This window comes from Rutidosis leptorrhynchoides, chromosome 10 (genome assembly GCF_046630445.1).
Source record: "Rutidosis leptorrhynchoides isolate AG116_Rl617_1_P2 chromosome 10, CSIRO_AGI_Rlap_v1, whole genome shotgun sequence".
NCBI lineage: Eukaryota > Viridiplantae > Streptophyta > Magnoliopsida > Asterales > Asteraceae > Rutidosis > Rutidosis leptorrhynchoides.
Window position 1 is genome coordinate 256,663,501 of NC_092342.1, and position 72,089 is coordinate 256,735,589.

At 33.5% G+C, this 72,089-nt stretch overlaps 4 protein-coding genes and 2 long non-coding RNA genes across 11 annotated transcripts; 2 read left to right on the forward strand and 4 right to left on the reverse strand.

The window, feature by feature from the left end:
* The first annotated feature begins 12,514 nt into the window (after positions 1-12,514).
* On the forward strand, positions 12,515-19,911 carry LOC139870976 (uncharacterized). Its single transcript, XM_071858735.1, has 8 exons — positions 12,515-12,730; positions 16,153-16,278; positions 16,372-16,533; positions 16,627-16,716; positions 16,822-17,860; positions 17,954-18,386; positions 18,511-18,713; positions 18,803-19,911. The coding sequence occupies exons 1-8, from the start codon at positions 12,515-12,517 to the stop codon at positions 19,909-19,911; spliced, it is 3,378 nt and encodes a 1,125-aa protein (XP_071714836.1).
* Positions 19,912-20,125: 214 nt separating this feature from the next.
* On the reverse strand, positions 20,126-21,976 carry LOC139872066 (pentatricopeptide repeat-containing protein At4g38010-like). Its single transcript, XM_071859870.1, has 2 exons — positions 21,370-21,976; positions 20,126-21,220 (listed from the first exon to the last, which is right to left on the reverse strand). The coding sequence occupies exons 1-2, from the start codon at positions 21,898-21,900 to the stop codon at positions 20,138-20,140; spliced, it is 1,614 nt and encodes a 537-aa protein (XP_071715971.1). The 5' UTR covers positions 21,901-21,976; the 3' UTR covers positions 20,126-20,137.
* A 1,154-nt stretch (positions 21,977-23,130) lies between these two features.
* On the forward strand, positions 23,131-28,085 carry LOC139872072 (uncharacterized). 5 transcript variants are annotated; one of them, XR_011766856.1, is made up of 7 exons: positions 23,131-23,299; positions 23,394-23,433; positions 23,816-23,960; positions 25,347-25,425; positions 25,528-26,357; positions 27,443-27,570; positions 27,706-28,085. It is a non-coding gene; the product is annotated as an uncharacterized lncRNA (long non-coding RNA). The 5 variants fall into 5 exon arrangements; XR_011766858.1 differs by having other exon boundaries at positions 25,639-26,357; positions 27,706-28,084; XR_011766857.1 differs by having other exon boundaries at positions 25,347-26,357; positions 27,434-27,570.
* Positions 28,086-29,247: 1,162 nt separating this feature from the next.
* On the reverse strand, positions 29,248-32,181 carry LOC139872068 (uncharacterized). 2 transcript variants are annotated; one of them, XR_011766854.1, is made up of 5 exons: positions 31,824-32,181; positions 31,415-31,673; positions 29,950-31,145; positions 29,651-29,730; positions 29,248-29,503 (listed from the first exon to the last, which is right to left on the reverse strand). It is a non-coding gene; the product is annotated as an uncharacterized lncRNA (long non-coding RNA). The 2 variants fall into 2 exon arrangements; XR_011766853.1 differs by having other exon boundaries at positions 29,248-29,730.
* A 1,230-nt stretch (positions 32,182-33,411) lies between these two features.
* LOC139871528 (protein VASCULATURE COMPLEXITY AND CONNECTIVITY-like) lies at positions 33,412-34,825 on the reverse strand. Its single transcript, XM_071859228.1, has 3 exons — positions 34,724-34,825; positions 34,404-34,606; positions 33,412-33,589 (listed from the first exon to the last, which is right to left on the reverse strand). Exons 1-3 carry the CDS (start codon positions 34,823-34,825, stop codon positions 33,412-33,414), a joined length of 483 nt encoding a protein of 160 aa, XP_071715329.1.
* A 2,424-nt stretch (positions 34,826-37,249) lies between these two features.
* Positions 37,250-39,887, reverse strand: LOC139870977 (laccase-4-like). Its single transcript, XM_071858736.1, has 6 exons — positions 39,777-39,887; positions 39,538-39,689; positions 39,188-39,432; positions 38,960-39,088; positions 37,658-38,599; positions 37,250-37,380 (listed from the first exon to the last, which is right to left on the reverse strand). Exons 1-6 carry the CDS (start codon positions 39,885-39,887, stop codon positions 37,250-37,252), a joined length of 1,710 nt encoding a protein of 569 aa, XP_071714837.1.
* Positions 39,888-72,089: the final 32,202 nt, after the last annotated feature.

Here is a 72,089-nt window from a genome sequence, read left to right on the forward strand (position 1 = left end):
TTGTATCGATATCTGTCTTCCTCTTTTATCATTTGAAGTTCTTCTGTTGTTGGTTCGTAATCATTAGCCATGAGTGTAGCTAACATTTCAGCTTCATCAATTGATTCAGTTCCTTCTCCTAAAGAACATTCTCCTGTTCCTTGTAATTCTAGAAATTCTTGTAACAATTCTGCATGTGAATCTATAGTTTGAATATAATAACATGTATCATCTGCAGATTGTGGTTGTTGCATGGCTCTATCAACAGAAAAGGTAACACTCTCATCCTCTTTACTTAGGGACAGTTTCTTAATGAACACATCTATTATTGCTTTAGCCGTGTTTAAGAATGGTCTTCCTAATATGAGAGGAACTCGAGAATCTTCTTCCATGTCCAGAATAACAAAATCTATTGGAAATACTAAAGTACCAACTTTAACTAGCATGTTTTCCATTATCCCTCTAGGATATTTTACTGATCGATCGGCTAGTTGTATGCTTATTCGTGTTGGTTTCAATTCTCCAAGGTCTAGTTTAGCGTATAATGAATACGGCATTAAATTTATACTAGCACCTAAGTCTGCCAATGCTTCTATTGAATTAAGACTACCCAGAAAATATGGAATTGTGAAACTTCCTGGTTCTGATAATTTTTCTGGTAGTTTATTCAATAGCACTGCAGAACAATTAGCATTCATTGTAACAGCCGAGAGTTCTTCCATTTTTTTTTTTCTATTTGTGATTAGATCTTTCAAGAATTTAGCATATCTTGGCATTCCTGAAATCACATCAATGAAAGGAAGATTGACATTTATTTGTTTAAACATATCCAAGAATTTGGATTGCTCGGCTTCAAGTCTTTCTTTTCTCATTTTACTCGGGTAAGGAAGCGGTGGTTGGTATGGTTTAACATAAGGTTTTGACTTAACTGTTTTATCTTCATTAACCTTTTCAACTACCGGTTCTGTTTCCTTCTCTTGATCAGGCTGTGGTGCCTGTGTAGTAGGAATAGAGTCATTAGAAATTACAGGTATTTCAGTTGGTTTAAGTGTAATACTACTTCTCGTGGTAATGGCTTTAGCTATTTCATTTCGGGGGTTAGCATTTGTATCGCTGAGTAGACTCCCCGGTTTTCTTTCACCTATCAACCTTGCTAGGTTGCTTACTTCTTGTTCCAGATTTTGGATTGAATCTTGTTGATTTCTAAATGCTTGAGCATTTTGTTCATTGGTTTGTTTCTGAGATGTGAAAAACTGCGTTTGAGATTCAACTAGCTTCGACATCATATCTTCTAAATTTGGCTTTTTAACATCGGTTTGTGGTGGTTTATTTTGAAAAATGAGTCTTTGCTGGTTGTAAGTATTATTGGATACTTGTTGATTGCTAGGACCTTGTTGGTTGTTGTATGGAACATTTCGGTTATAATTCTGATTTGATTGTAGTTTGGTCTTGGCTGTTGATATTTATTTTGATAATTATTTCCAGGCCTTTGGTTTATATATGAAACATTCTCTCTTTGTTCCATTGTTTGTTCAATATTGAGACAATCTTTTGTCAAATGTGGTCCTCCACACTGTTCACAACTAATTCGTATTGCGTGAATATCTTTAGTCATCTTTTCCATTCGTCTTTCGAAAGTATCTAACTTTGCGGAAATGGAATCAAAGTCATGGCTAGAATCGGCTCTAGCCGCTTTAGATGATCTAACGATGTCATTTTCTTGATGCCACTCATGTGAGTGGGAGGCTGTGTTATCAATAATTTTGTAAGCTTCAGTTGCAGTTTTCTTCATCATGGAACCACCAGCTGCTATGTCGATGTCTTTTCGTGTAGTAATGTCGCATCCTTGATAGAATATTTGTACTATTTGATAAGTGTCTAAACCATGTTGAGGACATCCTCTCAACAACTTTCCAAATCTTGTCCACGCCTCATATAGAGTTTCACTTGGCTTCTGCGCGAACGTAACAATTTCTCCTTGAAGTCTCACGGCTTTAGATGCCGAAAAGAATCTTTTAAGAAATTTCTCAACTAAAACATCTCATGTATCAATCGCCCCTTCAGGTAACGATTCTAACCAATCTTTGGCTTCTCCCTTTAAAGTCTAGGGAAATAACATGAGATAAATCTGTTCATCCTCAACTTCTCTGATTTTGAATAGAGTACAGATCCTATTAAAGGTACGAAGATGTTCGTTTGGATCTTCCTTCGGCGCACCACTAAATTGGCATTGATTAGTTACCATGTGTAGGATTTGTCCTTTGATTTTATAATCTGGTGCATTAATATCTGGTTGAATAATTGCATGACCTTGGCCAGTGCGTGTAGCTCTCATTCGATCTTCCATGCTTAGAGGTTCCAGATTTTCCATGATTGAATTTGTTGAATTTGAATCACTAGAGGATTCTGATTTAATGGTTTCTTCCTCGACAATCTCTGGTTGTATGATTTGTGGTTCAGGAGGAATGATTACTGATTCAGGATCTCTGAATTGTCCTTGAATATCCTCCGGGTTCTCAATTGTGAGGTCGGGTTCAAAAAATGGATTATCGAAAATTTGAATTGGAGTACTTGGTCGACTGGATGACGATTCTAAAGAGAAATCAACGGCGACGATATTGGCTAGATGTCTTGATCGAGTTACAGGAGGTGAACGTATGAAAGATGGTGAACGTTTTGCTCGGTGCATTCACTGAATATCCTATTAGTTATAAAAATAAAAAATTATATAAGTTATCAAATTAATAGACTTTTCTGATTTTGCCCACGTTTCGAATAGCCAATAGATGCAGCAGGTAGCCAGGACCCTTTAAATCGGAAGCCCACAACTCGCCACTAACAAATCCAACTATTATTACTAACCAGAAAATTTTGGATGTCTATCAATTTAACCGCTTAAAATAATTTTTCGTCGAAATTTTTGAAGATAAAATCTATGTCCTAAAAACTAGAGCGTCGAGAAATAAGAGGAAGAAAAAGAGTGCGTCGAAAAATGTCGAAAAATAAAAGGTCTAAAAATAATAAAAAAAAGTAAAGCGTCGAAACTTAAAAGTCTAAAAACTAAATATTAAAAGTTACGTCTAAAGGAATTAAAGCTTAAAGGAATTCTATATCCAAAACGGCAATAACTTAATAGGTACTAAAATCTATTAAATATTAAAGTGATAAGCGACGTCGTAAAATTCTAAAGCATCTAAATCTTAATATAAAGAAAAAGCACTTAAGGGATTTTATGGCAAAGCCTAAGAATCTAGAAATATAAAATTACTACGGCAAGATACTAAGTTTAAAACTAATTACGAATGATAAAAATACAAATTACGAATTAAACGATAAAAATTTACAATTTATAAAAAGATACAAAAAATGATAAAGTTACTTATTTTTATAAAAATATTATTTTTATATTATTATTTTATAAAAGTATTAATTATAATTATAAAAACTTAATTAAAACTAATTTAAATAAACTTAAACTAAATATTTTTTAATTAAAACCCTAAATAATAACTTAATTAATAATAATTATTATTAAACGTAAACCCTAATCGTACAGTCAAAGGTACCAGACCTATCAGACAGGCTCATGCGGTCGCATGAGTTTAAAGTGGTGCAGCCATGCGATCGCATGGATGCAGATTCAGATTACTATGCAGGTTCAAAAATTGCAGGTTCAACCAAATTAATATAAGTAATATTTATAAACTAATATTTTTAAGAACTAAAAAAAATTACTTTTATACTTTATATAAAAGAATATATTTTCTTTTTATTTAAACACTTAAATAGATATATATATATATATATATATATATATATATATATATATATATATATATATATATATATATATATATATATATATACTTTTTTATGTTTTTATATTTTTGTATTGTTAACAAAATATTTTTACAAAATAAGAAATATTATATTTTTACAAAAATATCTTAAAAACTATTTTTTTATAGCGTTTCGCTTCGGTGTTGTTGATCCCCGGCAGCGGCGCCAAAAATACTTGATGTGTGCGAGGTGTAGTATGTATACTATTAATTTTACTACGAAATACTATTAAATACAATACAATTTTATACAAGTTATTTATTTATTTATAGAATGGGATATACCTAAACCTTGCTACAACACTTATAGGCAGTGTACCTAATCGTAGAGTAGTGTAGTTTTTAGTAAGTCCGGTTCGTTCCACAGGGAGCTAGCTGAGTCTAATACTATATTTATTTTAAACTATATTTGTATAAAAATATATATATAAGTAATATTATTATTGTTATAAAAGGAGTTTTACCGTTTAATGACCAGTTTGTCAATTTTATGTCTTAAACCACAATTAAAACCTAATGTAAAATATTAAATATAAATATAACTTAATTTAAAGCGTAAAGTAAATGATGATAAATAAAAGTACAATAAAATAAAAGTACGATAATTAAAATGACGATAAATAAAATGACGGTAAATAAAAGTACGATGAGATATAAATTAAATGAATTATGCTTATTTAAACTTCCGTAATCATGATGTTTGACGTGTTAATTTTAATTTATTACCATAGATTAATTGTCCTTTGTCCTGGATTATTCGACATGTCCATCTGGTTTTTATCCATAATAGTCCATCGGTCATAAATATAAAGTGCGAGTGTCCTCGTCAAATTACCCTTATACCCGAAGTCAAATATTCCAACTAATTGGGGACTTAAACTGTAATAAGGTTTTAATACATTGTTAATGATTACACCAGGTTATCGACTGTGTGCAATCCAAGGTTTTAATACTTTATTAACAAATACACCAAGTGTCCTTGTATGTAATCCACCCCTGTTTTAATGAGTCCATTAACTATTAATCCATTCCCATCTCGGGTTAAATGAACGATTGTTAGTATTTATAAATATCCCGCCCATCGTGTTCGATCGAGTGTATGTGATTATTTATAATTACTACAAATTGTAAATCTCTATATTAAATTAACGAACTATCATTTAGTTAAACAAATATAAAGCCCATTAATAGCCCATAGTTCAATTTCCACAAGTGTTGGTCTTTTGTCCAAACCCCAATTATGGTCCAAAGCCTAATAACCCCGTCTTAATATTTAGTCTAACATCACGATTACTTCAGCTTAAATAAGCATAATAATAACTTAGCTACGAGACATTAATTTAAAAAGGTTGAACATAACTTACAATGAGTATTAATCGCGTAGTGTTACACGGACAGAATTTCGACTTACAAACTTAAAACATTCGCCACTATAACCTTATTATTATTAACTTAATATTAAAATTATAATTAAAATATAAATATAAATATATTGAGAGAGAGTAAGAGATTAGTTGATGAAGGTGTAATTTACTCGTCCAAATTCGTGGTATTTATAGGACCTGGCCATGATTTCTGGCTCATGCGATCGCATGAAGTTTATTCTTCATGGCCATGCGATCGCATGGACCTCTGAGACAGCTCACAATGATTTGTTTTCTAGTTTGCCGACGATTTTTAATAATATAATATATATAATTTTATATAATTATATATATATTATATTATATTTTTGTGCATAGTTAACTTGTACTTTCAGTTCCGTTGAGTCGCGCGTTGATAGTTGGTTCATGTCCTGGTTCCGGATTTTCGAACGTCCTTTCGTACGATTTAATATCTTGTACTTTGCGTTTTACGGCTTGTACTCCTGTAATTCTTAGACGTTTCTCACCAATAATTCGAACCACTTGGATTGTACTTTTTACTCTTTAGCTTTTTGGTCGTTTGCGTCTTCAAATCGTCGAATCTGTCTTTTGTCTTCACCTTTTAATATTTAAACGAATATCACTTGTAAATAGAAAAACTGTAACTAAAAGCTTGTCTTTCTTGAAGGATAATGCTATGAAATATGTATTCGTTTTAGCATTATCAGCGAGATACTCTGGAAATGAGTGTGGAAATGGTGTTTCGAATGGGTTCGCCGGTAAATAATTCAGGTTCTTCACCAAGAGGGCTATGTGGTGGATGGAAAGGATCGCCTTCTTCCCGTCTCCATCGGTTAAGTCATCTACGAACCCATCCCCAATTCATCCAGAATTGAAGATGACTAGTTTGGTTGATCCATTTCATTTACACTGCCTTCGGAGCTTAGGTGAATATCCATGTCGGAATAGCTATCGGAATCTGAGAGACTCGAACTGGTTGAGGGATTCATCTCATATGATCAGATGAAGGATTTTTGATAAGAAATAGATTATAAAATGTAGATTAGTACCCTGCAATACATAATTTATATATGCATATATAATACTAAAATCCCATAAGTTACGGAGGAATCTACGAAAGCTGTCAGGCAAAGGTAACGGTAACACATACGCTAAGATATGAATTTATCTATACACTGTCTATGCAATAGAGGCAGTAAGATGTGTCTAGACTTTAAGAATGATAAGCAAATAATTTTCGACACTAAATGATAAGCAAAATTTTTGACATGCAGACACGGTCAAAGTCCAGACTCATTAATGCATCCTAACAACTACTAGTTAGACACACTAATACAAGACCTGGTTTGCTAAGACCACCGCTCTGATACTACATGAAGCGACCCGTCCTAATCCATGTGGACAGATACATTACATTTGGTTACATCGCGAGGTATTTGACCTCTATATTATACATTTTACAAACATTGCATTCGTTTTTAAAAGACAATCTTTCTTTACATCGAAAGTTGATGGCATGCATACCATTTCATAATATATCCAGCTATAATTGACTTAATAATAATCCTGATGAACTCAACGACTCGAATGCAACGTCTTTTGAAATATGTCATGAATGACTCCAAGTAATATCCTTAAAATGAGCTAATGCACAGCGAAAAATTTCTTTCATACCTGAGAATAAAAATGCTTTAAAGTGTCAACCAAAAGGTTGGTGAGTTCATTAGTTTATCATAACAATCATTTCAATATCTTAATAGACCACAAGATTTCATATTTTTAATTGTACACGTAACCCGAGTACAAAATAGTACGCATAACTTGCGAATTAAAAATCATTCATATGGTGAACGCTTGATAATCGACTTAACTTTAATGCATAGAATATCCCCAAACAGAACCTCTCGTCTGTATAATAATAATAATCTCAAAGTACTAAAGCATCCGTACCTCAGATGGGACTTGTCGAGGTCCATAGATCTATCTTTATGATTCGCGTCAATTAGGGGTCATACCCATTTCCTAATTATTAGGTTACCAAGCTAAAAATGGGTGATATTCAATATTCATAATCCAGCCATAGAATGTAGTTTTTAATCACTTGTGTCTATTTCGTAAAACATTAATAAAATCAGCGCATGTATTCTCAGTCCCAAAAATATATATAAAAAGGGAGTAATGAAACTCACAATACTGTATTTTGTAGTAAAAATACGTATGACGAAACTGAACAATGCAGGGTTGACCTCGGATTCACGAACCTATAACAATTGTATATTTATTAAAACATATAATGGAATCACATAATTTCCTTTAATAGTATGTATTATTTATATTTTTAGTTATATAGAGTTTATACTAGATTCCATTAAAAACAAATACTTATATTATATCTTAAATTATATATTATATATATTTATGTTGTATATATATATATATATTTAAAATGATTAATATCTGTATATTTAGTTATATTAGTATTTCTATATATATGATTAGTATTATATTTAAAAATCATTAGTTTGTTATATATAAGTATTTATATAGATAATGTTAATATGTTTAATATATAGGTATATAAACTATTAATATATTTATAGTATATGTAACAAAAATATATTTTAGGTACAAAATATTTATCTAAAAGAATGATAGTTTTGATAATAATGATTTACTAATAATAATAACTTTCTTGATAATGATAATACTAATAATAATGATATTGTTAAAAATGGTACATATGTTAATGATAATAATAATAATAATAATAATAATAATAATAATAATAATAATAATAATAATAATAATAATAATAATAATACTAATAATTACAAAAATGATATTAATACTAATATGAGTGAAAATAATAATAACTTGTATTATTTTTATGATAACAATATTAATAATCCTAATCATAATAATAATAATAATAATAATAATAATAATAATAATAATAATAATAATAATAATAACAATAATAATAATAATAATGATACTAAAATGATAAATTGGTAACCATAATAATAATATTATTCATAATTGTGATTACAATCATATACTAATAATAAAAGATAACTAATACTTATTTTAGTAGTAATAATAATAATAATAACAGTTATAATACTTGTAATACTAATAATAATTATAATATCAATAATAATAATAATAATAAAAATGAAAACTACCTTTTAAAAGGGTTTCTAAAAAGAAATGCATCCGACCGGACTCGAACTCGTGACCTCTCGAATACCCATCAACACTCTAAACCGTTGGGTTGTAGCCCGTTTTCTGTTTTAATACCAAAACCGTTCATATTTAACCCTGATTTATTTTCTATTCTATTCTTCTTCATCCTCTTCATCCTTTAATTCGATCAGGTATCCAGATCATCAAATCAATAATTTAATTAGGTGTTTTTTGGATTAACAAACGAAACCAAGACAATTTGTATCATAACTGAATTGAATTTAATAACAGAAAAGAGGATTTTTGAATTGAACAGACTCTACAGAGCACGTAACCAATTGAAATTTTTAAAGCATTTTAGTTCACGTTTCCTAAATAAAATTCGTTCTAAATCAGTCCTAGGAACTTTCTCAATCATCAATTGCTTTATAAACTCAAAAACGAGTTCGAATTTATTGAAGAACAGATCGTTTAACTTTTTAGAATATATCTTTGACTCGAAAATTTCTACTTGATAGATAAATTTGATACCTGAGCTTTTCCAGATAGATTAAGTGAAGGATTTCAAAAAAGTTTGTATTATTACATTTTGGAATTTCATTTGAAATCGTGAGTTGGCTAAAAAGTTGGATATACAGAGCCGTTTGACTAATTTCTTCAAAATTGCAGTGAATTTTCTAGGTTTAAACTCGAATTGCATTACAAGAGAGTTATGTAGAGGGAAAGTGATGTTATTACATCCAAAATGAGTCGATTAATATTTGTTTTGTAGCTTGATTCTCTCGACAGAAATATATTCGTTCAGAGAAGAAAATAAAAATTTAATTTATAAAAATCAATAGATTGGTACGATCGATTATGACTTGTATCAAGTTGTGAGGCAGAGACAAATTGTAGTACAAATTGATTGCTATGTGAAATTCATTTTCAGTTATTTATCTGATATATATTGGGTATTAATAAATAAATAAGTAGATTAATAATAATAATATTAATAATAATAATAATTATAATAATAATAATTAATAATAATTTTAACAATTATGATAACAATAATAAAAAAAAATTATGACCATTTGTATTATCTTTATAATAATGTTTATAATGATTTTTAATAATAATGGTAATTATAATTATAAAAATAATAATATTAATAAGAATAATAGTATTAATCATAATAACTAATAATATTTAAATTACAACTAAATAATAAATTTAATCATTCTTATAGTAGTATTTATATTTCAAGTATTTATTTTGATAATCATAACCTTAAATTTATTAAAATTTTAATATTTAATATTACTAATATTAATATTAATATAAAGTAGTAATGATATTAATAATATTAGTAATTAAATGTATCAAATTTTTAATAATACTGATATTAGTGTTAATAATAAGTAATAGCAACTATCTTTTAACTTATAAATATATTAATATTACATATTATTAATCATGCAATATTTAATAACTATATATATTACATATATTGTCTATATCTTTTAGATATATATTCCATTATACATGTCATAAAAATTCTTTATAGAACTACTATATATATTTATATATAGCTTTATTTTTTAATAACAACTTTCTTATCTTGTAAATTATTTTACATAATTAATTCAAATGACTAAATCAAATTTATATATACACTTATTTTTATATTTACATATATATATTTAGTTACATGTTTATTTACACGCAATTGTTCGTGAATCATCGGGAATAGTCAAGGTCAAATGAATCCATCTAAATAGTTCAAAATTTTTAAGACTCAACATTACAGACTTTGCTTATCGTGTCGAGATCATATGAAATTAAGTTTAAATTTGGTCGGAAATTTCTGGGTCGTCACAGTTTATTGGTGGAAGGACGATAATAACGAGGTTTAATATCATAGACAGAAAGCGAGTATGAAACGATAATCATCCCTAATTAACATTATTAAATTATGGCAAACAATCAAGCAATTACTCACACATCATGGAAACAAGCATTTCTAATATTAATAAATCACAAACATCGAACAAGAATATTATAATAAATTAATAAAAGGAAGGATAGATGTTACCGAATAATTTCGGCAGAATAACACTTGTATTTCTTCATAATATCCATAGCGTTACAATGCTTGATAGCTTCTACTACTAAATACATACTAATCTCCTATTGATCACTAGAGAGCGACAATAGAGATAATTATTTTTCCTAATCTCTGTACTTTTCTCTCTCTAGAATCTATAGAGAGAAAGTAGAGAGAACTAATCTCCTATAGATCACTAGAGAGCGACTATAGAGAGATATTTGAGAGAGAAGTGAAGAATTGATATGTTGAAATGGTGGGATGAAGCCCCCATTTATAGGAAATATTTGGCGGCCAAATTGTAATTAAATTGCTGAAAAACCCCTGGCAGGTCGTTTGGCAAGCCGTTTGCCAAGGCCGTTTTTTATGCCCGTTTTCCAAGGCAAGCCGTTTTTGGTGCCCGTTTACTGGCAGGCCGTTTTCCCCTATGGCAAGCCGTTTACTGGATCGTAACTTGTCTTTCACCGTTTTCACTCTAGAATCTTCGTTTTAGCTCCGTTTCCGACGATTCTTACGCCCACGCGTTCGAATTAAATATCCTACAACATGAAATTAAAATATTAAACTTTTCAAAAAATTATAAAATAAGTTATTTAAACGCGAGTTAATCGTCTTAGCCGGTTTTGCTCGTTTTTCCTCGTTTTTCATCCGTTTTTAGTGATTCTTGAAACATAGCCTTTGTAATGACATAATCTACCAAATGAAGCAAACAAATGCTTATTTAGATGATAAAGTCAATTACTTTATCATAAATGGGGCTAATATCGAGGGATAAAAACGTGACTTTTTAGCCGATATCATATGTGGGCACCGGGAGTTGCTTGCCCTTGCACATATTGAATATGCGCTCTTCGTTAGGTGTCATGGTGGGCTTATCGTTCAAGTCCCTATGACACCAGAATGCCACGTGCGCACATTTGTGCAAGAATTGAGGATAAAAGAGTTGTCAATGTAGAAGAATGTCTTCCACTTTTCGCGCATGCCCGCATTCGTGCACTGAGCAAACTTCACGCGCTCTCGAAATGTGAACCAGCCGTTCTCATGTGGCTGGTAAGAATATAGGTTCCTAAACAGATTCACAGTAGGGGAAAAGTTTCGCGCCCTACACCACATCTCAAAGAGAGATAGTTTACATGCGCTGTATGGGTGGAGCTGCCCAGCGCCAATACGAAAATGGTGAAGAACATATAAGAAGAAGGGGGTAGGTGGATAACGAAGGTTGCCATATTGCATCACCTTCAAGTATATAGCTACTTTATTAGTGGGAGGATCATTGGCACGTTGCCCATTACTATGATAAATAGGGTTTAAAGCGCGAAGAGGAGGATAATCCTCCATGATCTCCTCTAAATCTTGGCGAGTGATCACAGAAGAGATCTCCTCGACGTTCTTACTTTCAGTAACAGAGGAAGAAGAAGACATGACTTTTTTATATGAAAGAGAAAGATGGGAAAGAAAGCTCTAACCTGATGATCGTTAAAGAAGAAAGCGAAGAAAGTTGAAAAAGCGTCGAATCGATTGCACAAGGAAGGAAGAAGAAGAATGTGTATAAGCGGTAAAAGATTTCATGAAGAAGTTAATAGGGGTATTTATAGGAAAAAATTTGAATGGAAAACGTGAAAAGAAGGAAAACGCATCACAGCCATACACGTGTCGCAAATCTAACGGAGAAAAAACTGACAGGCTACAGTAATCGTGTTGAAAGTCTCCCATGCGTGACAGACTGACAAGCCGTAAAAACCACCCTAGCATTAAATGCACTTCTTTAGCGCACTATATGTCATAATTAGAGTTCTACATCACGCGCAATGAATTGCGCGCAATATAGAACTGAGGGGACTTAATGATGCGCATAGCTGCACATCGATTGCGCAATATTAAAATGGCGCGCATCGCTTTTTATACTCGCGCAAGATCGTGTCTGTGCGCTTGCTTACGCGCTATTTGATTATGCCTTAATAAAATGCCCGCAACGTTGGTCCCACAGTTTAAACATGGTGCCATCTAAATGGCATGAACAAGGCTAGAAATGTACTATGACGACAATTAAGCAGAAAGGACACCTGTGGCAGGACGGTACAATCCTGGTATGGCATAACGGCCAGAAAAGGACAGTAGGGTATAAAGGGGACATCACTAAAATAATGACAACACTTTTACAGCTTTTTGAAATAAAAGGACAAAGACAATGCGACGTGGCATCAACATATCCTTTGGCCCCCTACGTGGCACTAAGGGACAAAAGCTCACGAGTATAAATAGAAGTAACTTGAGCAAGAAAAACAACACAACTTTGGAATTACATTCCATTTCACCAAAAAATCACTCTCGACCATACCAATCACTCCAGCAACCTGCGCGACCAGAATAGCTCTTCTAAACTCATTGCGGTTTCAGGTAACGTTTATACAACATAAGTCCTAACGCCGCCTTCTAGCCATCAATTCCGGCTAACCCGAATGATGGTGGGTTACGTTTAACCACCCTTTTTGAGATCATCATCTCGTATGAGGGTTCCGGATCGGAGAGTTAAACTCAAGAAACCCTTAAATCCCCCTAATTTGTTGATCTCGCATGAACCGAACCCCTTGGACCATTTTATGCTTGATTATTAATATAAAAAAATGGAGTATCGTTACTTTTAAGTTAGCACTCCGTTATAAAATTAACGATCCTTCATTAGTAATTCATACACAAACTTGATCATTGGCAGATTTTACTCTAAGATATGGAAGACCTCGTGAATAATTATTCTTACGAACCGAATATTTACATAATTTTTGTTATGTTCGTAATATGATCGTAGAAGATTAACGGCGCACGTATGTGCATATTATCATGCTTGCATATCTTTAAGTAACTGCCAATGATTAGACTTTCATACGATTTACTTAAAAAATGGAAGTATCGTTAATTTTTTGACGGAGTTCTAACTTAAAAGTAACGAAGCTTCTCTTTTCGATTAACATTTAATAAAATAATTATTTAATCGTAAAAATAAATATAGATTACCTAAAATAGAAAGTTGGAGTAAAAGTGTTATCTTTTATTGGAATTTGCTCTGATTAAATTATGTCAAATGCAATATGAATTAAATTAATGATTATTACTCATATTACTTAATCCACAAAACACCACTTTCTATCTAAACACTAACAAAATTACGCATAAGGAGTAAATGAAAATGATTTTTGCTGTCTTCCAAATTAAAAAGTTAAGTAAAAGTACTCAATGTAACCTAATATGGTGTAATTTAATTCTGTCAAATGCTTATGAATTAAATTAATGATTAATGATTATTACTCGTATTACTTAATTCACAAAACACCAGTCTCCGTTTAGACACTAACAAAATTACGCATAAGGAGTAAATGAACAGTTTTGTGGTTTTCTAAATGAATATACAAGTATAAGATAATATGTAAAATGTAGCACAAATTTTGGTTTAGTTTAATATTAATTAATTAATTAATATTAATACTCTCTAACAAAATGCATGAATAAAGTACTCCCTCTATTCTAATTTAATTGTTTTTAGACAAAAATATACATTTCAAAAAAATGTTATAAAAATACTGTATTTTTCATTTACTTTTCAGTTTAACCTTACATTTTGCTTGTCTTTTGTTTTATTCACATATATTAAAGTATGACTGGCAAACGGGTCAGGTTGGATCGATTTGGGTAACGGGTCAAAATGATTTTTGGTTGAAATGGGTCGTAGGTCAAACGGGTCAATTTTTTAAACGACTCAAAATGGGTCAGGTTGGGTCGTTTTAGGTAACGGGTCGAAACGGGTCACGGGTCAAATGGGTTACATCGCTTTATTTTTTTTACATTTATAACATTATTTTAGTTATTAATTTTTATTATATATACATAAGAACTATTAATATACATAATAAATGATATAACCATGAATGCTTTCATAAATTATTGACGGATGAAACTTTTTATGCTAGACCCATTTGACCCATTCACAAAACCCATTAGACCTATTTTTATTTATTGATCTTTGAGTATTGATACCATTAAACATGTTCCTTCATTTTTTGTATAGGACTCAATAGGTTAGAGAGAAACTCATTTGAATCTTTTTTTAAGTATTGATTTACATTGTTAGACTTAATTTTTCTCAAGATCCAATTGACCCGAAAACTTGACCCATTTGACTCGAATTTGAGTGTATGGGTCACAATTGCCAGGTCTACATTAAAGATATACTCCAATAGAATTTAATCTTCTATTTTTTTTATTTTTTTTTTCTATTTACTTGAAGATAAAATAGGGATCAGATGGAGTAATAAAATACTCAACAACAACAACAAAATTCAATACGACATGAGTGGTGTATGGAGAGTTGAGATGTAGAAAATCCTTCTTTTATTCGAGAATAAAAACAAGTCATTTCTTTACCCAGAGTGAAATACTCTCAAAAGTAGCGAAAATCATCCATCTCTCTATTCAACAGATAAAGAGATTGATTTCGAGTAGACATTCGACCAATAAGTATAATTTTTTTAAAAAACATAGTAAAATAAATTAAAAATAAGATTAGAAAAAATTGAGATGCTATGAAAATCGTAAAATGAAATTTTCATGAGTTTTAAATCATGCCTGAAATTCAATTTAAACTTTAAACGACAGTTAAAATTTCAATAAATCGACGCTTGCTATTAACTAATTATAATTATAGAGCCGATAATAATAAAATACTCCATATTTACAATTAGTTGAAACTAGTAAAGTGGACCGCGCTTTACGGCGGTGTGCAAAAAATTTTTTGTTTACGATTTCATATAATTACAATGCCATTTCGAAAAATGACTATGAACTTTGTAGTGCAATCGAATTTGCATAACTTTTTTACCATTATTTTAATTGCATACCCAACCGCCGCTTACCACCAGCAAATCGATAGCCACCTTACAAATCTGAATCGTCGCACTCTTCCGACACCGCCACCCTTATCTTTTTTTTTTTTGTCTAAAACTCCAACTATGTATTAGTTTATATTTTTAATTTATTTTGAATTGGACCCAACTTATTCTATTCTTTTTTCATCAAGCTAGCATCAGTCATCTTAAAAAATATTACTATCCAATTAGTATAATTATGTGTTACATCTAATTTAAGGATTTTATTATAAAAATTTAAAATTGTTATTATTAAAAATAAAGTAGTCACAAATTAAGTGGATTTAAAAAAAAAAGAAAAAAAAAATGAAATAGGGCCCTGAATGATTGACCACTTGTGTGCAAATTTGTAGGCGCTAAAAATATGAAATTTCAATTATCATCAACACTATTTTTTCATCCGCCACGTGTCCTTTTCACCCCTAACAAATTAATTTTCCAACAACAAAAGTTCTTTCAGAATGCTTCTAACAATCAAACAAAAATCAAGCAATTCTGCAATTATTCTATCTTAAAATCTACCTTTAATTCGAAATTGAATTCGTATTTGTGTCTACTCTCTGCTTCAGCGTTCAACAGTTCGATATAAGCTCCCATTTCTCAAAAAATTGTGAAAATAAATTTCATTTCGCGTGATAATTAGTGTTACGTAGATTGATTATATTTTTGTTGATTTGGTGTCATTGGAGTATTATTTAGGATATCTCAATCGATACGACAATTGTAACCACTAAATTCGCAGACGAGTTTTTATTTAGATTATGAAGGCAACATTACCAAACAAAACCAAATTTTGTTTGGAAATTGATGGTTTTGATTGGAGATCACGGTTAATCGAATGCCATTTTTGGTTTCCGATTTGTGATGTTTTGATTCATGAGAAGGCAAATGAGAATTGTTAGTTGAATATGGGGTGATTTCGAGCAGATATATTTTTATGGAAATGCAAAGGGTAGAACTATGGATCTGAATAGTAGATTAAGAAGCCAATGGATAAGAAAAAGTTGGGTTATTTAGGTGTTTTCGTAGCGTTTTCTGTTTTATCGTTGGTATGTGTCTGTGAAGGAAATCAAAGAATCCTGGATAAAGCTTCATACGAAAATGTGCGTATACACAATCGTGATATACACGAAAATATGGTATGATTCGTCATTATCCTTTTATTTAAATTGTAAATTGCATATACACAAACACATACATTTACAATTCCTATGATATGTTGCTGTTTTCAGCTTTCGTTTGTTGAATACATTTACAATTCCTGTAAATTTTCACATGAGTATTTCGACATTCAGGATGAATGTTTTGGACCAATAGCAACAGTGTACTATTACACTTATTAGGCTGTCGATTTAACATTTCCTAATCGAATTGTTCTTATTCTTTGTTTTGGATTAATTCTGATGAACACTCATTCTTGTGTACAGGTAGATCAAGTTTCAATATTCTGTAGGAAACAACTAAAACAAATTACAAAAGCTATCGAGTATTTTGGATTTAATTTACCAGAAGCAACAAATTCAGATTCAGCAGTGTTAAGAAGAGCACTTGTAAGTAAAGCCATAACAGGCCAGACTACAAATTTGGATCTCTCTCTTTTAAACTACTTAAATCCCAAAAGATCCTTATCTGATAATCCCATCAAAGTAACTTCTCAAGAATTTGGTAAAAGACCTAATGCTAGAATCCTTCAACCAAAGCGCCGTCGACGGAGGAGGAGGCGGCGGCGGCGTAGGCGCCGCCACCCTCGTCAACCGTGGACAATACCATCACCATCTCCATCTCAGGCATTTGCAAGTGCACCAACTCCTGATGGAGCCCCATCGTCACCCGAGGGGCCCACATCTTCGACGTTCACTCCTGAAGAAGCCCCATCTTTTTCTCCCAGTTATGACATGGACACGCCTCCACCACCCTTTTTCGGTGGGGCCCCTACACCCACTCTTGATACACCTCCACCACCCACTCTCGGTGGGGCCCCTACGCCGACTTTTGATACACCTCCACCAGCCGCCTTTGGAGGGGCCCCTACACCGACTTTTGATACACCTCCACCACCCGCTGTTGGTGGGGCCCCTACACCGACTCTTAATACAACTCCATTTCCAGCACCTACTCCTTATGGGCCTCCATCATCAACACCGGCTCCTTACAAGGGCCCGATTAGAGCACCGACTCCTAAGCCACCTAAAAAACCTGAACCATCTCCGGAACATTTTCCTAAACCTTCACCTGAATCCGTACCTGATGTTGAACCTTATCCACAAGAAAAGACCAGCGAGAAATCGGACTCATCACGTAAAAATAATAAGGAACGTAAGTTGTTGATAATCGCTATAACTTCAAGCATTGTAGCAGCTTTAGCCATCTTCTTGCTGTGTCTGCTTTGCTTTTATCTACTTAAGAAGAAGAAGAATAGAACTGAATCTGATGATGGACAAAGGAAGGGAAAGTTTTTTGCTACTGGTAACTACTTAACTTCTGACTATTCTCTTATTTTTATAACTGAACTTTGACATTTAATTTAAATAAAAAATTAAATAATAATTCTGTTACCAGCTTCTATACTGAGATCCAAGATAGTTGGAAGTAGAAGAGACGGGACCCGTAATATATCAACCAAAGGTGGTTCAATGCATGGAGATGAAGAATCAGGATTTGGATCATCATCACTTCCACTAGAAAGATCCGTTCCTCCGCCATCATCACCGTCACCTCCACCGCCATCACCACCACCACCGCCGCAGGCTCCGCCTGCACGTCCTCCTCCTGAAGCACCTTTACCACCCCCACTACCACCAGCCAGAGTCCCTAATCCGCCAAAACCAAAGCCACCTCCCCCTGGTGGTTTAAATCGTGCTGGAGATGATAATAACGAAAATGGAGATTCTGATGCAAATAAAGCCAAGTTAAAACCCTTTTTCTGGGACAAGGTGAATACAAGCCCTAACCGGTCAATGGTTTGGCACGATATCAAAGCCGGATCGTTCCAGTAAGATTTGTAACATTGTTTTGATTTTCGTGTTATTTAGTCATCTGTCATATGATGTTGGGCAGCTGTTTATACAGTCAAGCATTCTATTTTTTACTTACGAACCGACTGTTTGAATTAACAGGTTCAATGAGGAGATGATGGAAAATCTATTTGGTTATGGCGCAACGGCTCAAAACAAGAATGACAAAGGAAAGAACCCTCTAAATATACAATCTCAACCAAAGTTAATTCAGATTATCGAGCCCAAAAAAGCACAGAATTTGGCAATCCTCTTAAAAGCGTTGAATGTAACCACATCCGAAGTGGCTGATGCCCTAACGGAAGGTAAATTATGTCGTTCCTTTCATTGATTGTTTGGCTCTTCTACCGCATACATATGTTTGTTACAATATTTGATGTGAATCTGATAACAGGTAATGAGCTTCCTGTTGAATTTATCGCAACTTTGTTGAAAATGGCACCGACCCCAGAAGAAGAACTAAAGTTGCGGTCATATAGTGGAAATCCCGCTCTTCTGGGACCCGCGGAACGATTCCTCAAGGTCATGGTTGATATCCCGTTTGCATTCAAACGTCTCGAAGCTTTGTTATTTATGGGCTCGCTTAATGAAGAATCTTCCTCAGTTAAAGACTCCTTTGCAGCTTTAGAGGTAGCTTGCACAACCCTAAGAAACAGCAGACTTTTCCTGAAGCTTCTAGAAGCAGTTCTTAAAACTGGAAACCGAATGAATGTCGGTACGTATCGCGGTGGGGCCCAGGCGTTCAAACTCGATACACTTTTAAAACTGTCGGATGTTAAAGGCGCAGATGGAAAGACTACTCTTTTGTCTTTTGTGGTTCAAGAAATCATTTGGTCTGAAGGAAATAAAGCTGTGCGACGAGCAAGGGCTGAACAGAAGAATTCATCCGAAGACAATGTTCTACAACAACTAAGTAAAGAGGAACTCGAAATTTACCTTAAAAAACAAGGACTCGAGGTTGTTTCTAAGTTAAGTGAAGAACTTGATGATGTAAAAAAAGCCGCACATGTTGATGGTGATACGCTAACATCAACTGTTGTAAAGCTGGGAAATATGTTAAGAAAAACAAAAGATTTCGTAAACAATGAGATGAAAACTTTAGAGAAAGATAAAGACACCGAGTTCAGGAAGTTTTTAATGGAATTTGTGGATCGTGCGGAAGCTGAAATTTTGTGGTTATTGGAAGAGGAGAAGAGGGTAATGGCGCTGGTCAAGCGAACGGGTGATTACTTCCATGGGAAATCAAGAAAAGATGAGGGTCTACATTTGTTTGTCGTCGTTCGTGATTTTTTGGTACTATTGGATAATGTTTGTAATGAGATAAGAAGAACGAATGTGATGAAGTCGAAGAAAACTCATTCGAACTCGTCAGGGGAAAGTAGTCGTGATAAACTTTTTCCGTTTAATAAAGGGAGTCACTCGGGTTATTCCAGTTCAGATGATGATGACAGTGAAGAGAGTGATTGTCCTTATGTGATCAAAGAATGCGGGGAACGATTATGAAATTAGAGAAAGTTGGGGGACTTGTGTTGTAAATAGTCGAAAAGATACACAATGTCCTTGGTTTTGATACTTCTGCTAGTAAGGAATAAGAGAAAGTTAGACTGGTGTATAGATCTAGATTTAGATTGAGTTGTGTTTAACTAATTTTTGTTAAGTAAATATACATTGACATTACAATGTATACATTACAAATACTATGTTTTTACAAGCTCTCTCAATGACCCTACTATAAATCCATCATTTTCGATAAGCTCGAAAGAGCCCATTCGATATCGTCGTTTTTAAACTGAGCCTTTCGACCACAAACAAACTCCATAATACCACCATTAGCCACCTCAATCACACTCTTTCCACTCTCCTTTATAATCCCTTTTTCAAAAACAATCTTCCTCATCTTCAATACATCATCCCACTTACAGTTATCAGCGTAAAGATTCGACATAAGCACATCAACCCCAGGATCATCACCCCCAAGTTTCTTAATCCTACTCAACACAAACTCACCCAAAACCACATTTTTATGTACCCGACAACCCAAAAGAACTGAACCCCACAAATCCAAATTCGGTTTCATTGGCATTGATGCTATAAAGTTAACAGCTTGCTCCAATTTGCCTGCTCGAGCAAGAATATCAATCAAACATCCATAATGTTCAACCTTTGGTTCTTGTATTTTCTTAAAGATTTCAAGACCTTTTGTTACAAACCCTCCATGACTACATGCTGAAAGCGCACTAACATATATCAAATCGTCCTTTTGGATTTTTTCTTGCTCCATTTGGTCAAAATAAGTCAAAGCTTCTTTCCCAAAACCATTCATACCAAGCCCAGAAATCATTACATTCCAAGTAACAACATTTCTTTCAGACATACTACTGAAAACTGCGCGAGCTTCTTTCGTGCTACCACATTTCATGTACATGTCCACCAGAGCTGTGTTGACCACAATATCCAGTTTAATTTTCTTCTTTTTGATGTACATATGAATCCATCTTCCTTGATCAAGTGCACCCAATTGGGCACAAGCTGATATTGCACTCACCATACAGAAATTATCTTGTTTTACTTCACACGAAAGCATAAGATTGAAGACATTTAGTGCTTCCTTGGGATCTTGGTTCTGCGAATATCCACTTATGATAATGCTCCAAGAAATTATATTCTTATGTTCCATTACATCAAATAGTTCTCGAGCTGCCACCATATCGCCCACTTTTGTGTACGAATCTATCATGGTATTCCATGTAGCCACGTCTCGTTTTTGCATTCTGTCAAACAGCAACCGAGCTTGAGCAACGTCACCCATTTTCTGAAAAGAACACAATAGCACACACGTGTGTTAGTGAAATAAGTGATTGTTAGACATACGTTTAAACGTAGCTCTAAGGTCTGCGTTTGGCATTATCCGTAATAATAATAACAAGATATATTAATATTAATAATTAAATGTTTGCAAACCTTGCCATACCCATCAATCATAACAGACCAAGAGACAACATCTCTTTCAGGCATTTCATCAAACACCTTGTGTGCTTCCACTGTATCCCCAATCTGCACATAACCACTCAATATCAAATTCCATGACACCAAATCCTTCCAATCGAACTCATCAAACAAAACCCTAGAACACTTCATCTGCCTACACTTGCAATACAACCCGATCAACCCATTTCTAACAAAAGCATCCGAATCAAAAAACCCTACTTTTACAACTTCACAATGAACTTGTTTGCCTTCCCACAGTCCACATATCATCTTACATGCCTTGAGCACGAATGTGTAAGTATAGCTATCACATTGTATCCCATCTCTTTTCATTTTGACATAAATTTCTGTAGCTGTTTTTGGGTGTGAATTTGAGTTTGTGAGATGAGATTTAATCATGGTGTTGTGCGTGTACGTTATTTTATTGGTTTGAGTGGACATGCGGACTGCGGAGTTCATCGTTTGAGATTTTTGTAGTTGGCTCAATAGGAAAAATACAATCATCTGTGAAGAACATATGTTTTTATTTTTGTAATACAAAAGTCAGGGGTGTGTTTGCTGCAACTAGTTTGATATGCTCGAGTTTATGGCTACTAGTTGTAGTTTATTTTAAAATTAGAAGCCGTAGTTTATATTTTTAAGGAGGTAAACACACTACTTTTTGATTCATGTACATTTGATTACTTATTTTACCCTTAATTATACTTACAATAATAATATAAGTTCAACTTTCTAAATTAATCTAGAAGCATAACTGTAAGTTTATGAGTCAAAATTGTACATAGATCAAAAAATAGTATGTGAGGATCACCTCGTATATTTTTATAAGTGTTTGATTAAAATTATTTGGACCTGGAGTTATAGATGTAAATTCACTAAAAAAAGAATTAAATATATGATATGTGATAGATAATTATATAAAGAGCAAATAAATAATTAATCATTTTATAACCTATGAGTTTTTTTTATAAGCTAGTTCAACTAGCTTATTTTGTATAGAGCTTCTTTTTTTCATAAGTTCTGGAAATATGTCACTCAAACGATACTACTAGTTTAAGCTTATAAAAAAAATAAGCTTAACTCTCATTAGCTCCAATAAGTTGTGTGGCCAGACATTAGCTATTTATAATTATGTTATGATCTTTATTAAAATATGATGAAAATATCATGACATATATGAGAGGTATGTCAATAGATTTAATTGTTAGTAAAATAGAGTTGTAACTGATAATCTAATTTGATCCTTTATTTGTGAAATCACTATAAGTATTTTGATCTCATAAGTTTTGAGTATCATGAACTCTTAATTAGGACAGAAAAAGAACGAGATTTGAACGATAAAAGTCATCTTCATTTATATATTCCATTTATATTTTAACATGATTAATCATGTTATTAGATTTGTGAGGAAAATATAAGGCGTTAGATTACATTAATATCATCAACATGTACGCTTTGAGAAAGTTACACTTTCTAAAAGCTTGTTCAGATTATATTACTATTTTTGAAATCTCCATCTCTATCCCTATCCCTATCCCTATTATACATTATAATAAAGTCAAAAAAGAGATATATTTAATTTTTTCCCCTAATCTCAACCATTGGATCAAGGAAATTACCATCACCTACCAATCCTCTTCGCACTTGATATAATAATTATAACTCAATATTTACACTACCAAATCATACCTTCCTAAATTGCCCCTACATAACCCAAAACACGGGCAATTAAAATTAAAACCTTACTCATCAACACCTACAATCGCTAAAGGTAATCGACATCTACAATCAGTCGGAACATGTAATCGCCTCATGTCATCGACTCCTACAATCGATTTTCAGGTTTTACAATTGTCGTGTCTAATGCTAAAATTAGGGCTTGATCGATTCAAGGAGATCGAAGGTATCTGTTTCTGGGCTTTTGATTTATGAGCTTTAATTTCGTTTTTAACTTTTGTTAAGGTTTTTAAATTCGTAATGAGTATTGTTTTGTACAGAGGCTAAAATTAGGGCTTGATCGACTCAAGGAGATCGGAGGTATCTGTTTATGGGCTTTTGATTTACGATCTTTAATTTCGTTTCTAAGTTTTGTTAGGGTTTTAAATCCGTAATCAGTAATGTTTTGTACAGTAGTTATTGTTGTAATTATAATTGCTACTGTATGTGTATCATCTTTGTATATTTATATGTGAATCTGTATTTGTTCGATTTGTACCTTTTTATTGAGAAATTGTAAGTATTTTAGTTATGATTTAGACAATAAGCGTTTGTGTTCAACCCAACAGGCCTGTACAAATTTTACCATTTAACCAGTAATCATGCCACACATTCCCATTTTGCTACATTTACTAATCTAATTTGCAAAATGTGTATCAATATTAATCTCCCCACATTCTAATATTCTTCTTTTCTTTGTTAGTTATCTGGATGCCAGTGAGAACAAGGTTGTTTTAGCCGATGATACAAGCAATTGTATAGAACTCAGGACTAGTGGGTCTGAGCTCATCATAACTTCAGTTATCAGGTTATATAATGGTTATGGGATCCCTAAAGATCATCAAAAGGTTTGATTTTGACCCTTTTAAATTCTGTTTTTGACTTTTTCCTTTTTAGTTTGTTGGTATGCATGTTTACTTGGGAATATGATGAATTGAGATATTGGGGCTTATTTGTCGTTTTCAAGAAACCTTAAAGCTTTGACTTTAACGAATGATTAATGGTCAACCTGATTGGTGTAGAGATACTTTTGACTTTTGCACTTGAATTTGTAATGACTTTTTGGATGAACATATTGCAAACGTGTTCTTAGTTGATTGCTTATGCTTGAATAAGTTTTTGGGACTTGAATCTTAAATATGATCATACACAAGAAGCAGAACTCTCTATTGTTTGAAAAGGTGTAATGAAAATGGGATATGTATATTTTTTGGTTACATAACCTATTTGCATATTAACGGTACTTCAAGTTTTTTCAAGCTTTTGTTCTTTAACCTTGATTGCACAATCTTTTGATGGTGTGCATTTTGTCACCAGATTGTTCATGTTTTCTTGGGTAACTTCAGACTTTGATAAATGTTTGTTAGTTGGTAAAGTAACTTCACTACAGTCTACTGCACTGTTGGGTGGTGAAGATTAGGTTAACACAACTACACGAGTAATATCAGATAATTTTAGTAAACAATTTACATTTATGATGATTAAATATTATATGCAGTAAAAATTTTAGAATAAGGTTTCGCTTATGGTGATATATGTCTTAAAGTTTATGTTAGACTTTTCATAGAACAGCGGCTGTAGTGTGCGATTTCACGCATTTTTTTAAAAGGCTACTGCATGAAAAAAATTCAAGTCTTACCTCTTATATAAAAATTGTTGGACAATCCTTTTGTTAAAAGGCCAACTTAGAGTTTTTTACAAGTCCTTACATTTATGATATATATAGTTTCTTTTTTAATTTCTGTGATGTCCAATTAATTTGTAACACTCATATATAACTTTTGGCTGTTTATATTGTGTAATTCACAAATTTCGTGTGCCAGGCAAAACTTTAGATGACAAGAGCTGCAAGAGTCCGGTCTTCAGTTTGGAACGTTAGCAATAAGCGTCCAGTTTATTAATTTTTTATTTTTTTTTTTATTTTCTTTCTCTTCCTTATGTTTTCAAAGTGAATTATGATATACAAAAATAAAATCATCGACTGTGATAAAACTGGATGTAGAAGGTACTTTTTATATATGCTTTTAATGTTATAAGTTATTATTAAAATCAGATGTTTGAGTCTCACTTAAGATAATGTGTATATAATATGTGTGACTGTACATTTGTATAAGAGTGGCATGCGTGTTTCTGCGGGACACAATTGAGTTGTTGATTTGTGGTCCATTTTGTTACTTATATCATTTTAAACCATTTTGTTGTTGATTTGTGGCCCATTTTGTTACTTATATCAGGTTGTTCTTCTAAAGTGAACTGGAGGAATCAATAATAAGCACAATTAACGTAGTTGAGCTATAAGAACTGGCCATACAGGTTAGAAATCAGGTGCTATCCATCCATGATTTTTCTATTATGTACTGTTCCACATTTAATAGTGTTATACATCCGTGTTTTTGATTGCTTAAATATCTAAAGGATTGATTGGATTTTCAAAGATCACCCAATGTTTTGATAATATGCGTAGGTAAATAAATCAACTTTTTGTATTGAATTACTCGCTACGGATGTACTACATTTTTGATATAGGTTAAAAGTTATTTGATGTGTAGAGAAGGTTGCGGAAAGGATGTCACAGTTTCATCGGTGAGTACTACACTATAGTTATTCGTAGCGAGTAAATATCCACAAGTTTACGTAGTTGTTGCTTTTTAGTTGATAATAATTGTTAGAAACTATTGTTTCAAATTAAAATAGTTGTTGCCTTGAATTGAAGACATTAATATTTAGTTTCTTTATTCAGACCAAAGTTGGTGATGCTGTTGAGATTCTTATAGACAACCCTGAAGCATTGAAAATGCATTCATCAAGAATTGTAGTTTGAACTTTGAATCATATATCACCATAAGTGGTGTTTCTCTATGTATATTACTGTTATCTATAACATTAAAACAATATAGAGGAATATTACATAAGCTAATTTGAAGTTGCTTACTTGGAAGACAATTTATTGTTTAAGCATCTAATGTTTTCTTATTTGTGATTTATTGAGACCGACGGAACTTGGACAGGATGACGATTATAAGCTGTCTATAATGAAGAAAGATGTTTTTGGATGGAACGATACTAAGGAAGTCGATAATGAGGTCGTGGTCGAGATTTTTGTTGATCGGGTATATTTCCATTGGTGATTGATTGTTTGGATGGATGATTACTAAAGAATGAAAAGGTGATTGTGCATCTTACTCACATCAGCTTGTCAAGCTTGAGGAGCCTATAATGAGAATTCCAACCCTGGTAATTCGAAGGTAGTCTATTTTATTTTGTGTAGGTTTCGTAACCGGTTAAAACGTCAAAAAATCATAAATCGGATCTAGAAATGGCACTCGCGGGTCGTGAACGCGGATCTACTGCATCCATCACCCGCTCCCGCGGATTTTTTTACGATCCATTAATCCGCGGATCTTGGTTAACGGATTTAATTTTAGATCCATCACCCGTATTCACGGATATTCGCGGGTCACGGGTTTACCCGCAGATCTTATTCATGAAGTATATGTAAATAAATATATTCAAAAATAAATATCATTATGTAATTCAAAGTGACATAAAAAACATCATCCAATAATATATTCATGTTTATGATATAATAAATAGAGAAAACATATAATATTAGTTATACTTTTCTTAGTAATATATGCGAAGTTAGAATGTTTAAAATTAACAATTAAAATTTAGTTGCTAAAACTAATCATAAAGTACGTTGACGAATTACTAGAGTTATTTTCGCTCATTTAGAACGGGTATATCCGCGGATTATTCAAACGGGTATTACGGATTTTCGGATCGGATTTTACCCGCAACGGATCTATTACATCCATCACCCACCCACGACCCGTCTGCGGGTACAAGATTACATCCATCGCCCACCCGCGGGTAAAGATTTTGGATTTTATCCACCCATCACGGGCGTGGGTATCCGCGGATCTCGGATTTTTTTAGATCCATTGCCATCCCTAAATTCGGATCACAATGGGTTGAAAGTCATAAAAGGCCATAGTTTAGTAACCGATTAAAGCTATTTAATCTCTTTACCTGCTGCTCATAAAAGGCTATAGTTTTCGATTATCCAACTATAAATTTGAGGGAAATTTGTCATAATGACTTTGTTATCGTATTTTAAAGGAATATTGAAAGTCATAATGATATGTTATACTTTGTTAATACGGAGTAAATAGTTTTGATAAAAATAATAATAGTAATGATTTGTTAGATAATATAAATATGTGTATCAGGGATTATATATTTTATCAATTTTGATTTTTGAATCTTCATGAATGCACACAATGTAATGTCAATTATAATACTAAACACCATGTTTTAGTGTGTGCAGATGCGGGTGGTAATCAACTTACAGCTTGCCAGAGTATGTTACTCGGTGCAGGAAAGAAACTCCAGAAGGAAGAAAATATACAGATGAAGTTAAATTGTGGGCTGACTAACGAAGTTGTGTCACTGTGTGTAAGACAAGTAGTCATCCTTTAAAGATGTGATTTGGAATACTTTATTTGTTATTAATTATTAATTTATAATTTATTCCAGATTCTTACCATTAGGAAGTTCATATATTAACTATGTGAGAACTTTGTACGCCAGGAACGAAAGCAAGAACGAGGGAAGTTGGAGATTTTATACCAAGTGCGTAGTTCTTTCATGGTCAAGTAACCATGTGAGATTCCATCATCGGTTCATCATGTACATACATTTACAAAAAATATGGTGCGTTTTACATAAAAACTCAAATGGATTTCCATTGTGAACTTAAGAAAGGTATATGTACAATTCTAAAATGAGTATAGGCCAATGTAGTATGAATCCAAAGCACCTTGTCGAGCCTATACACAATGGGCAGCTAAAATGGCTCTAGGTCTAGGCACTAGTGTTCCATCGGTCATGTGTAAACAAGATGCATGGTGCCCCTGACCCCATTATAACTGCACAATATAGTCTGTCATGCATGTCTTTATGTTTATATTCTTAATTTTTTTCATTTGCCTTTTAGTGTCAAATCTTTGGCACCTTGACAAATTTCATACTATGTGTCCATGATGTGATCCTTTAGCTATTCACATCGGAAGTTTGTGCTATAATAACCGTAACACCTTTTTTACTTGGTGCCACAAATGTTCTTTGCCAATATATTATATACTATTACTTGTGATAAGAAAACTAATTATAAAGTAATCTGCTGATGTATTTCAACATACTGAAGTTTGCAACGTCAAACGTACTAGTGATGTTTGCAGCATTGACCCCAAATGCAACTGAACAACCTTATTGACCATATGCGAAGGATATTTGAAGAAAAACAATTTGTAGCTTCGGTATTGACACTTAATGATACTTCAAACGCTTTGTTGCATTGAATAATCTATAGGAAAGTCGTCACAAACAGACTTAGCTACAACTTCATACTCTACTATCGTGATATACAACTTGGTGTTATAATTTTTTTTTTTTTTTAAACAATTGAACTTTACTTCTGTTTAAGGATCGCATTATACTTAATTGATATTTACATATTTTGTTTCACTACACACTTGCTTTCAATTGTTTATTATACAACATTTGTGTCAAATATTTACTTGAGCTAACACATAATTTAAAATATACTTCAAAATTTTATTGGACGAAACCCGCGATTCCGCAGGTCTTATATATATATTATAACAAAGTCAATATTACCAAATAATCTTGATCAAAAGATTAGATGACAAAAGGATAACCCTTAGATTAAAAATTAATTATGAATGAGCGCCATTAAATCAAACCTTAATGATATATTTGCTAAGCCAAATTTTATCAACTATACCCTTATATCCTCTTAGTTAAAAGTTGATCTAAATCTAAATTCAAATCCCATGAAAAGCTCTACTAATTTTTAAATTAAAAGAATATCTTGTGAACTTTAAAATTTGCTGCTACTTAAATTTTCTCAAATATTAATAAATAAATTGATAAGACTAATTAAAACAATCATGATTACAAGTAAATTTTATATTGGACTTAAATAGATTAAATGAGGGTTGTGGTCACCCGCGCGTTGCGGCGGGTGTTTTTCAATACAACAAAATTGCCTCTTACAATAGCACAAAAGTTCGACGCATACAACAAAATTGGCTGCTTGCGATTCTTGCATGTGAGAGTGTGCTTGCAAATTCAAAAAGTGTGGTTGTCATTCTTACATAATTCAAAGCACTGTTAACTAAGCACATAGTTGGGACCTAAGGTATTGTCAATCACAGAGAGTATACGCAAGATATATACTTGCATACATTAAACCAATTACATACCTTCTGACTTAAGGCTAACTGGACCTTCAAAGGGTGACTCAACATCATCTTCCATAATAGTTGGCAAATCTTGAACAATGCTTTCTATTTGAGCACACGAACTACAAACATTATATGCACTCCAAAATGTGAATCAATTTCACATAAAACCAAAAAAGTATAAACAACAATGATGATAGTAAAATAGTACCTGTAAACAACTACTCATAATATATATTGATTTAGGTAATAGTGGTGTCGTGACTTACATTTGTTATCGTGATCAGGCTAATTAAACTGATATCCAAGTGTAGAGAAGCAAATGCTCATGATCTTTTTTCGCCATAACCTTGCATTATATCATAAAAATTAGTCCTACATGACAACAACTTCAGTCTAATTTAACTATTAGTACTACTTCTTAACAATTCACTTTATACATATTCCGAATTTAACATGACATTAAACTGCGGATAACATAGGCTTGTTAATTTATGTTATACAAAATCAGAAGAATTACAATAAAATATGTTGAAGCTATCCTACAGTGGTATGAGTGGTAACTTACAAATATAATGCCTTCCTTGTACTCAGGTGTGCACGTTAACGCAGGGTGGTCATTTGTACCTCAATGACCTATGAACGCTGTTACAAAATGATAGCCTATAAGTACCATCATGTTAATACAGCAAAGGCGAGGAAGCATGATAAGATTCAGGAAATCAACCGTCTAGAAAAATTAAAAGATCACAAAAATGACAAGTAACAACTAAATTATCAAATTAACACCCAATTCCCATCTGTCGTCCATCATAAATCAATAGGTAGGGCTATATATTAAAAAAGCATTCTCAATTTATTTCGAGCAGGTCTTTATAAGAGTAAAATGGGTTGTGGTTAGAGTAGTAAAAGTTCTGGAAGCTTTTGTCGTCACAGTTGTCCTAAGCGTATACCTGAAATATTTGGTAACATGTTGTATCCACTGGCAGCCATTACAGATGTACGAAGTACTATTTAATAAAGAAGTAGATGATTATAATTAATAAAAAAAAAATGTAATTGTCTCATAGGAGGAACTGCTGGTCGCGCTTTAGGCGCCAATCGCCAAGTGAGAAGGTCTCTTCTTTTGTTTGATTTATTCACTGATCTGAAACTAAAGAAATGAAGACATCAACCCAATCAAACAACCATATAAAAATGGGGATAACAATACGTAGATCTGCTTAATGAACGTGGCTCAGAGCAATGATAATAACACACATACATATATCCGCTTAAGGAACGTCATTGTTACTTTTATGTGAATTCTATTACCTGTTTTATGTTATTTGTTATCTGATCTTCTTAATTAGTCCTACTTGTTTGTATCCATATAACATCAATTAGTTTAAGTTATTACTTTAGTTACACCACTAATAACTCCCACATGAATACAGCTTCAAATCACTTCATTGAAGAGTTAGTACAACTTAATTTCCATTTTGTATACCAACTTTTAGTATGTTTACGTATATTCAACTTAATATAATACTATTTTAACTTTAAAACACAATCACTCAGCTAATTTGGCAATCGATATCCGTGATACCCTTTGAGCACTTTTGGATACACAAACCACGGAAGCAAACAACTATAACTAAAAGATTGTACCGTCATTATCAAAACGGTCGAAGGGCCCGTTTGATGAGCAACAACTCTCATCCATGGTGATAACCGATGTGGATATCGGGTCAGTAAATAGGGCAGTTGCACCCACATGGACACCTGCAAATCCCACATGGACACCTGCAAATGTCACCAAATATGAATATGGAAAAACATAAGAAAGTGAAAATACCATTTCATTAACTCCTAAACTGATTATTCGATGGGTAAATAATCAATAATCAGGAATAGTACAAACATAATTAAGCTATAGTCTTGAAATACACAATAATAATAAAAATAACATAATCGAATACAGTAAATACTTTCTAATAAATTGTGGTAACGTATAAATACTAAAAATAACCGAGTAATATATTTTTTTGTACCACTTAGCTTTTTAGCAGTCATTTTAATGGCAGAAGGTTGAGGAACACAACATGAACTCTCAGTAGCAACCTTATACAATCCCTACAGGTTTAACTGCATATCACTCGAAACGTTCGCCGATGAACGATCAGCTGCCGTTGCCGCCACAAAGGCTGTCATTTTCATTAACATCGCTATTATCAAACTTCTTGAGGTTAGCATTCAACAATTCTTTGTTTTCTTCCGATGCTGGAATAACATCCGGTTTGTACTCGCTAGCTGTAATAGAACAACATCAGACCAATCAACAACCCACTTACTGTTTCAAGCGGAACCTTACAAAATTTGTAAAATCAATCCTTCATCAACTGTACTTAAAAAAAAAAAAAAATTAAACACCGAAACCCTATAAAATATGTAAAATCAAACCTGGTAGTTGAATAGTTTCATTCCAACTTCCTAAATCCGATTACTTGAGTCGTCGATTGAATGTTTTTGTTGATGCAAAACACGAACAAAAAGTTGCAGCACCATAATCTTCCCAATTAGGGGCCGATGCCTTCACATCAAAGTCTTCGATGACCGACCAGAAAAAACTGAAACCCTAAAATTTCATATTCATCGCTCACCTCAGGCAGGAGAAGTCGATGACGGACCCCATCGCAAACCGTAGTTGTCGATGAAGGTAAAGTATTTTTTGGGAAGAGTGTGAGTGTTTAACCATTCATGAATTATGAAGGTGAAGTTAAGATGGAGATGTAAAGGACGATGGAGTGGAATGGAGTTACCTAGATTTCAATTTTGGTATAGTAAATCACATATGGGGGCAGTTGTGTGTACTGGGTCGGGTATTTTCTGTTCGGGTTGGGTGAAACAGTATAACGATAAAAGGTAATTGAATGTAGCCAATAGGATGGTGAGATTTTTACGTGAACTAGTAATGTGTATAATATAATATTTTATTAATAAATCATGATATTTTTTAATTTTTTCTTAAAACATTTGAAGTTATTTAAAAAACATCTTTTATTCTTAAGATCATTATATCTATGAAATCATTTGATTTTGAACTCTTTCATATATTTTCCAAGTTTTTTTTTTTTTTTTTTTTTTTTTTTTTTTTTTTTTTTTTTTTTGTGTGTTAACCTTTTAGATTAGTTGATAATTATAATTTTATTGTAATTTGCAGTTTTGTCCGTTCACCATGAAATTTGCGAGTCACATACATGGCAAAAAAATTAACCATTTAACATGTACACGTGCACTAATGGGTAAGAAAAAATATGGGGGGCGGGTCGCTTGTATACGGGATTTGTGGCTCTCGTCGCTGCTGCTATCGTTAGCACGCTTAAAAACAGCTTATATTTGATTCATATGTACTTAAAAATGTAAACTACGATTGTCAAAGCTGCTTAAAAGAATACTTCAACGTACTTACCACACTAATTAGTAATTTTTGGCAATCAAATCCAAATACGATGACCTTTTTGTCTTTTTAGTTAAAATTCAAATTATTTACATGGTTTATTTTATGTGTCATACTTATACCATGTTCGAAAAATGACCTTTTAATATCGTTATATTTCAACTTTGTATATACTTTTATTTATATACATTTACTTTAAAAATATATCTAATTAAGTACCAACTCTTTTTCAAGTCCCGCGAAAACACGGGTTATAAACTAGTAATAAATTATAATAATATATAATAAATAATTGGATCGTTGAATATAGATCAATGCAATTTTTAGCTTAGGTGTTTCTGGAAATTACATGAACACTTATAAATACAAAATAAATGAAATATCAAACATTTTAACATGCTACATGAAGCTACCTTAATAATAAAATAAAATCCTAAACTTTCAATACACTAATATTATATTGAATTAGGGCAAATCATACAACGACCAAAAATTTCCATGAAACCAGGCTAATGGGATTTTATCGGGATGGGTAAAAGACTAAAAGCAAAACATGTTTCGAAAAAGTCAAAAAGCATTTGACTTTTAGGATCAATGAGTCGAGGCAGTGGCAGTAACGTAATAAGTGATAGAAAAAAGGCTATGAACGAAACACAAAATCCCTCCGATTGAAAGAAAATGATGATGCGATAGTCCACACGATGCATTTGATTTGTTGTTTGCTTTCGTCCCGATCACCAGCATCCCCAATCCAACGGCCAAGATTATCCTGCTCAAATAGCAAAATTAGATCATAATCATAATTTCAGCTTTAAGCACTATACCAATTTGAAAGCTGAGGTGTTTGGGGTTGTGATTAAAAGTTGATTATTTGATTATCACGCATTTTCAAATCGTAAATAATTAAATAATAGTGTTTGTCAAAATACATGTAAAAATCAATTAATTACGTTTTTGAATGCCCAAAACGCAAAAATTGAAAAGCAAGGAGGGAGTTGCTGCATGGAATCAGCGTTTTTGGCAATTACTTCTCTTAATCTTTTTTCCATTATTACCCCCTTAAAACATATTTTAATTCATAAGAAAGTTTATTACCTAATAGATTTATTTATTTGATTATTTTTAAAAAGGGTGACTTTTATGGTAATTTTACATCTTAAGTTACAAATAATCTGATTTTTCCACACACTCAAATAACTGATTATTTACGTCATCAAACAACATAATCAAATTCAAACACTATTAATCTGAATCACGTTTTTATATCGCTGATTATTTGATTATGATTATCCAAAATGCATAATCAGTTTTTAAAACGCAAATCCAAACACCCCTAACAGATTGTTAACATGCATAAATTGTACAATTTAATAATTGTCACGTTAAATACAATATATATATCATAATATATAACATATTAACAGTTATATTGACGTTAACGGCAAAAATTCTGATAATTTTTACTAATAAACTTTGACTACCTACATATACTTCTTTAATTGACGATACATATATGCATTATGCACTAGCAACATTTACAATTCCTAATATTAATCCCTAACAGAGAGGATATTGAAGTGTACCATGTAAAGAAGAGAGAGATTAATGACAATTGTCTACCAAGAGAAGCTTTATGGATCTCTTCATGACTACAAGCAGTGCAACCACTTAACAAATTAGCCAATACATGGGCTATGATCAACAGCACAATTGCTGCAAACCCGAGCCTATATGCATCCTGGCTCGGTTCTTTGCACTCAAACAACCACAACCTCAAATGCTTTTCCTATTCATGGCAGCAAAATGTTAAACATTAAATCTACATTCTTCATAAAAAAAAAACACAAATCCATTCAGACAAAGTTCATAAAACAAAATGTAGCTAAAACTTTTATCGAATTACCTGATTCTGGGCTGCTTCAGCTCTGATCCCTAGTATACCTGCGGTTATATCCAATGCGATAATGGCGAGACAAACAAACGCACCAACACCTTTGTTAACCATTGTGACAAAGTTGAATAAAAAAAAGGGAATAGTATGGAAAGTTGTGTGTTTTGAAAGTGTTGGAATTAAATGTTAGAGGGTGTTTGATTAATATATGGGGTTCATGTCGAAAAGGAAAAGCTTGTCTTTTGGAATAATATTTAGTGAAGTTTTTTGCATGCTTTGTTGCCTTTTGTAATTTTTTTTGTTTTTTTTCTTTTCACTATTGATTCTTTGGAAGAGTAACAAGAAAAGTAGGGATATAAACAGCTAAGGAGGAATGGGGGATAGTTGTTTAAAAGAATCTAATATTTTCTTTCATCGCTAGGAAAACATTCCATATAAACCTTGTTAAGTAATAAGACTAATTTAGCTACATAATACTTTAAGTAAATATTTATCAAATCAAATCAATGGCTAGAATAATATGTTAACCAGCTAAGAATTAAAGTTGGCCTTTGGACTTAACAACGGCCCAAACCCAAGTATAAAGAAGCCCAGTTCTTTCTATAATGTTCTAGCTTCAATATGGAGTTATTTAAGAAGTTTTTTAAGCCTTAATATACTCATTAAATTTACAATATAATCTGTTGAATTCGTGCATTGCTAAATTTGAGCTAATTGTGCTATTAATTTTCATGTGCTTCATCGGTGATACAAACATAGAGGTCCAATATGCAAGTAACACAAGCCAATTTGGTTTTTGGAGTAGGCTTACTACATATGCTATATACTCATTTAATTTAATTTAGGGGAATTGCCTCAAATATACTTTTTTTCCAAAGTTTTTTAAAAAAATACACCTTTTTCAAAAAAATTGGCAATATACACCATTAGGTCGAACATCACTTTGGTCGACTACTTTATAGCTTGGTCGACCACCTCATTTTTCAAGGTGGTCGACCAACCTTCATTGCATTATTGGTCGACCACCATATAGAAATGGTCGACTCCTATATACACTCTAGGCTAGGGGTGTTCATTTTCGGATATCCGAAATTCGGATATCCGAATTTTCGGATATCCGAAAATTCGGATAGTGAAAAACCCATCCGAAATTCGAATCCGAAATTTCGGATATCCGATTTTCGGATATTCGAAATTTCGGATTCGGATATCGGATTATCCGAATATCCGATATTTTTGAAGAACTTCGAATATTTTCGGATAATTTTTCGGATATTCGGATAATTTTCGGATATTTCGGATATTTTTCGGATATTTCGGATATTTTTCGGATTTTTTAGAAATTTTCGGATATTCGGATATCCGAATATCCGAAAATGTTAAAAACTCCATCCGATATCCGAATCCAAAAAATCGGATATCCGATTTTCGGATATCCGAATTTTCGGATATCCGATTTTTCGGATATTTTCGGATTCGGATTTCGGATAATTCGGATTCGGATTTCGGATTCGAATATTTTGAACACCCCTACTCTAGGCAATACATTTTAAAGACACACTAACTTTTCAAAAAGTCAATATGTGTACTTGATGTCTTCTCTCACTATCTTTTTTCCCTGCATATAAATTTCTCTCTAGTTTAAGATTCAAAAACACCCCAACATTTAATTCAAGATTTTGAACTCGTCTTTGAATGATTTAGATGACACCACCGACACCATTAAACTCGAAATCGTTTTCCGAACGAAACAAAACAAATCCCACCATCTTCGGATCTCTGACACGCTCTGACGGGTAACTCATCGGAATGTTCGTCGGAGTTATATTCACAGGTCACCTCTGAAAGTCTTAAAAATTAAAGGTAACTTTGATTGACTGTAAAATGGTGCACATTTCTAATACAAAAGGCAAAAAATGAAGGTGTTGATGAAACTAAAACCATGGTCTACTGTAAAAAAATATAAAAATAAAATGTTGATGGTGATGGCTATGTGGTTATCTATGCATTGTCAGAAAGTAGGGAAGAAAGAGAAAAAATAGGAGTCGACCATTTATATACTGTGGTCGACCAATCTTTCAATGAAGGTTGGTCGACCACCTTGAAAAATGATGTGGACGACCAAGTTACAAGGTAGTCAACCAAAATGATGTTCGACCTAATGGTGTATATTGTCAATTTTTTTGAAAAAGGTGTATTTTTTTAAAAAAAACTTTGAAAAAAGTATATTTTAGGCAATTTCCCTTTAATTTACAATATAATCTGTTGAATTCGTGCATTGCTAAATTTGAGCTAATTGTGCTATTAATTTTCTTGTGCTTCATTGGTGATACAAACATAGAGGTCCAATATGCAAGTAACAAAAGTCCATTTGGAATTTAAAGTATGCTAATTACTACATATAGCAATAGATACAATCTTTATTTCCTTACTTTTCACTCTTATGCTGAAAAATTGTTGACATAAATATGACCAACTTAAGAAATTAGCTAAGAAGCTATGAAAACAATAACAAACAAAGAAGAACGTATCGATCCATTAACATTTTGGTAGATCAGAAGGTGGAGGTGGTAACTTTTCGTTCGGTTTCTTCCCGTCCATTACAATCCATGCCATTGTTAGTCCCCAACTCGTATGCACTTCCAGATGACAATGCATAAACCAAACACCTATTTACACAAAAGTTAACTTAGTTTAGTATATAAACTATATATAGAGCTAGGGGCATATACATCCAGTGTAGAGCAACTGGGTCAGTCGCCCCCCACAACCGTATTTTTTAGTGTATTTGTTTATATGTTAAATTTTTTATGATTTAAGTGATTATTAGTTTATATATTTTTTCCAATTACTAAACTAAACGTTTTGCCCCATAGCAAAGCATTCTTAAATCCGCCATTGTATAGAGCTAATCTTGTAACTTGTCATAATGATATAGAAATTCACCTGGATTATTTGCAGTAAACCTAATAGCAACCCATCCGCCTGCAGGAACACTAACGGTGTTTCGTTGAACAGGATCGAAAAGATTGAAGTTTTTTGGATCTTTTTTAGCATCATAGTCCCCAAATCCTTGTCCAACTACAAAAAAGTTATGTCCATGTAGATGCATAGGGTGGCTCTCAGGACCAATGATGCTTGTATCTTGCATTACTAACTCTAATCTTGTGTTAAATGGAAGAACCGCAACTTTTGTTCCGTTTTTTGTCAACATATTTTTCGGTGGTATGCCTGTGTAATCAAACTGGACTAACGGGTTTGTTGGAAAATCAGTATTGTAAACACCTTTTGATTTGTTAAAGAAATGAGATTGAAGTAGAGCGGTTTTTGGTTCCACAAACGTAACGTTATTAACAGCACCTACAAGTTTAGTATTATTTGGTCCTGGACATTTTTGATTTTGATTACAAGGAGTCAATCCTAAGCCAACTGTGAAGAAATAATGTTTGTCAACTTGTTTAGGAACTTTGTTGTTTTCCAAGCTCCTTAGTTTTTTACTGAATTTTGTTGCGAAATTTGTGTCGTTATAGTTAGGAAGTGATGGTTCGAAGAAAGGTTTATTCGTGGTAATCTTATTTGTATTTGAGTATTCAAGGATTCCAATTGTTTTCGATTTGTCAAATCGTGCGGGGCCTGTTTTATAAGGACTAGCAACCATGAGGAACATGAAATTTTGCGATTTGGGACTTGTTGTTAGAAGAACATTAGTTGTTTGTCCTGGTGTTAGTAGAACAACGTCTGTATCGAATGGTTTTGTGTAGACTGCGTCAACTTCAACCACTGTGAGTGTATGATTCGCAATGCTGAAAAACAATTCATCATTCAGAGCTGCATTGATTAATCGAAGAAGATATGTTCGTCCTGGTTTCACCTCAAGCTTATATGCATCTGCAAAAGCCAGTCTATATCAGATTCAAAGACATTCCAAAGTTATTCAATTATAAACATTATACATATACAGGGCCGGATTTTGGAGCGTGTAAGGTGTGCACTTGCACATGGCCCAAAATCTAAAGAGGCCCAAAAATGTAACCCAACAATATATTCAATATATTACTGTATGTTTTTTTTTTAGTATTAAAGAACTTATTCTTATATATATGAAAAACTTTCGTATACAAAGTGCCTTTTTTTGCTTATTAAACAGGACCCTTAAAATTAAGGACGACCCTGACAGTAAGTATCCTTATTGCTTATTTTGGTTAAAACTTTAAATTTGTATATGTAATAGCTAGTAGTGCGCGTTACGGTTACCAGAGCATTCGTACGAAATTCCAGGGAGACCGTTGATGGTATAAGCATCAGAAATATTTGGTACTCCACCAGCTTGCATAGCCTGATTTATAACTGTTTCGGTATCAGCTTTCCACCATTCACCTGCAAAACAATGTGCCATAGCGAAAACTTACTCCAAATAAATACAAAAAACCAACAATGTTACCTACGTAACGCATTATAATAAGGACATCTACTTACCAAAGATGATGGGGACTTCCTTATGAGGTTTAGCAAAAGGGTAAGGAACACCGTGTTTCGGAAGCACAATAATCGGTCCATAAACTGTGGCTCGTAACCATGAAATGTGGGCGTGCCAGAACAACGTCCCTCTTTGGCCCAAAATAGTGAACTTATATGTGTATGTTTGCCCTTTTTGAATGGGACATTGTGTTATATATGCAGGACCATCTGCCCATCCTGTCCTAACTTGCCGAATTCCATGCCTACAAGCGCACACTCAACGCAATAATATTACAAAAATATGTATGCATGAGTGTAATTTACAATAAGTATTTAAGAAAATTGAATGAAAAGTTTACAATGCATACCAATGAATTGTGATATTGTGTTGGACATAGTTAGTTACTTTAACTGAAATCGAATCGCCTTCATTGGCGACGATTTGAGGTCCTGGGAATTGGCCATTCACCGTGACTATGTTTTTTGTTTCGCACAATCGCGTGGCAGTTTGAAGCCGTATCTATCGAATTTAAGTAAAGTTTCAGTGTGAAATATTGTAGTAAAAATAATATAAAGATAAGCAATAATGAGCAGAGAAACAAAATACATCAAAGTTGTAGTCCCTGGTGGTTGCTGTATGCATTGATGTGTTAGACTCTGCAGTTAGTAGCAAATAAAGCATGACAAAGAGCAAAACTTTGAGAAAGCAAGAAGCCATATAGCTGATTAATAATTGTTAAGTGTGTTAAGGATATGTAGAAATAATTAAGTATTTTGTGCTTTTTCTATACTAGTGATGTGGGTATATATATCGTGATTAGTGTGTGGTAATTAGGAGGAGGGTAATTAAGATAATGACTGCAGTTAATGATTAACTAACAAATTAAATATGTGGGCCAATCAAAATCTAGAGTAATTTTGAAGCTACTTTTACAATTAATGGTCGGAATTGCAATGGATGTTCAATTCATTAGATATTCATCAGATTCCTTTCATTTAATTGAATATAGATGATGAATTAATAACAAATTAAATATGTGGGCCAATCAAAATCTAGAGTAATTTTGAAGCTACTTTTACAATTAAGGGTCGGAATTGCAATGGATGTTCAATTCATTAGATATTCATCAGATTCCTTTCATTTAATTGAATATAGATGATGAATTAATAGTGGATATATATATATATATATATATATATATATATATATATATATATATATATATATATATATATATATGATGTGAAAAAATTGTGGATTGAATACAGATGACAAATTATCGGAGTATGTATGACTTTATTTCACATGGATACATATATACATAAAGACTATGTTGGATTCGTTTCAAAGAACATTACAGATATGTTTCGGTATGTTTGATACAATTTATTAATCAAGTATGGTAGTTTATCGTTTAATAATTACATTTATGGACTTAATACAAAACAAGTGATTGTTTAGAATCACAAACCCATAACAACAAATGAATACAGATGACAAATTATCGGAGTATGTATGACTTTATTTCACATGGATACATATATACATAAAGACAATGTTGGATTCGTTTCAAAGAACATTAAAGATATGTTTCGGTATGTTTGATACAATTTATTACTCAAGTATGGTAGTTTTATCGTTTAAGAATTATATTTATGGACTTAAACAAAACAAGTGATTGTTTAGAATCACAAACCCATAACAACAAATGAATAATTAAAGCTACACTATAAATAAAACATAAACGACACAAGAATTTTACGTCATTATATATATCTCAACTTCAAATATGGAGAATGGTTTAGTCCACAAGCGCAAACAGGAGATTTTTTTCCAACTATTTTCGTGCTCAATGTTACAGGTAGTTATGGTTACAATATATATGAGTTAAACATAAAAAGAAACAAATCGACAAATATGCTCACCAAGCCAGAATCTCGTGTTTAGCTCCCCCAATCACGCAATCCGCGAGAGTTGCAAAAACTGGAACTTTTCCTCGGGGCTATTTCCCGCATTTGGAATCAACATCTCGCGTCCTATCAGAGAGCACATTTTGTGACATCACCTGCGCGATCCACGAGGGTCTCCAGCATTCCACCTTTTCGTTTGTTTAAACCCTTCAACATCAACAATCTTCCACTTGAAAATTTTGAATATAACCCGAACACCGATCTTCAACAGAAAATCAAAATACTTCCTCAACTGTCAATGTTCCTCAAAAATGTAGTGACCTGAACTTTTTCATGATTATATATTAAATGAAAACTATATTTACATGATTAAATGTTTCCAACATGTTAAGCAATCAAACTTGTTAAGACTTGATTAATTGAAACGGATTTTCTGTTAACATTTGACCACCCAGTTTGTCCGAGGATTCACGAACGTTATAACTTGTATATGACATGACATTATATATATGAACATATATATATGTTTAACATGATGAAATGATAAGTAAGTATCTTATTATGTATATTAACAATGAACCTTATACATAAAACAAGACTACTAACCTAAGAAATTCAAAACGATATCTATACGTAACGATTATCGTTGTAATAACGTCTTAATATTTATATATCATATTAAGATATATTAGTATATCATGTTATCATAATAATGTAATAATTTAACATCTCATTAGATATAATAACAATGAGATTAATTACATTTAACGAAATCGTTAACTTATAAGTTCCGAAACAACATGTACATGTAACGACTAACGATGACTTAACGACTCAATTAAAATGTATATACATGTAATATATTAAGATGTATTGTTACGCTTTTGAAAGACTTCATGAAACATATAAAAGTACTTCTACTTAACAAAAATGCTTACAATTACATTCTCATTCATTTTCATCAACAATTCTACTCGTATGCACCCGTATTCGTACTCGTACAATACACAGCTCCTAGATGTACATACTATTGGTATATACACTTCAATGATCAGCTGTTAGCAGCCCTTAATGAGTCATCAAACATGTGGGAACCATTCTTTGTAATCTAGTATGAATTATTTAGCAAGATTACAAAAATATTATTAATCATTCATGACTTATTTACAAGAAAACAAACTTACATATCCTTTATATCTAATCCATATATCACGACCTAAAACACATAAAAACACCTTCATTCTTCAATTTTCTTCATCTAATTGAACTCTCTCAAGTTCTATCTTCAAGTTCTAAGTGTTCTTCATAAATTCTATAAGTTCTAGTTTCATAAAATCAAGAATACTTTCAAGTTTGCAAGTATACTTCCAAGCTTTCTAATCCATTCCAAGTAATCATCTAAGATCAAGAAACCTTTGTTAATTACAGTAGGTTATCATTCTAATTCAAGGTAATACTCATATTCAAACTTTGATTCAATTTCTATAACTATAACAATCTTAATTCGAGTGATAATCTTACTTGAACTTGTTGTCGTGTCATGATTCTGCTTCAAGAACTTTCAAGCCATCCAAGATCCTTTGAAGCTAGATTAATTTTTGTCACTTCCAGTAAGTTTACCTACTAAACTTGAGGTAGTAATGATGTTTATAACATCATTCGATTCATATATATAAAACTATCTTATTCGAAGATTAAAACATGTAATCACTAGAACATAGTTTAGTTAATTCTAAACTTGTTCGCAAACAAAGTTAATCCATCTAAATTGACTTTTAAAATCAACTAAACACATATTCTATATCTATATGATATGCTAACTTAATGATTTAAAATCTGGAAACACGAAGAACACCGTAAAACCGGACATACGCCGTTGTAGTAAACTGGGGGCTGTTTTGGGTTTGATAATTAAAAACTATGACAAACTTTGATTTAAAAGTTGTTCTTCTGGGAAAATGATTTTTTCTTATGAACGTGAAACTATATCCAAAAATCATGGTTAAACTCAAAGTGGAAGTATGTTTTTCAAAATGGTCATCAAGATGTCGTTCTTTCGACGGAAATGACTACCTCTTTCAAAAGTGACTTGTAACCTGTATTTCCGACAATAAACTTATACTTTTTCTGTTTAGTTTCATAAATTTTAGATCATTATGAAACCATAGCAACTTGATTCACTCAAAACGGATTTATAACGAAGAAATGGTGGGTAAAACAAAATTGGTTAATTTTGCTACTTTTAACTACGAAAATTTTGAAACAAATCTATACTAACCATAACTTAACTAACTTATATTGTACATATATACTAACATATATTTATGTAATCTTGATAGACCATAAACACGTATATAATGTTTTGACATATCATATCGACGTCATCTATATATTTTATTTGGAACAACCATAGACACCCTATATGCTGTAATGCTCGAGTTCGCTATACAGGGTTGAGGTTGATTCCAAAATAATATATATATATATATATATATATATATATATATATATATATATATATATATATATATATATATATATATATATATATATATATATATATATATATCTATATATATACTTTGAGTTGTGATCGAGTCTGAGACTTGTATTTACTGGGTCGTGGATTGATTCGAGATAATATATATTAACTTATTTATGTACTACTAACTGTGGACAACTAGTTGTATATTACTAACGTTGGACTTAACAAACTTAAATCGTTAAAACGTAATAAAATATGTTGCGAATATATTTCGATCATACTTTGATATATACATATATTTGTTTTAGGTTCGTGAATCAACCCATGGCCAAGTCTAAATCTCGACGAATTGGTAATCTGTGAAAGTGAGTTATAGTCCCATTTTTACTAACGAATATTTTTGGGATGAGAATACATGCAGTTTTATAAATATTTTACAGAATACGCACAAGTACTTAAAACTACATTCTATGGTTGGATTATTAAACCAAATATCACCCTTTTTAGTCTGGTAATCTAAGAATTAGGGAACAGAAATCCTAATTGACGCGAATCCTAAAGATAGATCTATTGGGCCTAACAAACCCCATCCGGGTTACGGATGCTTTAGTGCTTCGATTTTATCATGTCCGATGAGAGTCCTGAATGATGGGGATATTCTAGATGCATTTTTGTTAATGTCGGTTAATAAGTGTTCTCCATATGAATGATTTTTAATTCGCGGGTTGCGCGTATTATTTTGTAAACGGGTTACGTGTACGGTTATAATTGAAATCTTGTGGCCTATTATTATTATTATTATTATTATTATTATTATTATTATTATTATTATTATTATTATTATTATTATTATTATTTAAGATAAATATTAAACCTATAACTCACCAACATTTTTATTGACGTTTAAACCATGTTTATTCTCAGGTGATTATTAAGAGCTTCCGCTGTTGCATGCTAAATAAAGACAAGATTGGAGTCTGCATGCTTGTATAATATTGTTTAAAAACTGTATTCGAAGACTTATATTGATGTGTAATATTATTGTAAACTATTATGTAATGGTCGTGTGAAAACGCTATATTTTAGATTATCATTATTTGATAATCGTCATAATATTTAAAACCTTTATCGACAAAATAAAGGTTATGGTTTGTTTCAAAAATCGAATGTAGTCTTTGAAAAACATCTCATATAGAGGTCAAAACCTCGCAACGAAATCAATTAATATGAAACGTTTATAATTATTATGAACGGGACATTTCAGTTGGTATCCGAGCGTTGGTCTTAGAGAACCAAAAATTGCATTAGTGTGTCTTACCATGTTGTTAGGATGCATTAGTGAGTCTGGACTTCGACCGTGTTTTCTTTAAAAATGATAGCTTAACACTTTTTGTTGGAAACTACAAATTGTTAACATGTAAATATTATGTGATATATTAATCTCTTAACGTGTTTGATATTGTGTGATAGATGTCTACCTCTAGTACAAATTCCATCGACTCACCTAATAATAATGAAGAGTCGAATAAATATTGGGAAGATTCACAAATTCCTGAAGAGGAACCGGAAGAAGAGGAACCGGAAGAAGAGGAACCAGAAGAAGAAGAGGTTCCGGAGGGGGAAATATTAGGAATCACAGAAAAACAGATAAATAAAAGGAAATCCTCAACCAATGGACCAAAGTTAATAATGGTCAATGGTGTTTCCGCTAAAGAAGCAAAATATTGGGAAAATTACCAATTTTCTGATGAATCGGATCCCGACGAGGATTCCGATGATGTTATAGAAATTACCCCGACCCAATTTGAAAAAAGCAAAAGAAAATAATAAGGGAAAATGCATCAAAATAGAAAAAACCGAGTCCAAAACCGATGAACTTTATGTTAACATAAAATATCCCGATGGGAAATACCGTCAACACCCGTATTTCTTAAGTTTTAGCTATAACCCGGGAACATCTAAGCCATCAGGTTTTTCTAGACCATTTGTGAAAAGAACGGCTTGTATTAGGGGAGCACCATATATTCCTAGGAAATTAGCGAAACGAACCAAGTCCGAATAGGAAGAAACAAGTGAGTCGGAATAAAGAGTAGTAACCATGATGTGTAGTATATGTATTGAAGTGTGCTTGTACTTTTATGTTATATGTAAAAATTGTAGTGACCCGAACTTTTCCATGTTTATATATATATTAAATGAAATTGTTATTTACATGCTTAAGTGTTTCCAACATGTTAAGCAATCAAACTTGTTAAGACTTGATTAATTGAAATATGTTTCATATAGACAATTGACCACCCAAGTTGACCGGTGATTCACGAACGTTAAAACTTGTAAAAACCATATGATGACATATATATGGATATATATATAGTTAACATGATACTATGATAAGTAAACATATCATTAAGTATATTAACAATGAACTACATATGTAAAAACAAGACTACTAACTTAATGATTTTGAAACGAGACATATATGTAACGATTATCGTTGTAACGACATTTAATGTATATAAATCATATTAAGAGATATTCATACATCATAATATCATGATAATATAATAATTTAAAATCCCATTTGATATTATAAACATTGGGTTAACAACATTTAACAAGATCGTTAACCTAAAGGTTTCAAAACAACGCTTACATGTAACGACTAACGATGACTTAACGACTCAGTTAAAATGTATATACATGTAGTGTTTTAATATGTATTCATACACTTTTGAAAGACTTCAATACACTTATCAAAATACTTCTACTTAACAAAAATGCTTACAATTACATCCTCGTTCAGTTTCATCAACAATTCTACTCGTATGCACCCGTATTCGTACTCGTACAATACACAGCTTTTAGATGTATGTACTATTGGTATATACACTCCAATGATCAGCTCTTAGCAGCCCATGTTAGTCACCTAACATATTTGGGAACCATCATTTGGCAACTAGCATGAAATATCTCATAAAATTACAAAAATATGAGTAATCATTCATGACTTATTTACATGAAAACAAAATTACATATCCTTTATATCTAATCCATACACCAACGACCAAAAACACCTAAAAACACTTTCATTCTTCAATTTTATTCATCTAATTGATCTCTCTCAAGTTCTATCTTCAAGTTCTAAGTGTTCTTCATAAATTCTACAAGTTCTAGTTTCATAAAATCAAGAATACTTCCAAGTTTGCTAGCTTACTTCCAATCTTGTAGAGTGATCATCCAACCTTAAGAAATCTTTCTTATTTACAGTAAGATATCTTTCTAATACAAGGTAATACTCATATTCAAACTTTGATTCAATTTCTATAACTATAACAATCTTATTACGAGTGAAAATCTTACTTGAACTGTTTTCGTGTCATGATTCTGCTTCAAGAACTTTCAAGCTATCCAAGGATCCTTTGAAGTTAGATCCATTTTTCTCATTTCCAGTAGCTTTATCCAGAAAACTTGAGATAGTAATGATGTTCATAACATCATTCGATTCATACATATAAAGCTATCTTATTCGAAGGTTTAAACTTGTAATCACTAGAACATAGTTTAGTTAATTCTAAATTTGTTCGCAAATAAAAGTTAATCCTTCTAACTTGACTTTTAAAATCAACTAAACACATGTTCTATATCTATATAATATGCTAACTTAATGATTTAAAACCTGGAAACACGAAAAACACCGTAAAATCGGATTTACGCCGTCGTAGTAACACCGCGGGCTATTTTGGGTTAGTTAATTAAAAACTATGATAAACTTTGATTTAAAAGTTGTTATTCTGGGAATATTATTTTTATTATGAACATGAAACTATCTCCAAAAATCATGGTTAAACTCAAAGTGAAAGCATGTTTTCTAAAATGGTCATCTAGACGTCGTTCTTTCGACTGAAATGACTACCTTTACAAAAACGACTTGTAACTTATTTTTCTGACTATAAACCTATACTTTTTCTATTTATATTCATAAAATAGAGTTCAATATGAAACCATAGCAATTTGATTCACTCAAAACGGATTTAAAATGAAGAAGTTATGGGTAAAACAAGATTGGATAATTTTTCTCATTTTAGCTACGTGAAAATTGGTAACAAATCTATTCCAACCATAACTTAATCAACTTGTATTATATATTATGTAATCTTGAGATACCATAGACACGTATACAATGTTTCAACCTATCATGTCGACACATCTATATATATTTCGGAACAACCATAGACACTCTATATGTGAATGTTGGAGTTAGCTATACAGGGTTGAGGTTGATTCCAAAATATATATAGTTTGAGTTGTGATCAATACTGAGATATGTATACACTGGGTCGTGGATTGATTCAAGATAATATATATCGATTTATTTCTGTACATCTAACTGTGGACAACTAGTTGTAGGTTACTAACGAGGACAGCTGACTTAATAAACTTAAAACATCAAAATATATTAAAAGTGTTGTAAATATATTTTGAACATACTTTGATATATATGTATATATTGTTATAGGTTCGTGAATCAACCAGTGGCCAAGTCTTACTTTCCGACGAAGTAAAAATCTGTGAAAGTGAGTTATAGTCCCACTTTTAAAATCTAATATTTTTGGGATGAGAATACATGCAGGTTTTATAAATGATTTACAAAATAGACACAAGTACGTGAAACTACATTCTATGGTTGAATTATCAAAATTGAATATGCCCCTTTTTATTAAGTCTGGTAATCTAAGAATTAGGGAACAGACACCCTAATTGACGCGAATCCTAAAGATAGATCTATTGGGCCTAACAAACCCCATCCAAAGTACCGGATGCTTTAGTACTTCGAAATTTATATCATATCCGAAGGGTGTCCCGGAATGATGGGGATATTCTTATATATGCATCTTGTTAATGTCGGTTACCAGGTGTTCACCATATGAATGATTTTTATCTCTATGTATGGGATGTGTATTGAAATATGAAATCTTGTGGTCTATTATTATGATTTGATATGTATAGGTTAAACCTATAACTCACCAACATTTTTGTTGACGTTTTAAGCATGTTTATTCTCAGGTGATTATTAAGAGCTTCCGCTGTCACATACTTAAATAAGGACGAGATTTGGAGTCCATGCTTATATGATATTGTGTAAAAACTGCATTCAAGAAACTTATTTTGTTGTAACATATTTGTATTGTAAACCATTATGTAATGGTCGTGTGTAAACAGGATATTTTAGATTATCATTATTTGATAATCTACGTAAAGCTTTTTAAACCTTTATTGATGAAATAAAGGTTATGGTTTGTTTTAAAATGAATGCAGTCTTTGAAAAACGTCTCATATAGAGGTCAAAACCTCGCAACGAAATCAATTAATATGGAACATTTTTAATCAATAAGAACGGGACATTTCAGTTGGTATCCGAGCGTTGGTCTTAGAGAACCAGAAAATTTGCATTAGTGTGTCTTATCGAGTTTGTTAGGATGCATTAGTGAGTCTGGACTTCGACCGTGTTTTCTTTAAAAATGATTGCTTAACATTTTTGTTGGAAACTATATATTATTAACATGTATATATTATGTGATATATTAATCTCTTAACATGTTTGATATTGTGTGTTAGATGTCTACCTCTAGCACAAATTCCATTGACTCACCTAATAATAACGAAGAGTCGAATATATATTGGACTGATTCACAAGTTCCCGAAAAAGAACCGGAAGAAGAATCAGAACCGGAAGAAGAATCAGAACCGGAAGAGGAGGAACCGGAGGAGGAAATAGAATCGGTGGGGGAAATAATAAAACGGTTAAGTAAAAGAAAATCCTCAACCAACCGACCAAGGTTAATTTTGGTCAATGGTGTTTCCGCCAAGGAAGCAAAATATTGGGAGGATTATCAATTCTCCGATGAATCGGATTCCGACGAGAATTCCGATGATGTTATAGAAATTACCCCAACTGAATTTAAAAAGGCAAAAGAAAATAATAAGGAAAAGGGCATAAAAATAGAGAAATCTAATTCCAACCCCGATGAACTTTATATGTATCTTCAACCCTCGAAGCCCTTAAGTTGTAACAATGACCCGGGAACCTCTAAACCACCAGGTTTTTCTAAACCGTTGTGGAAAATGACAGCTCGTATTAGGGGAACATCATATATCCCTAGAAACTTGGCAAAACGAACCAAAATCGAAGAAGAAGAAACTAGCAAGTCGGAATAAGATAGTTGTATTCGTGTGGTGTAATATATGTAATATAGTGTGCTTATGCTTTATGATATATGTAAAAATTGCTTGTATTAATAAGTATTTTTTTTTTATGAATCTAACTCTTGTCTATTTTACAGTATAAAAACACAAAATGAATAGACAACCCAATATTTTAAGAGACCTACCCGGAGACATGATTGATGAAATCTTGTCTAGAGTCGGTCAGAATTCTTCGGCACAACTATTTACGGCGAAATCAGTTTGTAAGACATTCGAAGAACGTTGCAAGAATGCCTTGGTTTATAAGAGACTTTCGTTTGAAAGATGGGGGATATCACATTGGGAAACCTATAAGTTACGATGTGTTTACTTTGACGCATATATTGCGGGGAACCCAAGTGCTATTTTACGCAACGGGTTAAGAAATTATTTTGACTCAATATATCTGAATATAGGACTTCGTGATTTAGAAAAAGCGGCTAACATGCAACATAAAGAAGCATGTTACGCTTATGGGTTAGTAATGTTCGCTTCTCACCAAAGTGAGAACAAAAACTTCGGGCTACAACTATTAAACAAAACGTTCCCACAAGTGACGGAGTCGGTAATTGGGGTAAGAAATGAGGTTTTTAGGTTATTACGAGACTGTTGGTCATTACGTAACCCTCGTCCCTTTGACGACGTTACAACACACTGTCTTATCAACGGCCATAACGGTTATGTTCCACAAGACCAAGGATGGGAAGTAGTCCTAGTAAAACCAGAATGCATGACTTGTTTCTGGACGTATGAATTACGTGTCTTTATTGCCTTTGCTGAACGACTTGTGTACTAGCTAGAATTATCTTCACAACTATCTTGTATCAAAGTTATTGTGTGCTATATTTCATGCTTTATGTAAAATAAGCGGTATTGTAAGTTTGTAAAATATTGTATAAAAGTTTGAACGCGAAATATTATTATAATCAGTTTTTCATATAGAATTGTAGTAGTTGAATTGTATATTAGCTACTAAGTATGAACTTAACGGGTAGGTACTAACCGAATTTAAACTTATAAAACGCTAATATGAAGAAAAAGCTTTTATAAATGAGTTCATATTATGCTACGAAATACTATTAACTACTCTTAATATTCTGTATGATTAACTTGTTCCATTTGACTATTTTGAAGGAAATGGCACCGACTACTCGACACACCGTGCTTATGAATGAAGAGGAATTCCGTACTTTTCTAGCTTCAAACATAGCCGCAGTACAGGCTGCACTACATACCAACAATAACCTTGGATCTAGCAGTACAGGAAATCGTGTAGGATGCACCTACAAAGAATTCATGCCTGCAAACCTTTGGAATTTGATGGAACCGAAGGACCGATCGGATTAAAACGGTGGACCGAGAAGGTCGAATCGGTGTTTGCCATAAGTAAATGTACTGAAGAGGACAAAGTGAAGTACGCTACGCATACCTTCACAGGTTCTGCGTTAACATGTAACGACCCAACCCGTTAACCATCCGAAAACGTGCCACAATTTTTTTTTTTTTCTGAAACAGTTGATCTGGACGGCGTCCAAAAGCTTGGACGGCGTCCAGCTCTTAAGACTGGGACGGCGTCCAGACATCCGGGACGGCGTCCAGATGTACTAAAACATTCTGATCAGTTTTTCGAACTCACGCGGGCGAAAACCCGCTTCCCGACACTTTTAAACCAAAACACTTTCACAATATATTACAATAGTTTAAACTAAGAGTTTTTCACAATAAAAACCGAGTTTTACGACACCGGGCCCACATCGACCCAAAATACCATAAGTGACTATTTCGACCCATTAGTTTATACAAAAACATAGACCGAGCATGGGATTGGGGACACGCTACCCAATCCTAATCAAATCCAAAAGCAAGTCTTCTAAGCAACTACGCAAGTCCACTAGTCCCCGCGCTTACCCGAGCCACCGCATCTGTGCAATCTATAAAAATGTAAACAACGAGAGGGTAAGCTAACGCTTAGTGAATGAGAATATACTACATACATATATATGCATAAAATGAAATGCGCATCGCTAACACACAAATACGAGCCACATACCGCAATCCAAGCATAACTAAGCAATGTTATACCTAACGTACCACCAAGTCAAACCGCAAGATTAGTTACAACAATATAAGTAAATACGCGTACATAAATGGGTAACCAAACTACAAGGTTAACCCCTTAACCCATTACCGAATACCAAACACCACAATGAAGATTGGCCGAACAACCCGAGCCTTAGTGAATTCGCACAACCCGATATTCACTTCTTCACCAATTCAACAACCGAGGTTGGCCGAACTACCCGAGCCTTAGTGAATTCGCACAACCCGAGATTCACTACCTCATCACAAAATGACCGAACAACCCGAGTCATCATGAATCCGCACTACTCGAGATTCACTTCTCAACATCAAACCCACGGTCACGGAATTATAAAATCCACCACATCGGGGTTATCCACATCACAACAATATCAACCCTTCGCCTTTGGGGTTACAACATCCAAATCACAACCACGTGTGATAACGTACACACAACGTGTAGCTCGCCAAAGGTAAACAACCAAAACGCACAACCGTGCCAATTGGACCTATACACAAGTCCATCAAATCCACCTATATGTGAAGTGAGCTCTATAACCGAGAACCACTTCACCCGACCCGCACCCATCCTACACATACATATGCACATAGGATATTAACACTCACCTTGTCGCCTTGATGAATGCTTCCAAATAAACCGCCACGCGCCAATGGAAAGTACCTATTCCATTATCACAAATACAACAACACAATTAGGGTTGACTTATAAACCAACCCAATTTACCCTTAGTGCAATTTCGACCCAAATGCACTTTCAAGCATAAACCGCGCCATAACTAACCAATAATCACTAACACGAGTGAAAATGGTCCTAACACACCAATTAAACCCGAACACAAGTGTTAAACACGTGTCATACCCATTTTGACACCAAAACCCTAATTTTGACCCATTTCAAAATTAGTTAGTCAAACTCACCCAAAAGAGTTTCAACACTTCCATAATTACTAAACCTAGTGATTAAACTCAAGATCAAACCCTAATCAAGGCTAAAACGTCAACCCACCCAAAACCCGCCAAGTGACAAGATTAACAAGTCACCATGAACCTACTTCATCATCTAAAAGGGTTTCACAACAATCTAGCTCAAAACCCTAACTTAAACATCAAATCTAACAAATGAAATTCGGAGTTTGAGCTTACCAATACCACCACAACGTAGCTAGGAGCGAGATGAACAACTTTAGAACCCGAGCTTTTGCGAGAATCCGACTCCTTCTCCAAATCCACCTCTCTCTCTCTAGAACTTCTCCTCTCTCTCTAAATAATGTTGGGAGTGTTTGTGAAGATGAAATATGATCCACAAATGACCAAGGAACCAGCATTGAAGGGTCCAAACCGGCATCTAAGTGATTTTACCATTTTACCCCTTTTAAAATAATTAAAACAGCTGGCTCGACAGACCGTTTGGACGGCGTCCCAAACTTTGGACGGCGTCCTACCTTTTGTTGCTGGATGGCGTCCCCACTATCGGGATGGCGTCCCACCCTTTGTTTCTGGACGGCGTCCCTCCTATCTGGACGGCGTCCCGACCTACTGCAAAATCAGAAACAAAAACAGGGTGTTACAACTCTCTCCCACTTAGAATCGATCACGTCCTCGTGATCTTCGTCACTTAACCAAACGGACCACACTCCACGGTCCTCAACATAAGTCCCAATCCGACTTTCCTAGGCAACTCTTCCCAAGGAATCACCTTTAACAACTAAAATCATCTCCCGCGATTTATCAAACCCACTATCCGAGCACTAAAACCATGCTCACTCCCTATCATCAGGAAAACTCAACCAATCTCGGACCGAGATATCAATCCCCTAGCGTATCCTTACCGAGTACAATGCTAAAAGTAACCAAGTCAACCTAAGGTCAACAACACAAAACGATGGAGACCGAACCAAACGAATCCTTACGGATAACACCAATCACTAAACATCCCTTGTAGTGCGCAATACGACCCATACGCAACTACCGTAACATCATAACAAACGGTTAAAACCGATAGCGCCCAAAACGACTATGGCAATGCTAATCCAAAGGTGTACCAAAATAGACAATTCGTCACACCTGTAACAACATGTGAGCGAAGCACGGCTATCGCATCACTAATCCTACAACATGGTTCTCACGACCCCACCATCGGTGTATAAATCAACCGATAGTTCACACAACATGGTCCTTACGTCCCCACCATTGGTGCATAAAACAACCAATAGATCAAACCAAACGGTCCTTAGGACCCCACCATCGGCGTATAAAACAACCGATAGATCACAACTCAACATGGCCGAAACAACCCGAGCCTGAACACATATGGAGGATGGTCGAAACAACCCGAACCTTAGTGAATTCGCACAACCCGAAATTCACCTACCCAATCCATATATCTCACAACGAAATGACCGCACAACCCGAGTCATCGTGAATACGCACAACCCGATATTCACTACCACCGCCACATAGTATAACCGAGGATGGCCGTACAACCCGAGCCTTAGTGAATCCGAACTACCCGACATTCACTACCTCAAACTATGAGTCCAACCAACAGGGACAATCGTACTACCCGAAATATTGTGAATACGAACAACCCGATATTCACGTCCCGCAACACAACTCAGGAATGGTACTCGCATTTCCCACCGGTACTCGCATTTCCCGATAATGTTACACTATACGACATAACACTACTCCCTTGATGAAGTCAGCGGACCCCGATGGTCATGCTCCACCAATCTCAACACCGGATGAAGTCAGCGGACCCCGAAGGTCATGTTTCACCAATATCACACCTCGCTCATGATGAAGTCAGCGGACCTCGAAGGTCATGCTTCACCAATCGCATACTCCCATGATGAAGTCAGCGGACCCTAAAGGTCATGCTTCATCAATCACCAATACCATGATGAAGTCAGCGGACTCCGAAAGTCATGCTTCATCAATCAACAACCTTTTGGCCTTGAACGACGAGTAGCGTAACATCGCGCTCTGTTACGCCATAGTGAATCCTAACGGATACCACTAACCATTCACACACTCGAGCAAGAACCACCTATATCAAACATAGGCACAAGACAATAATTCTCTAGAAGAGAATCCGACACACACCTCCCTTAACCGAAGGATTTCACCTTGCTCACCAAACACGTCCATTATCTCTCAACGAGATTTTACCACATTACCACCTCGGTGATAATTCAAATCCAAACCATAAGTACAATTTATCCGAAATTGTAATCTACCACAAATCGACCAAACTAGGTCCCAACACAATTTTCGGATCTTACTAAAACGTCATCCGAAATCTCACACTAAAACTTCCTCGGGCGGGAGTGTAACTCCCCCACTTGGAACTACATCATATAACCGCATCTCTTACAACCGTACCATGCTACCAAAGGTAGACTTTACCAACAATTGGGCTCTCACGACCCATCACCACATCTTACTCCAACCGAGAGCACACGAAGGATTTAAATCAATCCTCAAACACTTCGAACGAAAAGTGTACTACAATTACACAAACCACACCCTCGCAATCATCCAATTGCTCTAGTTTGTCAATTCCCACGTAGTCACTCATGTACCTAAGGGTTTCACTTCGGTACCCTAAGTACAATGTAACCGTAACACAATCGGAGTTGAACACCACGCTAGTAGGTATAAAAGAGGCACCTAATGTTGCGTCATATAAACTCCATTACCAACATACATCGAGATTCAAAACACTCGATTTCAAGGGTTCCAACCACCCGACGAACCTCATAGTTCATCAACTTCCACATACAAGCGAACACGCTCTTAACAATCGAACACCAAAACCCATTTCCATGGCTTGGTAGAAACATTTCCCAAATACTAAGGAATGTTTGGTTACACCAAGTCTTACGCCCTTCGTCCAAAAAAAACAATCATTACCATAGGGTACTTCCATTAGGAACGTCACCGTTAACAATAACATGCACAACACAATGCAATAACAAATCCGAACTTAAACGCCACATAAATAAATATTCAAATGACATATTTATTAAAATGAAACGTACCTCAACGTCTCCTTGCGGCATTCGCCGCCAACTCGGGACAATCCGGCTTGCGATGCCCCTCCTTATGACAATAGTAGCACATCCCGTCATCACTTCTCGGCATTGTGCACTCCCACAACTTGTGGCCCCTAATACCACAATTGAAACATCTAGGTGCACGAGAATCCACCGTGCCTTTTCCCACATTACCCGTACTCGCACTTGCACCCTTATCTTATTACCCGGGGCGCCGTACGAAACAACCCTCCTCTTACTTGAAGGTTCACACATCTTTGATCGCGTATACGACTCGAAACCTCTAGCCAAGTTGAATAATTTCGTAAACGATTTCGCTTGACCCCGACTAATTTTACTTTTCAAGTCATCATTCATGGCCCGATAGAAATCCCCCATTAACAAACGATCATTCCCCAAATACTCCGGGAAAAAACGAGCCTTCGCCATAAAGGTCGTCTTGAGAGTATTCAAATCCATAGATCCTTGCCGCAAATTTCTCAACTCATTACGCAATTCCCACAAATCGGCCGAAGTCCGAAACTCCTCGAAGAATTCCTCCTTAAACTCGTTCCACGATAAGACCATAAACGTTTCGCCACCGACAAGATCGATCTTACCATCCAACCAATCCTTTGCCCTGCCCCGCAACAGACTAGTAGCGAGTCTCGTCTTTTTCTCGGGAGGGCAATCAATAGTACGAAAACACCCTTCGACATCCGAAATCTAAGTTGTGCTTACCAAAGGATCCGGTTTCCCGTCATACATCGGGGGTTTAGTCCTCATGAAGCTCTTAAGACAACGCTCCATTTCACTACTACCCCGAAATTCGGAATACTTCCTATCCATTTCTTCTCGAAACGCACTCATTTGCTCCGCAACGGCGGCTGCAACTCTAGAGTTAAACTCCTCGTCATTCGTCTCGATCTCGTTTTGCGTCGTCATTCTAAAGAATGCAAAACGATTAGTCCACGAACGTATAAAACAACACGCATAACACCGCCCCATCTTGCTCAACACTCGTCGTACATCACTTGTTAAACACGATTTGCACCCGTAATAAGGTTTGCAAGTCCTTATTACGCACACACATCGTATCCCCTCGTTAGTACAACGACCATCTTGCTCGATGATATTCGCAACGTAACATAAACATAAACATAACACAATCGTATATTAATAATATCCACGTATTAATATACACGTTAGTCCACCTATGAATTAAGGCACTAACCAAATTCCCATTCCGACCCGTAATCCTACAAGTCCCGCAACAATTAAGCACGCATACAAGTCTAAGTCTAGGCACCTATCTCAAGTCACCTAAATCCCTTAGACCATGCTCTGATACCACTTGTAACGACCCAACCCGTTAACCATCCGAAAACGTGCCACAAATTTTTTTTTTCTGAAACAGTTGATCTGGACGGCGTCCAAAAGCTTGGACGGCGTCCAGCTCTTAAGACTGGGACGGCGTCCAGACTTCCGGGACAGCGTCCAGATGTACTAAAACATTCTGATCAGTTTTTCAAACTCACGCGGGCGAAAACCCGCTTCCCGACACTTTTAAACCAAAACACTTTCACAATATATTACAATAGTTTAAACTAAGAGTTTTTCACAATAAAAACCGAGTTTTACGACACCGGGCCCACATCGACCCAAAATACCATAAGTGACTATTTCGACCCATTAGTTTATACAAAAACATAGACCGAGCATGGGATTGGGGACACGCTACCCAATCCTAATCAAATCCAAAAGCAAGTCTTCTAAGCAACTACGCAAGTCCACTAGTCCCCGCGCTTACCCGAGCCACCGCATCCGTGCAATCTATAAAAATGTAAACAACGAGAGGGTAAGCTAACGCTTAGTGAATGAGAATATACTACATACATATATATGCATAAAATGAAATGCGCATCGCTAACACACAAATACGAGCCACATACCGCAATCCAAGCATAACTAAGCAATGTTATACCTAACGTACCACCAAGTTAAACCGCACGATTAGTTACAACAATATAAGTAAATACGCGTACATAAATGGGTAACCAAACTACAAGGTTAACCCCTTAACCCATTACCGAACACCAAACACCACAATGAAGATTGGCCGAACAACCCGAGCCTTAGTGAATTCGCACAACCCGATATTCACTTCTTCACCAATTCAACAACCGAGGTTGGCCGAACTACCCGAGCCTTAGTGAATTCGCACAACCATAGATTCACTACCTCATCACAAAATGACCGAACAACTCGAGTCATCATGAATCCGCACTACCCGAGATTCACTTCTCAACATCAAACCCACGGTCACGAGATTATAAAATCCACCACATCGGGGTTATCCACATCACAACAATATCAACCCTTCGCCTTTGGGGTTACAGCATCCAAATCACAACCACGTGTGATAACGTACACACAACGTGTACCTCGCCAAAGGTAAACAACCAAAACGCACAACCGTGCCAATTGGACCTATACACAAGTCCATCAAATCCACCTATATGTGAAGTGAGCTCTATAACCGAGAACCACTTCACCCGACCCGCACCCATCCTACACATACATATGCACATAGGATATTAACACTCACCTTGTCGCCTTGATGAATGCTTCCAAATAAACCGCCACGCGCCAATGGAAAGTACCTATTCCATTATCACAAATACAACAACACAATTAGGGTTGACTTACAAACCAACCCAATTTACCCTTAGTGCAATTTCGACCCAAATGCACTTTCAAGCACAAACCGCGCCATAACTAACCATTAATCACTAACACGAGTGAAAATGGTCCTAACACACCACTTAAACCCGAACACAAGTGTTAAACACGTGTCATACCCATTTTGACACCAAAACCCTAATTTTGACCCATTTCAAAATTAGTTAGTCAAACTCACCCAAAAGAGTTTCAACACTTCCATAATCACTAAACCTAGTGATTATGTGACGACCCGAAAATTTCCGACCAAATTTTAAACTTAATCTTTATATGTTCCGACACGATAAGCAAAGTCTATAACGTTGAGTCTCAAAATTTTTGGAATTGTTTACATGGATTCAGTGACCTTTGACTATTCCCGATGATTCACGAACAATTGTGTGTAAATAATTATATATTACAAGTTAAATATATTAATGAAATATTATGTGATTTGGTTATTATGAAAGAAAATATAAACAAGTATATATAAAACTGTTATTTAAAAATGGGGAAGTAAATTGAATGTATATAAATTATCAATATTAACAAAGTACTAAATGTTATACTTTGAGTTATTTGTTTCAATATATAATAAATACATAAAACTTGATATTTAAAACATAATTAAACATAGTAGTTTGAATATATATAACTATTACTATATGTATATTGTTAAAATGTCTGAATATTAAGTATACATAATAAATATTATAAAATTATTAAATATTACATAATTAATAAAATGTAATATTAATATATGTAAATACAAGATAGAATATAGTCATTATTACTTTTACTATTATTATATTAATAATATCGGTATTATGAGTCTTATTATTATTATTCTAATCTATATTATATAAATATAAAAGTTGATACATTTAAATTATCATATTAGTATCAATATTACTAATATTATTATTATCATTATTAATATCATTATAATTAGTAGAAAAATTATAATAAAGATATCCATTTAAAAACTACTAATATCATTATTTTTATTATTCTTATTATTATGGATTATTAGTATTATTATTAATAACAATATAGTTATTAATAATGTTTCTATTTATTAACTAATAATAACAAATTAATTATTGAAGTAAATAAATAATTAAACAAATTTGATAGCATTACTTTCAACTTTACATGATTCTATTTCTATCTTCCAATCCGTTACCTATCCATAGCAATCTCAATCTCAAACAAAATTCGCATATTATATACTACAGTTGAGAAAGAATTAAAAACAGATAAATACAAAATCTGTTTGCTTTTGTTATCTACTTTAAATTTCTTTTATTTCTTTCGTACTGGATTGATTCTATTTGTCTCCAGTTTGTTACAAGTCGACCTCACACATCAAATTATGAACAAATCTTGTGCTGCATATCTCGTACAAATCTGTTACACGTCACTTTCGTATTTCTATATTTTTGTTTTCTTCTCCCTGGATCGTATATCTCTGTCGACACCGCACATCACTGAATGTAATATTTACTCTCTGGCCATCTATCTAAATAATTGGATATACAATTATAGATGCAAAGATAACAAAACTTAAAACAACATAAAACCACAACTACCATTACAACAAAGAAGTGTACCGTTTTCTCATTGCTACTACAACTCAAACTATGTTTATAATCGATTAACTAACCTGATGCTATTTCATTCTCTGTTTCATGATCGAACACCAATCACCTTGATCAACCATGTCTCTATACTATCTCTCTCCCTTCTTCTTCATGAAACCACCAAAGTCACCATTACCACCACCCTTCATCTTCAACGAAAACAAACAATCACCACCTTCTTCCATCCATGAAAACCACCACTTGAAACAACCATTATAACAGGCTCATGATTGCTGCTGTACGAAGATTACTCGAAACCAACAACTAACTTAACCAACTTGCTATTACTACTTTTACTGCAACTTCAATCACTCTTAAACCGTCACCATAACCATCACAAATCGCCACTCTCTCTTCTCTCACTCTCTCCATTTGTTTTTCCTTCTTCTCCTTCGTAAACCATCAACCAAGTTTGTTCAACTGCAACTACTCGTGGTAATGTTCCTATATGCCGGTTGCTATCTGACTTCGATACCAACACACACACACACGACACATTTATGTATTGAGCCAATCTCCATTCAATAATGATGAGTAATAATAATATTGGAGTGGGCTGTACTTTTCTTTTTCTTTTATGAATTAGCCGACAATTCTTTGATCTAGTGGGAAAACACTTTCTTTAATTGAGGAGCCAACACCTATTCAACTTTTAGGATTTGGAAACAAAGATGTGTAATGTGGCTGTTATGATTAGGATCGAACCCCACCCACTATTTTCCTTTAGACTTTTAATCTCATAAAGCTTTAATTAAAGTACCGGTAATATTATCCGTAAGATTATGATGAGATTACTCGATTACTAGGAGTGGACAGTGATTTTTGTATGTTTTCTTTTCTCCTAACCGAAAACCCCACAACCATAATCATGCTTCACTAACCTCTTCTTTATCTTCAAATACCTCAGGTTATTGATTAAATGGTGGGTCTAAAAGAAAAGAAGGATATGGCCGACCAGAAAATTCCCACTATGGAATTAATATAATGAATGGTTACGGTTTGATACTTCTGTTCCCGACCTCCTTGTTCAGTAGATAGGGTGACTTCATTAAATAGTTGGTCCGAATTATTTATTTTTTTGATTTGCAAGGTATACCGACTAATTACTGTTGGGCTACTTAGTGTTGGGCTGGTCCATTATCTTTCAATTTAGTTACAAATGTAACATGCGAGGTGAAGAGTCATGAGATTAATGGTGATGACAAAATGAATCCAAGATTATTATAATAGATAATGATCATGATGTTTAAATGATGATGATAATGGACCTGTAAAATACACGATGAGGATATGGGTATGATAATGATAATGATGATGATGTTGGTGATAAGAAAATGATGATGTTTATGAGTTTAGGTGGATAAAGATGATAATGATAGTATCATGAATACGTTTTAGATGATGATGATAATGAATTCAATATTGATACATGTTAAGATGGTGATTTGATTATGATAATGATGTTGAGTAATAGAAGAAGATAGCAGTGGATACATATTAAGAAATTGGTGTATGAATTAGATCAGAAAAACATAGGCGGAAGACTGGTTTGTGGTATTATCGGGTTAGTGGGAGGTCGCGGGTTCAAACCCGGGCTGGGGCGTTCATTGTTTTTAAGGGCTACTTCTTGTGAGGTAGTTTTCTTGTCATTATTATTATTATTGTTATTATTATTATCATTAATAGAATTATTAATATTATTATCATTATTATAATTATTAGTATTAACATTATTATTATTTTTATCATTACTTATATTATTTTAGTATTATTATAAATATTATTTTAAAACAAGTAATATTAGGTAAAAATATACTCAATACAAAAAAAAAAAAAAAAATTAATTATATTAATAATTTAATGAAACATATAAGTTATAAAATGATATCACTAATGAATACACATATAAATTGTTCGATTCCAATTATATGTGTTAATATATATAATTGATATAGGTTCGTGAATCCGAGGCCAACCTTGCATTGTTCAGTTCCGTCGTATGCATATTTTTACTACAAAATATCGTATTGTGAGTTTCATTTGCTCCCTTTTTACTCATTACATTTTTGGACTGAGAATACATGCAAATGCTTTATTAACTGTTTTACAATATTTATATGTGTGAGTTTCATTTGCTCCCTTTTTACTCATTACATTTTTGGGTTGAGAATACATGCAAATGCTTTATTAACTGTTTTACAATATTTATATGCGTGAGTTTCATTAATCCCTTTTTAAATGCTTTTGCAATATATATTTTTGGGACTGAGAATACCTGCGCTGTTTTTATAACTGTTTTACGAAATAGACACAAGTAATCGAAACTACATTCTATGGTTGGATTATCTAATCGAATATGCCCTTTTTATTAAGTCTGGTAATCTAAGAATTAGGGAACAGACACCCTAATTGACGCGAACTCTAAAGATAGATCTATCGGGCCCAACAAGCCCCATCCAAAGTACCGGATGCTTTAGTACTTCGAAATTTATATCATGTCCAAAGGAGGATCCCGAAATGATGGGGATATTCTTATATGCATATTGTGAATGTCGATTACCAGGTGTTCAATCCATATGAATGATATTTTTGTCTCTATGCATGGGACGTTTATTTATGAGAATTGGAAATATGAAATCTTGTGGTCTATTAAAATTATGAAATAATTATTTATGTTAAACTAATGAACTCACCAACCTTTTGGTTGACACTTGAAAGTATGTTTATTCTCAGGTATGAAAGAAATCTTTCGCTGTGCATTTGCTCATTTTAAGGACATTACTTGAAGTCGATCATCGATCTGGGATCAAATGTTGATGACTTCGTCCAGATGGATTAGGACGGGGCATTTCAGTTGGTATCAGAGCGTTGGTCTTAGCAAATCAGGTCTTGCATTAGTGTGTCTAAATAATAGTTGTTTAGATGCATTAGTGAGCCTGGACTTCGACCGTGTCTGCATGTCAAAAGTTTTGCTTATCGTTTCGTGTCGAAAATTACCTGCTTATCATTCTTAGGAAATCACTTGCTTACCATTCTTAGTCTAGACATGTCTTACTGCCCTATTGCATAGACAGTGTATAGATAAATTCATATCTTAGCGTATCTGTTATTGTTACCTTTGCCTGACAGCTTCCGTAGATTCCTCCGTAACTTATGGGATTTTAGTATTATATATGCATATGTAATTATGTATTGCAGGGTACTAATCTACATCCTATAATCTATTTCTTATCGAAAATCCTTCATTTGATCGTACGAGATGAATCCCACAACCAGTTCGAGTCCCTCAGATTTCGATAGCTATTCCGATAGTTATTCCGACAGCTATTCCGATATGGATATTCACCTAAGCTCCGAAAGCAGTGTCACCAGAATGAATCAACCAATCCTCCATCCCCAATTCATCTGATAGGTTTGTAGTCAACTTAATCAATGGGGACGCGCAGAAGGCTATCCCTTCCACTAACCGAATTCACCTCTTGATGAAGAACCTGAAGCACTTACCGGCGAACCTGTTCGTAACACCATTTTCTCTTTCATTTCCAGAGTATCTCGCCACGACTATATCACAAGTCAGATTCAAAACCTTATTCATTCGCTCGTTCATACCGACAATCATCCCGGAGTAATAAAGTCAATGAGTTTCGCGCCCGAGTTGTAGCCTTGGAAAATATGGTGCAAAATGTACCAGCTTCATCAACATCAACGGCATCAACTGTACCACCAGCAACAACACAAACCACAACAACACACACCTCAGCATCACAATCGGTACCCCGAGCATAATCATTGTTCTACATGACGTTCTGCATCATTTATCTTCGTTCAACTTGGCGAATATGTAATCTCTAATGTTTTAGAGATTATATATTCTTGTTCTAACGTAAATCAAATGAGTTTAATATCATATTAACTCATTAAATCCATGATTACATATGAAGAAAATATATATACAAGTATATTCTCATAAAGATTGTAATTAAAAATTCTTTCGTACAAACTGTTAATGGTGAAAATATTTTAACGGGTAGGTAATACCCGAGGAATATTTAGATTTCACTTTAATAAGTTACACTGTACATTCGACGAAGCTGATTCAACAGTCATTTACTATCCTACTTACAACCACCGATATACGTATCCGTTCACCGCAGAATAACCATTTTCATTCAATTTCATATTCGGATTTTGACCTATTAGAATCCAATAAGTGGCATAATGAAGAAAACATTTGACGAAATAAAAATTTGATAGAAACAAACAAATTAACTACGAAATTTTTTTTTTTTTGTTAAGAATTCACGCTAACTGTTCCTAGCTAACTGATTACATTTTAATTATTGCAGTTTGTTTATCACAATTTAATTATCGTATTTTTATTTATCGTTATTTAATTTCTGTTATTTACTTTACGCACTTTATTTATTATCATTTATTTTCTGTTATTTATTTTACGCACTTTAAATATCGGGACACGTATACAAGGTTTTGACATATCATATCGACGCATCTATATATATTATTTGGAATCACCATAGACACTCTATATACAGTAATGATCGAGTTCTCTATACAGGGTTGAGGTTGATTCTACAATAATATATATAGTTTGAGTTGTAATCGAGTCTGAGGCGTATACGGGTCACGACACGTATTAATTAATTCGAATATTATATATTAAACTATATATGAATTATTGGACTGTCAACTGTGAACTATCGAATGTGGACTAATAACATTGGACAATTAAAATGAATTAAAATATTGATTATAACATATGAAACTAAACAATTCTTCAAGTTGCCACTTGATTTCGTCTTAATCATCATTTGTATCTTCACGATTACATTCTGCGTTCAAACCTTTCATGATTCTTGAAAACACCTCAATCGAGAGGATGAACCAACCACACTTCATTTACAGGAGAAAAGATTGAGGCATATAGTTATGCACCTAAAAACACTCGGAACCTGAGTAAACATTTAACACGTAGCTGTGCTAATTCCTTTAGCGTTATTATTACCGAAAATAACTTTGCATCTACTGTTCGAGATAGCCAGTTTTGTCACAGCTCCAGCAAGACAAATTCGACTTTTCGTACAAAACAACCTTATTATAACGTTGATATATACGCGTGCTCTTTTATTGTTACCAGGGAACCTTTCATATTCCACCATATTACCATCAGCGTTTAATCATCTAAAAACACAATTCTCCTGAAACCACCTCGGATTAATAATCGATGATTCAGATATGAAAGGACCCGTTCATATACATTATAAACGATTCACAATAGTTGATTACATCGCAAGGTATTTGACCTCTATATGATACATTTTACAAACATTGCATTCGTTTTTAAAAGACAAACTTTCTTTACAATGAAAGTTGACGGCATGCACACCATTTCATAATACATCCAACTATAATTGGCTTAATAATAATCTTGATGAACTCAATGACTCGAATGCAACGTCTTTCAAATTATGCCATGAATGACTCCAAGTAATATCCTTAAAATGAGCTAATGCACAGCGGAAGATTTCTTTAATACCTGAGAATAAACATGCTTTAAGGTATCAACCAAAAGGTTGGTGAGTTCATAGGTTTATCATAACAATCATTTCAATATATTAATAGACCACAAGATTTCTGTTTATAAATATATGTACACTCGCAAGTGTATAAAAGTATTCTATAAGTTGTAGGCACCCGGTAACAAGCCTTAACGTTCATGTTTTACCCTCTGAAGTACACCAGATCAGGTGTGTTTAAAATAACCTCGAAGTACTAAAGCATCCCATAGTCAGAATGGGGTTTGTCAGGCCCAATAGATCTATCTTTAGGATTCGCGCCTACCGTACATAAACAAGTAGTTTAATGTTACCAAGCTAAGGGTATATTTCTGGTTTAAACCCACGTAGAATTAGTTTTAGTACTTATGTCTATTTCGTAAAACAGTTATAAAATATGCATGTATTCTCAGCCCAAAAATATATAATGCAAAAGCATTTAAAAAGGGAGCTATGAAAACTCACAATACTGTATTTCGTAGTAAAAATACATATAACGTCATTTAACAAGTGCAAGGTTGGACTCGGATTCACGAACGTATCAATATTGAGATTCAATATTGCAGGAAAGTACGTAGACGCAACGGAGATGATAAACACTAGATTGACCTCACGAGCATACCTATGAACCATACCCATCACCTCCATAGCTATAACCCATAATTTCCTTAGCTTCGACTCATTCAAAAAAAACTATTTTGAAATCACTCGGACAGCACTCCGTCGTAATATTTTATGTATACTAATAATATCTTGAAATAATACAAAGAAAATATATATGTAATTCGATTGAGAGAGTTTAGAGAAATATATTTTCAAGTTTCTATGAAATAATGAAACCTATTGAATTCTATTTATAACAGATTTTTGAATTATTAAAGTGAATTATTAAAGTATGAATTATTAAAGTATGAATTATTAAAGTGAATTATTAAAGTATGAATTATTAAAGTATGAATTATTAAAGTGAATTATTAAAGTGAATTATTAAAGTATGAATTATTAAAGTGAATTATTAAAGTATGAATTATTAAAGTGAATTATTAAAGTATGAATTATTAAATTGAATTATTAAAGTATGAATTATTAAAGTTAAAGTAAAATAAAAGTAAAGTAAAGGTAAAGTTAAAGTATAGTAAAAGTATAAAACTATATACGTATAATACGCGTATAAGTATATATAATATTAATTTAAATCGTTATATATATTTAATAAAATAAAATATAAATATCGTTATCTTTATCATACTGGTTAAGTAATGAGTTGTCAAAAGTGGTTCTAGATATTTATAAAAGATATATACGTTTTAATAATAAAGTTCTTTTTAAACTGAAAACATTTTTTGTACTTTTGAAACTAAATTAATAGAATATTATGGAAACCAATTCTCCACTAACTTTTGTCTAACTTTCGTAAATGACACTTTTTGTTTTTATTTATAAATAGCTTTACAAATTATTCTGAATATCGTTAAGAGGAATCGATTTTCTCAAATCATAGTGGACCTCTCAACAGAGACTTGTAATCATAATTCAATGTTTCTGATAATTCAATCATTTAATATATATTTTTTTAATTTCATCGAAAATTATATTGAAACAAATACGTTCGTGTAAGGTATTATACGTTTAATACTTTATTAATATTCTCAAGTTATAATATATATATACATATACATATCTATTTATATATAACGGTTCGTGAATCGTCGGAATTTGGTCGAGGTTATAATGAATGTATGAACACAGTTTAAAATTCTTGAGATTTAACTTAACAAACTTTGCTTATCGTGTCAGAATAATATAAAGATTAAAGTTTAAATTTGGTCAGAAATTTCTGGGTCGTCACAGTACCTACCCGTTAAAGAAATTTCGTCCCCGAAATTTGATAGAGGTCGTCATGACTAACAATGAGAATGTTATTATAACGATTATAGAGTTTTATCATGTTCAAGAAGAACGAATAAAATAATTCGATTAATCGAAACGTGTGAGTGAAGTTATCGTAAATGAATGAAATAAGATAATAGTGATTCGTCGTATCTTTTGACGTCATCACGATTGATCTCCGAAAAGAAAATCTTTGTAATCTATATTGGATTTGATTATTCGACGATTAAGGAAATTATGATCCTCTTCGAATTAATGCGATAATCCATTTTGATTTCTCCGTCGGATATTTCACTATAAATCCACCTCATCTGTTTTCTTACAACTCACACCTTCTCAACTCATATTTTAAAGTATTTGTCAATATGCTTCATCCAGTGCTGATTCTTGATATACTCCTCACTTTCATATCTGTCGCTCTTCTTTTTCATCTGCCTCTGAAAGAATCTATTTACTTCTACTATACTCTTGGTTTTATAGTGTTTTTAGTTCTCCCGTGTCTTTATATTGCTATATGCATTGATATATACGGTTTGTGATTTCTGGGTTGTTGTTGGGTTTTATATCTTCCCTTATATTTCAAAGTCCTTGCTTCTTTTATAATCATTGTCATCCCCAATTAATGCTCTCTTTTATTTGCTGCGATTTATACCCCAATTTCTATTTCGGAGTTTTGTCCTTTCGTTTCTTCTTCTTGCGATTAAGCACCACTTGTAATGGTCCAGAATTCGCATATATGAATTTCGGAATGAACATTGTTAATGTTCTAAGAAGGAAATTGTAATGGTACGATCTTGACTTGTCAAATTACTAGAATACCTCGAAAAAGGCCGAATCATCAAGAAATATTTTCTTGATATTTTAGAGGTTAAAGAGAATACAAGAGTCGTGTAACATAGCACATGATGACGTTATGATCTGTGAATCATCACGTTCCATTTAGAAACTCAGCATGACTTACTGTAATATAATCACGTTGATCAAGTATCATTATATTATACTAGTTCATGCTTCAGTTCACAACACTACTTCAAAAATATTCCTATTTTAAATTCAAAAGTTTCAGAATTTAGAAACTAAAATAGTTTCTTTTATGATGTAATACAGACAGCACGAAGAGGTAAATGATTTCATATAAGAATAATTATGGAAATATCTTCAGAAATATGGAGGATATTTATAATGAAAGATACGATGATATCTTAAAATTTCTAATATCAGAGGATGATGAAGAATATTGTCCGTAAGGGTTTAGAGTCAGGAGCAAGGTATTCGATAATGACTTCAGCAGACACGGAATCATTTGGATTCTTTGAATGTAGATTTCGTCCTTGTGATTTATCCATAGCCTTCTTCATGGTTTGCTCAATCCGTATTTTTCAGTACCAAATATTCTCTTTTTCTGAGCTTTGCCAACACACTACTCTTTATCATCAAACTTTTTACTGTTAAGGTCGTTTATAGTTTTTGCTGCTTCATCAGTATTTCGAGAACTAGTTCGCAGTTTAGGGTGTTTTTCAGACACTTCACATTCAAAGTATATAAGTCCAGAAGATAGACACATATAATTGTTGGCGTAGACATGCTGCGAGATTTCAAAATACTGATTGCTAATTTCTGATGATTAGTATGGCAATTCTCGTTACAAGATGCAGATGAGTAAATGATGGGGTTTTGATAAATATAAAGATTTTTCGGAAAGTCAAAGATCAATGAAGTTATTAATAAGTCTACTGCTAATGTGGCGAGATATGAAAGGTTCCCCGGTAATATTGATGAAGAGGTAATCATTATAATAAGGCTTATTCGATTGAACAATTGAAGTTGGTTTGCTGGAGCTGTGACAAAACCGTCTATTTTTAGAAGGGTTTGAAAAGTTATTTTAGCTAGTAAATGCCAAAAGGTCTGACATTGATACATGTTAAATTATGACTTTGGTTTCAAGAGTTTTTCAGATACGTAACTGTGGATAACATGTGGTTGGATTATCATCTCGATTGTTCATTATTTGAAGTGTCTTCAGGTATTTCGAAGGGCTTGAACACAGATTATAATCGTTAATATACATACGATGTTCTAACACAGTTTTGAAGTTAAAGTATAGCTTTGAAAGATGTAAGAATCTAAGAGTGATTATACTGGTTATAACTTGAATTGAATTCGGCGATTTCAAAATCAGAATATGTAATTAGATTTTTGAATGAGTATGGTTGTTTTGATTTCTATAAAAGAATGTATATTGTTGTGAAAGTAGGGAGTATAATGGATGATTTGCTGAATCAGATTCGAAGAATGTAACATATTAATTGTGAATTTATATATCTCTCGGGTATTACCTACCCGTTAAAAAAAATTGTCACAATTAATATTTTGTACAAAAGAATTTTATTACAGTCTTTATGGAAATATATGTGTATATTTCTTCAGATGTAATATTGATTTAATGAGTTAATATTAAATTAAACTCACTTAATTTATGGTTAAGGCTAGGATAGATAATTTCTAAACTTTAGAAATTACATAATCGTCATAGAATGTTTTCCCAATGAAGTTATGAATCAATACTTCATCGTTGTGGTATTCCTTAGTATCTACAGGGCGTATGACGTCGATGCTCATGGGACAGATTGTGAAGTTGAGGTTTGCGATGCGGTTGTTGTTGGTGGTGGTAATGGTACTGTTGATGTTGTTGCTGGTGGTACTGGTTATATTGTTGGTGTTGCTGCTGGTGTTTGTAACCTTTGCACCATATTCTCCAAAGCCACTACCCGAGCGCGAAGCTCGTTGACTTCTTCTATTACACCGGGGTGATTGTCGGTTCGGACGAGCAGATAAATAAGATCTAGAATTTGGTGTAGTATATAATCATGACAAGATACTCTGGAAATGAGAGAGAAAATGGTGTTTCGAATAGGTTCGCCGGTAAGTGCTTCAGGTTCTTCGCCAAGAGGGCAATGTGGTGGATGGAAGGGATCACCTTCTTCTTGTCTCCAATGATTAAGGAGGCTACGAACCCATCCCCAATTCATCCAGAATAGATGATGACTAATTGGTTGATCCATTCCGGTCACACTGCTTTCGGAACTTGAGTGGGATTCCATTTCGGAATCCGAGGGACTTGAACTAATGACGAATTCCATTTTGTACGATTGAATAAAGAATTTTTCGATATGAAATGATTTTCCGGCTATCAGGTGGTATTCTAATTATATAGAGCAAAAAGTTTCGTAGATTACGGAGGAATTTACGGAATATGTCAGGCAAAGTTTACAGTAACAGATACGCTAAGATATGAATTTTGTCTATACACTATTCATGCAATCAATGCAATAAGATGTGTCTAGACTAAGAATGATAAGCAGATAATTTCTGACAAAAACGATGAGCAAAACTTTTGACATGCAGACACGGTCGAAGTCCAGACTCACTAATGCATCCTAACGACTATCAGTTAGACACACTAATGCAGACCTGGTTCGCTAAGACCACCGCTCTGATACCAACTGAAAGGACCCGTTCATATACATTATAAACGATTCACAATAGTTGATTACATCGCAAGGTATTTGACCTCTATATGATACATTTTACAAACATTGCATTCGTTTTTAAAAGACAAACTTTCTTTACAATGAAAGTTGACGGCATGCACACCATTTAATAATACATCCAACTATAATTGGCTTAATAATAATCTTGATGAACTCAATGACTCGAATGCAACGTCTTTCAAATTATGCCATGAATGACTCCAAGTAATATCCTTAAAATGAGCTAATGCACAGCGGAAGATTTCTTTAATACCTGAGAATAAACATGCTTTAAGGTATCAACCAAAAGGTTGGTGAGTTCATAGGTTTATCATAACAATCATTTCAATATATTAATAGACCACAAGATTTCCGTTTATAAATATATGTACACTCGCAAGTGTATAAAAGTATTCTATAAGTTGTAGGCACACGGTAACAAGCCTTAACGTTCATGTTTTACCCTCTGAAGTACACCAGATCAGGTGTGTTTAAAATAACCTCGAAGTACTAAAGCATCCCATAGTCAGGATGGGGTTTGTCAGGCCCAATAGATCTATCTTTAGGATTCGCGCCTACCGTACATAAACAAGTAGTTTAATGTTACCAAGCTAAGGGTATATTTCTGGTTTAAACCCACGTAGAATTAGTTTTAGTACTTATGTCTATTTCGTAAAACAGTTATAAAATATGCATGTATTCTCAGCCCAAAAATATATAATGCAAAAGCATTTAAAAAGGGAGCTATGAAAACTCACAATACTGTATTTCGTAGTAAAAATACATA

Coding starts and splice junctions, on each gene's coding strand:
- LOC139870976 (XM_071858735.1), top strand. CDS start 12,515: ATGACGACAATTAAGCAGAAAGGACACCTGTGGCAGGACGGTACAATC. Junction 12,731..16,152: donor TAAGGGACAAAAGCTCACGA/GTATAAATAGAA, acceptor GTTTTTATTTAG/ATTATGAAGGCAACATTACC. Junction 17,861..17,953: donor GGGAAAGTTTTTTGCTACTG/GTAACTACTTAA, acceptor TTCTGTTACCAG/CTTCTATACTGAGATCCAAG.
- LOC139872066 (XM_071859870.1), bottom strand. CDS start 21,900: ATGATTGTATTTTTCCTATTGAGCCAACTACAAAAATCTCAAACGATG. Junction 21,221..21,369: donor TGATTGATGGGTATGGCAAG/GTTTGCAAACAT, acceptor TGTTCTTTTCAG/AAAATGGGTGACGTTGCTCA.
- LOC139871528 (XM_071859228.1), bottom strand. CDS start 34,825: ATGGTTAACAAAGGTGTTGGTGCGTTTGTTTGTCTCGCCATTATCGCA. Junction 34,607..34,723: donor CTGAAGCAGCCCAGAATCAG/GTAATTCGATAA, acceptor TGCCATGAATAG/GAAAAGCATTTGAGGTTGTG. Junction 33,590..34,403: donor ATCTCTCTCTTCTTTACATG/GTACACTTCAAT, acceptor CTATTTGAGCAG/GATAATCTTGGCCGTTGGAT.
- LOC139870977 (XM_071858736.1), bottom strand. CDS start 39,887: ATGGCTTCTTGCTTTCTCAAAGTTTTGCTCTTTGTCATGCTTTATTTG. Junction 39,690..39,776: donor CCAGGGACTACAACTTTGAT/GTATTTTGTTTC, acceptor TAAATTCGATAG/ATACGGCTTCAAACTGCCAC. Junction 39,433..39,537: donor CACAATATCACAATTCATTG/GTATGCATTGTA, acceptor GTGCGCTTGTAG/GCATGGAATTCGGCAAGTTA.